The sequence below is a fragment of the Lissotriton helveticus genome, chromosome 1_1, assembly GCF_964261635.1.
Source record: "Lissotriton helveticus chromosome 1_1, aLisHel1.1, whole genome shotgun sequence".
Classification (NCBI taxonomy): domain Eukaryota; kingdom Metazoa; phylum Chordata; class Amphibia; order Caudata; family Salamandridae; genus Lissotriton; species Lissotriton helveticus.
In genome coordinates this window covers 225,807,156-225,879,244 of record NC_136057.1, presented here as the reverse complement: position 1 = coordinate 225,879,244, position 72,089 = coordinate 225,807,156, and positions in this window count along the sequence as shown.

Below are 72,089 nucleotides of genomic sequence, written 5' to 3'. Positions count from 1 at the left end.
TTGGGTTTTTAGGGGATAAGGGTGGGGATTGTTTTAAATTTTTTTACATAAAAATGAAATTTTGGAAAAAATTATTACATTTATTTAGGAATTTAAAAAATCAAATTTCAAATTAAATTATCAATTTTAGGAGCGGGATGTTGGGTTTAGGGGATAAATGTGGGAAGTGTTTTAATAATATAAATTTTGAATTTAATTTTAATTTTTTTGAAAATAAATACAATTTAAATATGAATTAGAAATTGCAAATTTAAACTTAAATTTTATATTTAGTTTATAGGGGACAATGGGGGGATGCTTTTAAAACATTTCAAATTGAAATCAATAAAAAAAATATTGAAACATAAATGTTTCATTTTAATATGTTAAATTTGATTTTAAATGTTATGAGTGGAATGTTAGTGTTATAGGGTATAAGGGTGGTGAGTGTATAGATAAATATTAAATGTTTAAAATGTAAGAAATGTATTAATTATTAAATGTATAAATATATTTTATAATTTTTAATAGATTTTTATTAGTTCAATGGAATGATTATTTGTAAATATTTATTACAATATAACAAATTTCAATAGCTAAATTGTTATATTATTAAAATGTTATGATATATGTTCAAAACAATTATTCTATAGATTTATTATTTGTATTTAAAAATAAATAGGTTCAGTGTTCAGCATCTCCTCCAATTAAATGGATATAGGAGTTTCATTAGTAAATTAAATAGGTCCAGTGTCCAGCACCTTCCCCAATTAAATGTAAATCGGAGTTGGAATAGTAAATTAAATAGGTTCAGTGTCCAGCACCTACCTCAATTAAATGTAGATTGGAGTTGGAATAGTAAATTAAATAGGTCTAGTATCCAGCAGCTACACCTACTTCAATTAGATGTAGATTGGAGTTGGAATAGTAAATTAAATAGGTTCAGTGTCCAGCATCTACCCCAATTAAATGTAAATTGGAGTTTGAATAGTAAATTAAATTGGTCTAGTGTCCAGCACCTACTTCAATTAAATGTAGATTGGAGTTGGAATAGTAAATTAAATAGGTTCAGTGTCCAGCACCTACCCCAATTAAATGTATATTGGAGTTGGAATATTAAATTAAATAGGTTCAGTGTCCAGCACCTACCCCAATTAAATGTACATTGGAGTTGGAATAGTAAATTAAATAGGTTCAGTGTCCAGCACCTACCTCCATTAAATGTAGGTTGGAGTTGGAATAGTAAATTAAATAGGTCTAGTGTCCAGCACCTACCCCAATTAAACGTAAATTGGAGTAGGAATAGTAAATTAATTAGCTTCAATGTCCAGCACCTACCCCAATTAAATGTAGATTGGAGTTGGAATAGTAAATTAAATAGGTTCAGTGTTCATCACCTACCCCAATTAAATGTACATTGGAGTTGGAAGAGTAAATTAATAGGTTCAGTGTCCAGCACCTACCCCAATTAAATCTAAATTGGAGTTGGAATAGTAAATTAAATAGGTTCAGTGTCCAGCATCTACCTCAATTAAATGTATATTAGAGTTGGAATAGTAAATTAAACAAGTTCAGTGTCCAGCATTTACCCCAATTATATGTATATTGGAGTTTGAATAGTAAATTAAATAGGTTCAGTGTCCAGCACCTACCCCAATTAAATGTATATTGTAGTTGGAATATTAAATTAATTCTGTTCAGTGTGCAGCACCTACCTCAATTAAATGTAGATTCTAGTGTGAATAGTAAATTATTGAAAAATATTTTGTATAGTTATTTACATCTCTATATGTAAAGTTTTTTATTTTTTTTTATAGATTGGTAGTAATATTTTATAATATGTAGTAGACAAGAATGACACAGTTTTTGAAAAATAATTTTCTTTATTTGTTTATATAGTACATAAATCAAATAATCAATTGTTTATAAATGAATGTATACAATTTTAACAAATAAATATAAGTACAATTTAAATAAAGTATTTAGTTGTTGTATAGTTGTTCAGTAAAGTACATTTTAGGTATATATAAACAATATAGTAAATGAAAATATAGTGAATATTAGAATATATATATAGTACATACAGTTGGAAAAAAACATTTTACATTTCAAAAATGTTATTAATGTTAATTTTATAACATTTTTAACGTATAAATTTAGTGTTGAAATTATGTTATACGTGTAGATATATTTATCAAAAACAACACTGCTATTATATATTGTTTATATTAAACAATATAAGTTTTTTTCATAACATTTTAGAAATATAATGTGTGTTATAATTTTTTATTCTATTAATATTAATTATGTATTATAATATTAATGCATTTAAAATGTTAGACTTATTTTTAACTAAATACATACAAATTATACATTTTGTTTGAGAAATTGTAACAGAAAAATATTTAATAAATATAAAATAAAATATTAAACTGTAATAATATTTAATTTTATATTTTTAAATATGAATATAATATTATATTTTTTTAATTAACATACAGCAGAGATGCTTGAGCTAGTTAAGAAGAATAGATGGATAGATATTTCAGTATCCACCTTCCAAACGTTAAATATAAGGGGTGCGACTATCCTGTTTAAAAAATCTATAAATTTAAAAATTGTCCAGCAGAAGGTGGATACTGGAGGCAGGTGGGCAATTGTCACCATTGATATAGGAGGTACACGGCTAACCCTAGTAGGTTACTATGGGCCAAATCGTGATGATCCCACAGCATTGGAATCTTTTTTTCACACCTTTTGCACTTTTCTGAGCCTGTTATAATAGCAGGTGATTTCAATATCGTGTTGGACCCCATACTCGATAAGACTCCATCGAGTAGGCAGCAAGTACTGTCAAAATCTAGAAATGTTTTACTCGATTGTATGAGACAATATGGTTATATTGACATCTGGAGGGCGAGATCAGGGCAGGATTTGGGATTCTCGTTCCGAAACTATAAGTATCGTCATCGATCGAGAATAGACTTTATTCTAATAAGTCGCAATCTGGTCGATTCTGTAAAAAACGTCAGCTATGCGCCCTCCCATGTGTCTGATCACTCCTCAGTATCCTTAGATCTTGTTGTGGTGGTAAAGCATTCTGCTAGATCTTGGTCCTTTGACTGCTCCTTGTTATCATCACCTGAGGATCTTTTATTTATCCAAACTGAAGCACGGGAGTTTATGCAGGCAAATATTGGCTCAGCTGAACCTGGCATAGTATGGGATGCCTTTAAGTGCTCTCTTCGAGGAATAATAAGGAACAAAACAGTGTACCGAAGAAGGCAGTACGTTCAAGAAATAGCGTCCATCGAAGTAAGTCTTCTGGCAACACAAACTGAAATAGATGCTAGTAGCAATGATTCTAACTGTGATCTGTCTCAGGTACAAAAGAAATTGCTTGCATTAAAAGATAAATTGGCTTCCGTCCTGAACCAGCGTATTTTGCAGAAATGGGAGGTGAGCAAGCTAGCTCATTTCGAATATGATGAAGGGGCGGGCAAGTTGCTGGCCTGGAAGGCAAAATCCCATCAGGCACGTAATAATATAGATTCTGTAACAACTATCAGTGGTACCTGTACTTCAGATGCAGACATCAGATCAACTTTTAAGGACTTTTTCCAGGAAATATATCATGAAGACATGAATATCACGGCTAAAAGTATAGAGAACTGGCTGGAGGGTATTTCCTTGCCATCATTATCCACTGAGCAAAGCACCTTCTTGGATAAAGAGATAACAGAGGAAGAGGTAGTTTTGGCTATGCGGGGGAGTAAGGGGGGCAAGGCAGCAGGGATGGACGGCTTGCCATCTGAAATATATAAAAATCTGGTGATGGAGGTATCCCCCTTCCTTACTATTTTGTTTAATCGGATATTGCGGGAGGGTGCGTCTCCACCAGAATAATGCTTCCATTACACTCATTTTAAAACCTGGTAAGCCAGCGTCTGATTGTGGCTCATACCGGCCTATATCAATCCTAAATGCAGATTATAAAATCTTTGCATCACTTCTGGCAAATAGGCTTGGTCGGGTTGCCCCTGATGCACTGCACTTTAATCAGAAGGGCTTTCTGAGGGGTCGACAGCTCCACGAACTAACTTATGACCTCATAGGCGCCATAAACATCGCGACTAAGGAGTCCATTCCGCTGGCTGTCCTCACGTTGGACGCCACCAAGGTCTTCGACAGGGTTAATTGGCAATACCTGTCAGGGGCCTTGGCTAAATTCAACGTGGGGGTGGGTTTTTGCAGAGCTATAAAACTGCTGTACCAGAATCCATCTGTCTGTGTATTGGTAAATGGGGGTCTGTCTGAGCCCTTTGCAGTAACGAGAGGAACGCGACAATGTTGTCCCTTGTCGCCCCTGCTGTTCGATCTCTATATAGAGCCCTTTGCTCAGAAACTAAGAAAAGATGCTTCTATCAAACCCTTTATTTATGGAGATTGGGTAAAAAAGGTGTCTCTCTATGCAGACGACGTTATGATAATGACATCAGATATTAATACCGCGGTTCCGGCGGCCATTAGATTAGCCTTGGAATTTGGTAAGGTTTCGGGGTACGGGGTACAAGGTAAATGCCTCCAAGACTGAGATAATGGCATGGAACGATGATGCAAGTGTATATAAAGACCAACTCAGCACGAATTTGTGGTACTTAGGGATAAATATAGTAAGAGACATAAGCTTGATTGTCCCTTCAAATTTTGCCAAAGTTGCAAAAGAATGTCGGAAGCTGATGAGAACCTGGTTGCACCTCCCCCTGTCCATATTAAGTAGGGTAAATCAGGTAAAAATGTCTATTCTGCCGAAGGTTTCTTTTTTATTTAACTCAATTCCACTTTTCTTTGACCCTGTATTGATGTCCAAGCTGCAGGGTGAAATGTCTTCATTCATCTGGAACAATAAAAATCCAAGGATCGCCTGGAAAAAAATCTGGCGCCGCAGGGAGAAAGGGGGGCTGGCGGGCCCGGACTTGCAGATTTACGCATTGGCTTTCCAACTAACACACGCATACATGCGCTAAAAATGCCAACTGATGCAGGTGTCGGGAGTATGTTCTCTACCCTATTGAGGTGTGAGGGAGTTGGTCAAACTGGATACTTTTTAAATTTGGTGACCCCAAATTCTTAAAAAAAAATTAAGCTGTAGGTGCTGCAGGGGCTGGCAAAAACTTAGGCCACGGTGAGGTCTTCAATAAAATTGGGTTATTATTCAAGTAGATCTCCAGGCTGGGTGGGTGACACTCTAGCAGTCCCGCTGAGAGAGGTCGGAATTACATTTTGGGGTGATCTGTTTATGGAAGGGCCCTTGCTCCCATGGGAATATCTAGTGAACAAGGTGGGGCCGAGTTTTTTCAGATTTAAGTATTTGCAAATTTCGAGTTGGGCCCAAGCGTTATACACTCAGACCTTACGGGGGAACAACTTGCCAATAGGGGGAGCGAGCGAGCTTGAGTCTCTTTTGATAGATAAACCAACAGCGAAAGAGGAGACCTTCCTATGGTACAAACTGATTTTAGAAGAAGCAGACGGTAAATCTTGCCTCCCTGAGGTATTGTGGGGAAACTTGATGCCTGATACGGATGTGAAAGAACTTTGGGAGATATCTTGCAATGTGTTGTGGGACCTGGTTAAACCTGCCTGGCTTTGCAGAAACCATCTTTTTACCCTGCATAGGGCGTATTTCTCCCCGCAAAGGTTGTCTAATTTTTCTTCCAGTGGCCCAGTGGCCTGTGCAAGATGTGGCCTAGAAGAGGCTCCCGACACGCATATGTTTTTTGATTGTCCTCAACTTGCACCTTTTTGGGACTCAATCAGCAACAAACTGTCATCTATTTTGGGCTTCGTAGTTGTGATCGACCTTCGCCTCCTCATTTTTGTAGTAGGAGATAAGTCTCGCAGTCCAGCTAAGAACCTTTTGTTTTATTCCATCCTGGCAGCTCACAGGGAAAATTGTAAGCACTGGAAGGATACTTCAGCTCCTTCCTTTCATGATTAGTGTTCCTCAATCCTCCAGATTTCTAAATTAGACCTCGCTAGGGTTGGGAACCATGATAAGAGAGCTTTTTGGCACTTGCTGGACTGGATGCGTTGAGTGTGGGTTTTTGTTTTTTTCCCCCCAGGTCCAATGTTTACGTAGCTATGGTTCACCCTTCTTGCTGTGTCTGCCTTTCTCTCCTGCGGTAGCTGTGGCAGGCAGTAGCGAATATTGGTCCCAGGCACAATGGGTGATATCTGTTACAAACTGTTCAGGAGCTGAGATTGGTGCAAGCCAATTGATACTGTTGGGATTAGGTTGCCATCCATCACTCGCTATCCCTGCCAGTCCAGACTGAGGCAGTATAACGGTATTGTTCCATTTCTCACCCTGGTTTGGTTGTCTTGACAGATCGAAACCATGTACGTGAATGAGGAAAAAAAAAAATTGCATACATTTGGAAAAATAATTTAATAAAGTTTTAACAAATTTTTAAATGTTAAATAATTTTTATTTTTGTGGTTATATTATTATTTGGGTCTTTTATTTTGTAACGGCTCTAAGGGACCCATTAGGATGACGGGCGGACTTAGTCCGCCCGCCATCATATAGGGACCCAGGAGGCGGGGGTCCCGATCAGGGCGTTAGGATGCGCCCGCCACACAGGCGGGCGCATCCTGTATCATTACCATTGCGGCGGGCGGAGCAGAAATCTCCGCCCGCCGCAGTGTTAAAAGTGCACGTTGAGCTTTTCAAAGCGCAACATGACAGGCACGGCACGGTGCCTACCATGTTGCACATTGAAATGCGGGGGGGTACCCTAGGTACCCCCATGTGCAACCCCCCAATCCAGGGACTCCCAGGGGGACCGCAACGGGCCCCCGCAGGGAGTCTCCGCATGCCTTTCCGTGGCGGCATTGCCGCCACGGAAATGCATTGGTGAAAGCCAATTGTAATATGGCGGGCGGTGTCGAACAGACACCGCCACCATGTTACATGCGGGCGGTGTTTTTCACCGCCGCGGTCCCCCCGCCATGCTAATATGGCGGGGGGAATTGGACTGTGGATGTCGGGCGGATTTCCTCCACTAGGCTGGCGGTGGCTACCGCCAGCCTGGCGGAGTAAATCCGCCCGACATCCTAATGGACCGCTTAGTCTTTTTGTGTCATTTGGGAAGATTCTAGGTCGCGGTTGGAAGCTACTTCGCCTGAGAAGGTAAGAGTTCTATTCTTTATATTTTAACTATTTTAAGTAAGTTTTGAAGGTAGTAGTTTGTTATTTAGAGTTTGTGGACTTCTGTATTAGCCTTTAGATTGTATGTAGTGAAAGAACATTTTATTTGGACATTTTTGACCTTCCCCGAAGGTGAAAAAAAGGTAAATGCTGCAAAGGTGTGCTGCAAAATCTGTGACACCATCTTGTCAGGTGGAAACCCCTCCAAAAAGTACAGCTTTGGCAACGCCACCTTAATTAGGCATGTCCAGAGGAGGCACCCCAACAATTATGCGAGGGAGAGTGTCAGGGACCTGGCACGCAATCCCCCAACAGATGGCAGCAGCACCTCAACTGGTGTAGCAACACCTTCAGGAAGACAAGCTGCAAAACTAGTTCCAAACGTGCAGCCGGTCTTTGCAGATCCCAAATTTGTCTGCAAGTACTGCGACGAACTGCTTTGCTTTGGGGAGCAGAGCATAGAACTTATTGTTCGGAAAAAAGAAGAACACCGCTGCTCCACCCACCACTAATTTTTCCTCTTTTTTTACTCCTGTTGAGCAGTTTTGGATTCCCTGGTTTTGTTTTTCTCCCCCCAAAAAAACAAAAAAAGTATAAAATCGTTCTGAAAAAGTATAAAAATATATATATACGAAAAAAGAAGAAAAAAAGGTATTTTTAGAACTACCTCCAATTCTCCAAAAAGAGCTATATTCCTTATATATTGTGTTATTCTTTTTTTCAATGAATGTGCACTGCATAAATGAATGGATAACATGACTGAATGAAGGGTAGAAAGTGACTGAGGGAACAAATGACAGAAGGGGAGTGAGTGAGGGTGAGTTGATGACAGTGAGGGATGGAAGATGAGTGAGGGTGAGTGAAGGGGAGTAACAGAGTGAGGGGATGGAGGGAGTGAGGGTAATATAGAGGGAGTGAGGGAAGAGGAGTGAGAAAGTAATAGGACAGAGGGACTGAGAGAAGGAGTGAGTGAAGTGGAGTACGGTGAGAGAGGAAAGGAAAATGAGTGAGGGAGCGAAGGAAGGGAAGAGGGGGAAGGGAAGTGAAGCAGGGGAACTGAAAGAATGTGAGTGTGGGAGGGGAGTGAGGGGAAGGGGAGTGAACATGGGGAATGAGGATAAGTCAGGGAAGCAGAGTAAGGGAAAGGAGGTGAGGAAAGGTAAGAGAAGAGCAGTGAGGTTGAGGAAAGAGTGGTGATAGAGGGTGGATAAAGGCGTGTGAGCGTAAGAAAAGGGGAGTGAGGGAGTGAGGACATAGAGGTAGTTAAGGAAGGAGTGAGAGAAGGGGACTAAGTGAGGGAGCAAAGAAAGGTAAGTGAGGGAGTATTGCTCAGTTAAAGGGAGTGAGTGTGAGGGAAGGGGGAATGACAAAGTGAGGGGATGGAGGGAGTGAGGGTAAGAGAGAGGGAGTGAGGGAAGGGAAGTTAGGATGTGAGAGGACATAGAGAGTGAGAGAAGGAGTGAGTGAAGTGGAGTAAGGTGAGTGAGGGAAGGGGAATTACTGAGGGGGCAAAGGAAGGAAAGAAGGGGAAAGGGAGTGAAGCAGAGAGACTGAGAGCTGGAAAGTGGTAGAGGGGATAGAGGGTAAGGGGAGTAAAGGAATGGGGAATGAGGGGTAGTGAGGGAAGTGGAGTAAGGGAACGGGGGTGAAGGAGGGTGAGAGAAGGGCAGTGAGCGTGAGTAAAGAGGGGTGATAGTGGGTGGATAAAGGTGAGTGAGCGTGAGACAAGGGGAGTATAATATATATTTCACAATACAAAATACCAAATAACATGTTATATGGTTTATTTTTGCTGTTCTCAGAATATAATGAATTTCACTAAAAACAGTGAGTTCAATACTACTCATCATATGACAGCGGGCAAAAAAAACACAATTAAAAAGATTGTGTTTAAAAAACCCATACAACGTTTCAATAAATAATGTTAAACTTAGAAAAAAACATATCTTAAATGTTTTCTTCCTAATAAAAATTTCTTACGTACATATCAACAATCACAAATTAATAAAACATTAGTATGTCTTTATTATACTCTCAAAAAAAGTAATATAGAAACATAAATTAATAACATTTACCTGAAATACTCATTTGTGATTCATTTACTTTTCCACGAGGCCAAATAGTGTATGAAAAGTCCTTTTTTTGGAAATTACTTAATAGTACTTTTAAACTTCCATTTACCCGACTTTCTGAATGAAAAGCTCCAACATCTATTCGATCATCTAACAATAGTTATATTTCCACCTCTGGCTCAACATGATCAACATATCCTATAATACTGATATCACTCTCTATGTGATACACTTACACTACCTCTATGAGAACTACAAGTTTTTTATTATCTTGATCACTCTCACTCACAAAGTAATTTTGAACAGCAGACTAACTTTTATTAACTGCTCTAATCTTCCTAGGCCAATTATTTTCCTAACATTTGGGTTGTAAGAACACTAGGTAAGAATTTTGTAAGTCAGAAGGCAAGCATTGTTTGAAAGTCAATTGAGTATTGTTACAATAAGTTCAGCCTTTTTGACATTTTAAATAAGCTGTGTAATGTCCTGATGTTTTAGAAGGACCATCATGGAAAATAATTGCTGCAGTTACAAAGGTTCTTCCTGAAATTGATATTTGAGAAGCCACAATTTTTTTTATTAAAGTTGTCAATTTAGTTCCATCAGGTCTACATCGTTGGAACATTAAAATCACATACTGTCCATATCTTTGTATAAATAATGTTGATAACATTGCAGAGTTACATTGGGTATAGACCATGTTTTGATTTGCTTCTCTAACGAGATTATTGAAAGACACTGATTTGGAGTCTGGTAAAGTCAATTATATAAATCTTTCAGTGTCTATTGTAGTACTACTTGAAAAGGAACAATTGTCGCAGTCATGCTGCCATTTATAAGAAAGGCCAAAAAGATTTTCAACATCTATACCTTGCAATACAACAAGCATATATATTAGAAATTCCTGACAATCTTGCTGAATATTCTGTGAAAATTGATTTAGACCAGAACATATGTCTAAAACATTTCGAATATCAGAAACACTTTCTATTTTTGTTTTATCACTGCTACATTTCTCAAACACAGTATTCAACATACAACAAAATCTTTGCTCCCGATTTTCAACAATCTGCTCTTGTAAAGTTTGGAGAAAAGAAACAACATTAACCACTACATTAGCATAGCAGTTGACATTTTCAAACTGAAATCCAACAACATCTTCAACAGAATCCTTTTCCTTTCTGCTTACAATTACTGGTTCATCTATTTTTTTTTCTTTTTGCTACAACCTCGCTACAATTTTTCTCCTTTCTTCTTTTTCAGCCTACCACACGCTTTTCAAATAAAGGATATTGAGGTAAATTTGGAGCATATTCTCTTCTTAACCTATTATATTCTTTTACACAATTTAGATCTGCACTAATCTTTGTCTCATCAAAATCAATCAAGTATAACCCAGATAAAGTTCTGACTCGAGATAAAGCAACATATGCCATACCCTCTTTGAACACAGAACTTCCAATAATCACCAAAGCACTATCTACACTTAAACCTTGAGATTTATGAATAATCACCGCATATGCCAAACAAACAGGAAACTGTTTTCTGCGGACATACAAATCTTTTACAAGCAGAACAACGACTCAATTGTTGTACTTCTTCAATTCCATCAAATTTAATTTTCAAAAATTCAATTTCATCTCTATTTTGGTAATTCACAAAATCAACAACATGACCCATCGCTCCATTTACTAAACCTCTTTCCACATCTAAATTCCGTTGTAAAAATATACTTCAATTTAAACATGCACATAGACTCTTTTCAAAACCAGCAGATTTAGATATTGTCTTCTCTAAAGAATCCAATTTTGATTTCAACTTTTCTGACAAAAAAATAGTAGTTCCTTCATGCTCTATCTTATCAATAAGCTTCCAGTTTTAAAATCTCTTGATTTTCTAACTTTAACATTTTGTTGTTGAAGATTGAACATTCTTGCAGAGTTGGCATCAAGCATATCACAAATTTGTTTTCAGCAATTTTCCTATAAATATTCTCTGGGAGAATATTTTCGTTTGGAAACAAATATGAAAGTAATCGTGCCTGTAAAGCTTCTTTGCCATGTTCGCTTACTTTTCCAATTCTTATATCTTGAAGAATATTTTTATAATCTTCATCCTTTGCCTGTCGCATATTTTGAAGCAGTTCTGCATATTTAAAATATAACCATATATTAACATTTCCAATGCTCCCTAGGCACTTTCTGGTATCTTCATGCGTAAGCATTTTAAACACGGTTTGTCCTTTCACAGGAGTTAGCTGCAGTAGATCTCCAAAAACAATGATGTGTTTGCCTCCAAATAACACATCATACTCTGTTTTAAGAATGTGTTGCATTCTTAAATGCACAAAAGCAAGCATTACATTTGATACCATGCTTACCTCATCAATGATAAGAAGCTTCATTTTCTTCAGGACTCGGGAAACTTCACAACAAGCTTCTCCAGATAGCTTGTGGTTTTGTAATTTATTACCATGCTCTACTGGCAGCATCAATAAACAATGTAAAGTAATCCCTTTAATGTTATGTGCTGCCAACCCAGTTGGAGTGGTAACAAAACAAGAGAGTGATGACTCAGTTATTTTCTGTAGATAATTTGCAATTCCTTTAATTAGAAAACTTTTTCCAGTTCCTGCTTCTCCACTCACGTACAGTCGGACAGGTTTAAATGACGTACATGAGCACTCCTTTTTCTCATGATATAAACCATGCTCAATCCGTTCTATGACTTCGTCATATATTTGTTTCTGCTCAACGTTTAGTTGTTTTTCCAATTCTTCTAAGTTTACTACATACTCCTGAGCTTGTTCCATTGCTCTTTCCACCTCATCCATGGCAGTGGCTGCTTCATTTTGGATAATTGGTCCTCCGAGTGGATCCTGACTCAACGAAGCAGAACTCTGACTGTCTTGAGAACTGTCTATAGCAATCTCTGCTGCAATTGTAGCTTGTTGCTGTATTTCATCGTTCAACATTTGCAGATAATTAGTGAGAGCAGGACATTCTATAGTATTTTTGCTTGCATTAAAAGAATCTTCATAACTGAGAACATCTCCAAGTAGTTCCTCTTCTATACGCCATGGCTTAAAGAGTTGCAAAAGAGCTAAATAGTAAAATTCCCTTTTGTCAATTTTCGATGATTAATCAAATGTCCTTTTCTTTGATTCACCAGACATCCTTCACATCCAATTACAGCATATACTCCTTTATTTATCTTCTGTAATATTCATCTTAAAAGTATAGCTTTGCAGTACTTCATAGAGACAAACATTGTCAAGATGAGTACTTCTATTTGAATAGTATGTATCCAACATGTTTGTCTTCAAAATATCTGCACTGTTTGGTTCTTTCTCTGCCAAATACTCAATTTCTTGTACAGATTTCAAAACTCGGTTTCGTGTTGCAGCAAGACCTAGACTCACCCAAATGATTGTTCTAGATTTGGCATGTAGATTTGCTGATGATAACCGATCTGAACATTCGTATGCTCCAATTTCTCAATGCGACAACATCTTCAGACTGTAACTGTACAATTTCTTACTTAGGCTCTTTTCACGGGAAATTTCTTCCCACATTTCCTTTAGTTCTGTCTTTTCTGATTTTGTTATGTAAGACGTTACATATCGAGCCACAGCAATAGAGTTGTCAGCGACATATTGAATATCCATGTTAGCATTCCACATGGACAAAACAACTGGGTTATAGTCATTTATTTATTTGGACTCTTCATTTCTTTTTAAGTTGTATGTATTTTTTGGTGATTTTCTTGTCACAGTATGTCGTAAAGATGACATCAAATTGTTCACTCTTCCTTTCGATGTTACTGGACGTGGAAATGCAAAACGACATTTTGTACTTAGATTTGTATTTTCGACGACAGTATTTTCCACAACGATGGGTTTGAAATTGTAACACTTGTTGTCTTAAATTGTTTTCTTCTGTACTTTTTGGTACTGCACATGTACAGCACATGTAGCATATTGTTCAATAAAACTCATCACTGTCGTATCTGAATCTGTTCCGAATTTGGGGGCATCTTTGATCCATAGCAGCATATGTATGTGAGGAGCACCACTTGCTTGATACTCCTTTCTCCAAAAGAAATCCAGAACCTCTCCAGGAGGAGGATTTTTTTTGTTTGTGATAAAAGACATCATAGCTTCAAATCTATGCATTTGCCTCTCAAAGAAATTGAAGCAAGTCTTCCCAAGCATACTCAGCACAGCTAAGAGTAAGGAAGCATTTAGGAGTTCCTATGTTTCTTAGCATACATTTCAGTTCCCCATGATGACGGTACCAATACTCGTTGGTACCACGCTGACATGCCATGAGATTAATTAGCTGAGACTCCAAAATAGTGTCTTGCTGTTTTACTTTATCCATAAAGTCCCTTGCCGAAACATTTTGCAGATGTACTCCACTTTTCAGTATATGGTTCTCTGCATAAGAAAGTCCAGACAAGTCACTCTCAAACAGAAGATGAAACAAATATGGAATACATTGGCGAAACCTTGGATCTTCTGCATATAATCTTAAAGTCCGGTATTCAGATGCAGGAATTTGAACAGAACGGTCATCATATCGACCACCTTGACCTGTTGGAAATAACTGAGGAAACCAACGAGCTTCTAAGCTTTCTTCCCATACACTAATGGGACTTCCTTTTGCTTCTTTCATTTGGAACAAGTCAATAGCATTCCCCATTACTTCTTTGGAATGCAGAGGATGAACACTATAATGTTCATAAATTTCTTCACTTATAGACATATCTACTTTTTCAATTTGCCCAGCTGAAAAATCACTGTCCTCTTCTACAGTTGTTTCCTCTTCCCCTACATATTCATTTTTGTAGTACTGATTGTTTTTTTACCACATACAACGTTGCCTTTTTGACTTTCCTAACATCCACTAATTCTTGCCAGATTTTCCTACTCTTTGTAGGAACGCCATTAACTAGAATAACCAGAGGTTCCTCTTTCACTTTTTCAACACCAATTGTATCAATATTTTTCTTTAAATGTAGAGGCAAATAGACAACTCTTCCCTTTAATCCTCTCTGTAAATCTGAAGGAGGCAATTTCCCTGTCTTAGGCTCCATGCGAACAATAGCCTGAAATGGATGCACACATCAAAATAGACTCATAAGTATTTAAATCCATCAATTCAGAAGGAATGTTTACCAACTCAAGATTATTTTGTACAGCTCTAGCAGACATTTTGTTTTGATTTAATTTATTATAACAATATTTACAAACATGCAGATCAGAACCCGAATCAAAACAATTCTCTACTAACAAATAAGTTGAAAACCCTTCCACTCATTATTATTTTCCTTTTCACTTTTTACATATAAATCAACTAACCTAGTCTGATTCTTATAATGAGTTCGTCAACAACACACACAAGAAAAATTTGGCCGTTCACTTGAAATGACCTTAAACTTTGTAATTTCATGGTCAAAATTTTCTGTTCTTAAATTCTGTACATTCTCTTTCACATTACCTTCTATTACTGTATCAGTTTCTGCACTGCCCTCTTTTTCACCAAAGTAACTTAACTCAATTTCTTCACAAATGTTGTTCACATCTAATACAGATCGATGCAAAAGAGCACTGTTCAACTTTTTTAACATTAGTGCTGGACTTTTTGCATTATACAACCTTCGGACTAATTTCCTCACTTTAGTATGATGTGCTGCTAACATCCTAAACTGATGAAAAACACTGTCATACTTTTCTAGAAAGACAAGCCAATGAATGCCCATGCAAACCTGTTTTTCCTCTTACTCTGCAGGAACCTAACTCTTGCAACATTTAAATGTTTTGTTTTAGAGTTTTCTTAGTATATGTACGTAAGAAATTGCGAAACAAATCAATTGAATCCTGTCGCACACTAAAAATACTACTACAATTCCAAGTGTACACTGGAGCCTTAGGATATCTCCCTAAAACTTCATCAGCAAACACCTCTTCTGCATTTCTAGGCACAATTTTTTATTTTTCAATTGGACAACCGTCCTTCACCTTATATCCTCGACCACTGGTGTCAACCTCACGCACCAAATCATTATCCTGAAAATAACTCTCTTCATTAATAAATGGCTCACAACTTGAACTATGCTTCCATTCTCCATTAAAACATCACAAAAATGTGTCTGATTAATTACTCTTTTCCACTTACTTTTTGATTTCAAAACATTGATTACCTTGTCTAGTGTACGAATGATATTACTGAAATAAATACTTTTTTTTCATTTCAAAAGCCTGATCAACTATCCTCTCTAAACTTATCTTTTTCTTATATGAATCAGTTTTCATTTTGCAATTTTTAAATTTTTTAAATAAATTTAAAACAATTCTGTTATAAAACATTCGCCTACGAATGTCAATGAACTGATTTTTATGTCTATTAATATAGACAATATCATCTCCATGAACTTTTTGTAAATTTTTGCTGGGATTTTGCTTTTTCTTTGTAGTTGCAGAAACATTATTTTTTCTTTTGTGCATTATCTTGACTTTTTTTACATTAAGTTAATTTCCGTATGAAATGCTTAGTTGTCTTACTAGGAGCATTCTTCTTTTTCTCCGTATTTTGTTTTTTACATACATCTTGTAATTGCGTTTTCTTGGAAAAGTAAGTTTTCTTATATTTTTTTTTACAAGATTTTGTAGGCATTTTGCTTCTTCTTTTTCTTGATAATTACAATCTGTTGTAAAGAAAAAATAACATATTATAGACCACTACTAACATACTACATAGAAATTACAATAACTAAACGATATAAACACTAGTTTACAACATAAGTAATTTTATAGCACAGCAACTGTGTCTCACCAGAGTAGGAAATCATGCAGTGAGTGCTGTTTCTAACTTTATGGCAGTGCAGAACAGGTTCAACATTAATGTCACTCTCTGACTGCACTATCTCTCTCTTTGCGTGTGTCATCTCATTCTCTGCCTGCGCCATCTCTCTCTTTGCGTGTGTCATCTCTCTCTTTGCGTATGTCATCTCACTCTCTGCCTGCACCATGTCTATCTTTTCCTGTGTCATCTTACTCTCTGCCTGCACCATCTCCCCTCTGCCTGCATCATGTCTCCCTCCACCTATGTTATCTCTCTCTTTGCGTGTGTCATCTCATTCTCTGCCTGCACCATCTCTCTCTTTGCGCGTGTCATCTCACTCTTTGCCTGCGCCATCTCTCTCTTTGTGTGTGTCATCTCACAGAGAGAGAGATGCCACAGGCACAGGGAACATCTCTCTCTTTACTTGTGTCATCTCACTCTCTGCCTGCACCATCTCTCTCTTTGCGTGTGTCATCTCACTCTCTACCTGCGTCATCTCTCTCTTTGCGTGTGTCATCTCTCTCTTTGCGTATGTCATCTCACTCTCTGCCTACACCATCTCTCTCTTTGCATGTGTCATCTCACTATCTGCCTGCGTCATCTCTCTCTTTGTGTATGTCATCTCTCTCTTTGCGTGTGACATCTCACTCTCTGCCTGCACCATGTCTATCTTTGCGTGTGTCATCTTACTCTCTGCCTGCACCATCTCCCCTCTGCCTGCATCATGTCTCCCTCCACCTACGTTATCTCTCTCTTTGCGTGTGTCATCTCATTCTCTGTCTGCACCATCTCTCTCTTTGCGTGTGTCATCTCACTCTTTGCCTGCGCCATCTCTCTCTTTGTGTGTGTCATCTCACAGAGAGAGAGATGCCACAGGCACAGGGAACAGCTCTCTCTTTACGTGTGTCATCTCACTCTCTGCCTGCACCATGTCTCTCTTTGCGTGTGTCATCTCACTCTCTACCTCCGTCATCTCTCTCTTTGTGTGTGTCATCTCACTCTCTGCCTGCACCGTCTCTCTCTTTGCATGTGTCATCTCGCTCTGCCTGCGCTATCTCACCCTCTGTCTGCATCATGTCTCTCACCGCCTGCATCATCTCTCTCTTTGTGCGTGGCATCTCACTCTCTGCCTGCATCATCTCTCTCTTTGAGTGTGTCATTTTACTCTCTGCCTGCACCATCTCTCTCTTTGTGTGTGTCATGTCACAGAGAGAGAGAGATGCCACAGGCACAGGGAACATCTCTCTTTTTGCGTGTGTTATCTCACTCTCTACCTGCATCATCTCTCTCTTTGTGTGTGTGATCTCTCCCTGCCTGCGATATCTCACCCTCGGTCCGCATCATGTCTATCACCGCCTGCATCATCTCTCTGTTTGCGTGTGTCATCTCACTCTCTACCTGCATCATCTCTCTCTTTGCGTGTGTCATCTCACTCTCTGCCTGCACCATCCCTCTCTTTGCATGTGTCATCTCTCTCTGCCTGTGCTTTCTCACCCTCTGCCTGCATCATGTCTGTCACTGCCTGCATCATCTCTCTCTTTGTGTGTGTCATCTCACTCTCTGCCTGCATCATCTCTCTCTTTGCGTGTGTCATGTCACTCTCTGCCTGCACCAACTCTCTCTTTGAGTGTGTCATCTCTCTCTTTGCGTGTGAGATAGTACAGGAAGAGAGTGAGATGACACACGCAAAGAGAGACATGGTGCAGGCACAGAGTGAGATGTCACACGCAAAGAGAGAGATGACACAAGCAAAGAGAGAGATGGTGCAGGCAGAGAGAATATACAAAGGCATCTACATGTCATTTCAGTCTCTACCTGCATCATCTCAACACTGTCATATCACTCTTTGCCTGCGCTATCTCACACGCAAAGAGAGAGATGACACACGCAAAGAGAGAGATGGTGCAGGCAGAGAGTGAGATGACACATGCAAAGAGAGAGATGATGCAGGCAGAGAGAGAGATGACACATATAAATGACCACTATATTACAATGCAGAAACCTGCTCATTTCCAAAATACATTTCCAATATGCACCATTCGTTTTTTGCCAGCATTACATACAAACATGAGACACAATGCATAAAGAAACAGTACCCTATAAGCAAACATATGCAAACTGTGAGGAGACATTATAAAATCATGTGCAAATATAATTCTTTAATTTACACAGACACTCAGTGTGATCCTAGTTAAAAATGTTAAAAACAATCATTGTATCTAAAAACATGTACCACAATAAATCATTTAAAAGATAGAGCACAGCCCATATAAATAAGAACTACCTTACAGTGCAGAAACCTGACTCATTTCCAAAATACATTTCCAATATGCACCATTAATTTTTTTCCTAGCCTTACAAAAAACATGAGACACAATGCAAGAATAAAGAAGCCCAATATGCTTGTTAATCTTCCCCATAGTGTATACAGCACTCTATCTATATTAAATGAATCATTACTCACCTTTAAAAATGCTTTTGAAGATTTAGAACAGTGGCAGTCACAAACCAGATTTTCCTATGCAGAATCTCTGAATAATGCTTCTGTCACTGCAGCCTCAGTATAATGGCACAGATTCCCTCTCATTTCAGACCCAGATTCTTGTACATAACCAATGAAATTTCTTCCCTCACAAATTCAAAACCAAACTAACATTTTAATTGGTTCTACATTTCAACACTTTAAAAATTCACATACTATTCACCCACCCCCTACTGCTCTTTCTGCCTGTTACCATGGTAACACTCCACACATCACCTAACTGAGCACACAGGTGACAAGTTCATGATACTATGTTGCAAATGAACCCAGCAAGGGTGTTTGACTTCTCAATATAGCAGCTTATCCTGTGCAATGTGTCTTTCAATGACTTTTTCTCAACCATTAGAATTACTTCTTTCAAAAAACAGAAGCATGCACCCTAATTTTCAGAAGAAACCACCAATCATTTCTTCTTTTTCAAGTGCACTGAATCTCAATCACTTTTTTTTCATAACTCCTACTTTCAAACTGCCATTTCATTTCCACAACTCATCTGAATACAACCACATCTACCTTCAAGATGCCTAAAGTCTGGATTGTGGGTCATAGCTTTGTTCACTGGAGTGAAAAGTATGCAGCAAACAGAGGTATTCCCAACCTTGATTTACCAAATGTGGATATTATGTGGATTGGCCAGAGAGGATTGAGATGTCACCAATTGATACCATTGGTAAAATCCTTTATGCATCTACCACACCCTGACCTCATAATTGTGCACTGTTGTGGCAATGACCTGGGCACTTTGACTGGGGTAGGTCTGGAAATGCTTTTAAAGGACACCTTTGGGCAATCAATGTCCCTTTTTTTAAAAAAAATGCCTTGGTATATTCTAATATATGCCAAAGGCAAAAATGGAACTGGTTCAACCAATTTTGTCCACAGATTGAGAAAGCAAGGAAACATGTGAATAAATATGTTTCTGCTTACCTCAGAGACTATGGTATGGGTTCTATATACCATAACAACTTGTGTTACAACATGCAAGGCATCTATAGGAGAGATAGTGTACATTTTACAGATGAGGGGAATAGAGTCTTCCTCTTGAATTTTAGATTCTGCATCGGTACCTATTTGTAGGTACAAAAAACACCCATATAACATAACAGCTCTTTTCAGAGCTACCCTACCTCTAAGCACTCTAAATTCTTTTTTACTCTAATATTTTTCACTGTTTTTCCCCGTGGTGCGCTCAGGGTATGCGTACCTGTAAACGCCCATGTACACGCACCGTGAGCTTACTCCGCGAAATTTACAATTTTTTTGTTTTTTGTTTTTTGCCTTTCGTGGTCCTTCTAGGCCCCCCTGAGAAAACCTAGGGGGTCAGGGGGTCTCTACCCTTCCCCCTTTCAACGTTTTCCCCTTTTATTTTTCACCTTTTGTGTCTCGGTTCTACCGAGACACAAAATGGCGGACTCTCCTGACTGTTTCGAATGTTGACAGACACCCAAGAGCCAATCAGCTTTCCGCTCGTGCACTTCCGTGGCGTGCCGGGTGCGCTTACCGGTACACGTACCCAAAGTGGTCGGAGCGCGCATATAGACATAGATGTGTTTTTGAAGTTAATTTTCCTAAAAACCACTGGAGTGATTTTCACCAAATATAGAAAAGGCACTACTAGGTACCAGTCCCTACCATTTTGCCAAGTTTGGTGTAATTCCGTTCAGCGGTTCGGGCTGTAGCCGTGTCTAATCGTCCTATGGAAATTAACATGGAGAAAACACATTTTGGGACCCCCTTTTTTCTCAGCCCCCGCTTCACGAATCCCCCCAACACTTTCAGGAAAGGAGCGGAGCGTAACAGGCCATCTTCTTTGAGAAATTCACAAAGATTCATCCAGCGACGCCAAAGTTATTCCCAATACAATGTTGCAGATTTCCTATGGAAACTAGGTCCTAACTATAACTACCTACTGGCGACCGCCAGTAGGTAATATATATATATATGTATATATATCTATATATATATATATATTCACTGTAAAAACCATAGGTTTCAGCCATGTTATAGTTAGGAATTAGCATTTAAAAAACCTTAGAAATTCACTGAAAAAACCATAGGTTTCACCCATGTTATAGTTAGCTGGACATTTCTCTCATACAAAACCATTGAAACTCCCCCGTTATAGTTAGTTCAGCTAACTATAACTTGCGCGCCCGCAAAGCACTGCTGATGATGTCACATATTACATCACTCATCACATGGTCAGTGACATCACTGATTACATCACTAATGACATCACTGATTTTTTTAAAAAATTTTCATTGTATAACTGACTCATTAAGTGTATCTTAGTGAATACATGTATTAGCGAGTAATGTTTAAATATGTAAATATCTGTATCAGTGTCTCACTTTGTGTATAAGTGGCTGCATGTATTGGTGAGTAGCTACACAAGTGTCTATATGGGTTATTAGTTGGGTTTTTGAGTATCAGAATGAGTGTCTGTATGGTTTGGTGGCGGGTATTACTTAGGGCACTGATGCATGAATGACTGACTCACTGTTTGTATGTGTTTTGAAGACAGCATGTGTGCAGGACTGTACGGGTGAATGAATCTGTGTATGGGTGTGCTAGTGAGAGATTGACTGCCTCAATAGTGTCTTTCCGAGTAAGTGAATATGTTTTAAACTAGTGTATGTGAGTATTGATGTATATAAGTAAGGATATATGACAGTGACAGATTAAAAAAGTTCCTGTATAAATAAGTATGTGTTTCTATAACTGATTGTTAAGAGAGTTAGTATGTGTACGTTTCTGTAAGAGTAAGCGTACTGGTGTGTGTATAGCTGTATATGCAAACAAATGGATGTTTGATAGTTTATTTGCATGTGTGAGTATGTGTGTGAGTAACTGTATGGATGAGTATCGGTGTGTAACAGGATGTATAGGTGTATGAGTACATATGATGAGTGAGTACATGTTTAAGTGACTATATAGAACTGTTAGTGGATGAGTGGATGTGGATGTAGATGTTGGAATTACTGAATAGGTTGTTGTAACTGGTTTTGGTATCTCCATTGTTTTGAAAATGTTAATATCTATTTTTGAATGTGTGTATTATAGGTTATATTAGGGTGATAGGAGGTCTGCCACTCTTTCACATGGATGATTTCATCAGTGATGTCATCAGTGATGTCATTTGTGATGTCATCTCTGCAACCTCTCTAATTTTTCACCTTAGTCATCTTCCACTCAATGAACACAACAACCACAAATACACACACCTACTTGCTACCTTTCTTGCCTAAGCTTATCAATTATTCTTCTTTAATTCAAATTCAAAGTGCAGGCCCTTTATTCAGCCTTCTTGGTAACTACTACCCGTGAATAGCAGTGCGTAATTTGCACACTTCTGTCCTTTCTTGCGTCTTTTCTACCACACACTGCGACAGGTTTGCAAGCCCCTTGCGCCACTTTTGCATCATTGTTCCCATGACCTTGTAAATCTGCCCAACTGTGTGTACTTTATGCACTAGCTTTCTTCCTTAGTTGTTGTATTAGTTTTGCTTGCTCCCACTGCGGAATCCAACACCCTATCTGTGTAATGACCTGGAAATCCAAAGATCCACTTCACTGACAATTCAGTGGGTAGTTTGCGTCTCTCCAACCTTTCTTATTTTTCACGTTTTTTCATCTTCCACTCAATCTACACATCATCCACACATACACACATATAATTGCTGCATTCCATAGCTGTGATTATCAACTATTCTTCTATTTTATATTCATATTCAAAGTGCAAGCCCTTTATCGAGCCTTTTTGTTGTAACTACTGTTCCAGAAATTCTGCTCATACACAGAACTGTGCATAAAGGCTTAGGACCTCAGTGAATTATGGTGTTCCAAAACCCACCTTACTACACAAACCCCCTACCAAACTAGCAATCAGTGACTCATTGGTTCTTCGCCCTAGAGCAAAAACACCAATGACTAGTCAACCCAGAACATGCGACTTAGATTACATGAATTAAAGTGGATAACAAAAACACTCTTTCAATATAGTCTTACACCAGTCCAAAACAAGATGTAAATAAAGACGCGTACAACTTTGAAATGTTGATTTCTAATGCCATAATCTCATGCACAACGATACAAAAGGGGATGATGGACGGAGCGTTTGAGCAAATCAAACTCTCACCCCCAGTCAACTAATCTGGGTTTAATCCATCACCATTCTTTAGCCCACTCAGCCACCCCAGTTCAGACATGGCTATATGCAAATCAGTCTGACCCTGTGCCTCATGGGAACAGTCCAGGCCGAACTGCAAAGCCATGTCTTCCCTGGACTGGAAACAAGCATCCTGGGACCGGTTTCGGATTCATAATCCTCATCAGCCAGGCTATCTTGAATCCAGTGGCCAAGTGAGCAAGGGACTCACGTCTGAGCATACCCTGCCACACTTAGGGCGAACAAAGCGATACAAAAGGAGATGATGGACGGAGCGTTTGAGCAAATCAAACACTCATCCCTAGTCAACTAATCTGGGTTTAATACATCACCATTCTTTAGCCCACTCAGCCACCCCAGTTCAGACATGGCTATATGCAAATCAGTCTGACACTGTGCCTCATGGGAACATTCCAACCCGAACTGCCGAGCCATGTCTTCCCTGGACCGGAAACAAGCATCCTGGGACCGGTTTCGGATTCATAATCCTCATCAGCCAGGCTATCTTGAATCCAGTGGCCAAGTGAGCAAGGGACTCATGTCTGAGCATACCCTGTCACACTTAGGGCGAACAAAGCGATACAAAAGGAGATGATGGACGGAGCGTTTGAGCAAATCAAACACTCACCCCCAGTCAACTAATCTGGGTTTAATCCATCACCATTCTTTAGGCCACTCAGCCACCCCAGTTCAGACATGGCTATATGCAAATCAGTCTGACCCTGTGCCTCATGGGAACAGTCCAGCCCGAACTTCCTAGCCATGTCTTCCCTGGACCGGAAACAAGCATCCTGGGACCGGTTTCGGATTCATAATCCTCATCAGCCAGGCTATCTTGAATCCAGTGGCCAAGTGAGCAAGGGACTCATGTCTGAGCATACCCTGTCACACTTAGGGCGAACAAAGCGATACAAAAGGAGATGATGGACGGAGCGTTTGAGCAAATCAAACACTCACCCCCAGTCAACTAATCTGGGTTTAATTCATCACCATTCTTTAGGCCACTCAGCCACCCCAGTTCAGACATGGCTATATGCAAATCAGTCTAACCCTGTGCCTCATGGGAACAGTCCAGCCCGAACTTCCTAGCCATGTCTTCCCTGGACCGGAAACAAGCATCCTGGTACCAGTTTAGGATTCATAATCCTCATCAGCCAGGCTATCTTGAATCCAGTGGCCAAGTGAGCAAGGGACCCACGTCTGAGCATACCCTGCCGCACTTAGGGCGAACAAAGCAATACAAAAGGAGATGATGGACGGAGCGTTTGAGCAAATCAAACACTCACCCCCATTCAACTAATCTGGGTTTAATCCAGCACCATTCTTTAGCCCACTCAGCCACCCCAGTTCAGACATGGGTATATGCAAATCAGTCTGACCCTGTGCCTCATAGGAACAGTCCAGCCCGAACTGCCAAGCCATGTCTTCCCTGGACCGGAAACAAGCATCCTGGGACCGTTTCGGATTCATAATCCTCATCAGCCAGGCTATCTTGAATCCAGTGGCCAAGTGAGCAAGGGACTCACGTCTGAGCATACCCTGCCACACTTAGGGCGAACAAAGCAATACAAAAGGAGATGATGGACGGAGCGTTTGAGCAAATCAAACACTCACCCCCAGTCAACTAAACTGGGTTTAATCCATCACCATTCTTTAGCCCACTCAGCCACCCCAGTTCAGACATGGCTATATGCAAATCAGTCTGACCCTGTGCCTCATGGGAACAGTCCAGCCCGAACTGCCAAGCCATGTCTTCCCTGGACCGGAAATAAGCATCCTGGGACCGGATTTCCAGTAAATTGAACGTTTTTATGATAGCAGGTGTCGGACTACCTTTCAAAACTCAGTCCAAATTAGGCACATCTTGTATACAAGAGCCATGCAATTGTATGTGTCTACAAATTAAGTAGTGATCTGGTACTATTGTGCAATCCTCGCCATTCACATAGACTTATTTTTCCTTCCTCAGACACATATATGTAAATGGTAACAACCAAGCTTCATGCAGATACGTGCTCCCTAAACATCCATATCTGCCTATAGCATAGTATTTCATGCAAACCTCAAACTTAACCAGGTTAAAAAATAACCTTATCATACAGTGGATAAGCCACACACCTGAATTGGATCTCCAATGAGTGACCACTTCTAACCATTCTCATAGCGGGCCCTGTGCTCTGATTTGACAGTGAGAGACTGATCAACACTATCGTTTGTACTGCTAATCATTCTCAGCATACGCTACGAATACCCTTTGACGTTACACGTCACATTAAAGCTTCCGTGTGACGTCATGTACGGCGCCCCGTACAAAAAAGACACAAATGTTTTTAATTGTTTAAAAACAGATATTCATGTATTTAATGAACATACTAAAAGAAGACTTAATCTAGGATAATTATGTGCCCCTCCGCCTGGTACCCTAGACTCCACCACGCCCAGACCTGGTTCATAAGCATGCGTGATCGTCACCACAAAACCATTAGCACGCTTATCGCTTTTCCACACATGCTTTTTCAACTAGTATGCATTTACCACACATGATAAATGCATAATCTTAATAATGTTTTTTTGTTGACCAACACGTGTTGTAATGCCTGTGCCTTACGTCCTTCAAATTAGTTTCTAGCTATACGTGTGACCTATTCTGATAAGATGGGAGACCAAGGACAAACACTGTGGTACCTGTAGCACGAAATCTCATCGATCACAGAGAAAATATGCACAGGGTAAAATGAAATTAACAGGTATAATAAAAATAACGGAGAAAAACTACTAAAATGGCGGTTGGACGGAGTATCTAATCAAAGTTTGGCGCCTCGACACTACATTTCAAATAAATACACATACAATATGTTTATTAATATATTACAAAAGTATAGCACCGGATGACACACATGACCCGGGAAATTTAATACCTAAAATCAGGAGAGGTTTGCTTGACGAACTTGAAAAAAATGAAAAGAAAGTGCACTTGCAAACAAGGCTGCGCATGCGTAGAGAGTACAACTGATGCAGGGAAAAAAACTGAAAGTTTTACATACTGTCATAGAAATATAGCTCTATAAATTGCCCCCGTAATTTGCCCCCCCATGACCTAATAAACAAAACGGACTTCTAGTTTTTTTACCTTTTCCACCGTGTACAAGTACTGCACGAGTACCCCGCCATTTTTTATTTTGTTTAAAATAAAAATTGTGCCTAAAGATCCATGTACCATCCCCCTGACCAAGAATATAGGGTCAGAATGTTTATACCCTGCCCCCTTTCCTTATTTCTGAACTTTGTTTTACTGTTTTCTTGTGACTCAGCTCTCGCACCAAACAATATGACTGCCAACATTTCCTGTGTTGGAGTATTGACAACAAATCAGCATGCAGCTCTTGCATGTAATTGTACGGATTTCCATACGCGTACGCCGCTATTTTCCTTAAAAAAAAAAAATAGAACCTAAACATCTATGTACGATCCCCTGAGCAAGCCTAGAGGGTCAGAATGTTTGTAGCCTACCCCCTTCCCTTATTTCTTAACTTTGCTTTACTGTTTTCTTGTGACTCGGTTCTAGCGATACACAACATGGCTGCCAACACTTCCTGGTTTCGAGTGTTGCCAGACAGTTCACAGCCAATCAGAATGCAGCTCGTGCTCGTAATTGAACAGATTTCCGTACGCAAGCTGAACTCCGTCTCTAGATGTCGCTATGATTTCACTTGCAATTTTCTCAGAAACTACTGAACGGATTTACACCATTTAACAAAAAGCACATTCTGAGAACACAACTCTACCTCTCTGTCAAATTTCGTGTAATTCCGTTCAGTGTTCGGGCTGTAGCCCTGGCTAAAGGTCCCTATGGAAAATTGCATGGGGAAAACACGTTTTGGGACCCCCCTTTTTTCTTGGCCCCCACTTGATGAATCACCCCCAAACTTTCAGGGAAGGAGCGAAACCAAGCAGGCCATTTTCTTGGAGACATTCACGAAGATTCGTCCATCAGCGCCAAAGTTATTCCAAATAGAATGTTGTGGATTTCCTATGGAAACTAGGTCCTAACTATAACTACCTACTGGTGACCGCCAGTAGGATATATATATATATATATATATATATATATATGGCGCTCCCTGTCCCACTGGAAAGTCGGGGCACTCGCGGGCGGGTGCAGTATGCGGTAATGGGTACCCGCATTCACATAAAGCTCAGCCTCAGAAGTAATCCAACTCCAAAGAACTGCACTCGTGGAACCAAACAGCTTAGCAGTGCTCACGCCAAATTTTAATCACAAATCGTTAACAGACGCGTTTCAGCTTACGCCTTCCTCAGTGTCAACTACACTGTGAGGACGCGCCGTGGATATAGCAGAAAACAATCATCAACATAGTAGATGGACTCGCTCAAAAATAACGGGCGCGCCATCTTGGAACATGTTAAATACAGTTCAACATTAGGTACTGTTTGCCCATGTGGAAACAAAACAACATCTATCTCGCCGTGGATCGGCGTGGTACCCCGTCTATGCACATCCGGGGTTGATGTTTAGTGCTCAAAAATAAGCCCCAAATTAAAGTTTCCAGAGTCCGTCCATTTTGTACCTGAGAATCCAAGAGGAGGGGATAGATTAAGGACATTGAGACGTTTGGAGTCAAGGTACATAATCGACCTTATGACAAAGGCCCCCAGGGGATTGAACCATGGGGAGGAATTGGCGGTCCATTTGGGAAAGTAAATAAGATGAAACATATAGACATACTGGAAACTTTGTATATACAGCAGCGTTGGGTCTGGGTTTGGTTTGGCATTTTCTTGGGGACACTGTATATATATTGGGCACCGGAGATTCTTTGAACATAAGATTTACCAATGCATGGTAGGATGGACTCTGGAAACTTTAATTTGGGGCTTATTTTTGGCAACAGTTCTCAATAAAATGGATAGCGCATTTCCAGGCTTTCGTGCGCGACCGACTGCGCGCACCCGCCTATATATTTCGTGAAAACTTTGCAATCTGAACTTATTGAATTTCTTCATAGACCCATCGAAGAACTTATAATACATCAAAGAGACTAAACCTAGGCTTCTTTTTTAATATTATGAACATTTTCATTAAATGGAGCCGAATGTCTTTTTAAACTTTCGTGTGTGACCGAATGTACACACCTTGGTATTTAAAAAAAATATATAAAAGGTTTTATACTTTAACAATTGTATGCTTGAATCGAGCTCAGAAGATATATTAAATCCGGATGTGTTTGGATTTACTCCTTTTCACGTTTTGAAACTTCGCTGAATTAGACCGCTACTTCCAAATGACGTACGTGACCAGATACTGTCACCGCGTACACGTCCTGAGACACGCATGTGAAGTCATGTGACTTGAAAACAACACTTCCAATTGGTTCTTAGTAGTTTCTATTCTGCAATTTACACGGAGCACTCCACCCACTTCCCTCACTATGTTTTCTACTCTCAAAAGAGAACAACGTTCAACATCTTTCGAAAGACTTTCTTTTCACGCGATAATGTGAAATACTGAGATTGTTACAGGATTTTCTATCAGATATGTGTTCCCATTTCTGTTGAAGCACTAACACCGTGGAAAATTCCACCGATAGCAGTGATATTTTTAACGCCGAGCACCGGCGATTTTTATCACTTAGAAGCCTTCCTATTATGAAGGTTTATCTCCTAAGTCTCTGATTCTCAAACTGTGCAACGCGGCTCCCCTGTGTGCCGTAATAAGGTGCTAGGGGCGCCGCGCACACTCTAGTGTGACTAACCATCCATAAATTCCACGGACATCTCTACCCTGTTATCTGCAATTGTGAACATCAAAAGGAGCTGCGCTACGCCCCTGTAAGAGGCCTCACTCCCACTGCTGCAACGGCTTGGCAGTCCTCCAGATGCACAGGAACAGCCCCTCCGATCCATTGAAGTTCTGTGTCGTGAGAGGCCTCACTCCCACTGCTGCAACGGCTTGGCAGTCCTCCAGATGCACAGGAACAGCCCCTCCGATCCATTGAAGTTCTATGTCGGTCTCAATACCACTTACGAAATGAAAATAAGCACTGAAGAATATTCAAGCATGTAGTACTCCTCCTGCTACAGCATACAGAATGCATTCTATTACCTATAAAAAACTGAAACACCCACGCTACAATCATATAGAATACTTCCTCTAAAGAAGCCTGTGAATAACTTTAAAACATCAGGTTAACCTTTTTTTACTCTCTCATCATTGTTAAAGATAAGTATTTACAATACTATATTAAACAATGCCATGGTTGTTGCTTTTTAATTTTAAAAATCTTGCAATCTTTCACAAACCCAATACTCATGGCTTCTTTTTCGTGACAAAAATATTGCAATATTACATACCTACATAGAATAACAGAAAAAACATAAAACTACAAAGGCCAAACACTCTACTAAACGCGGATTTGTAACCTATGGGGCAGATTTATGTTAACTACTTCATACCCAGATATGCACCAGTTAATGTGCACCACAGTATGCTAGTGCTCCCTTACCCATGGTGTGCCACATTTGAAATGTGGCGCACCATGGTACAAAAACACCATACATGCGTAACACATCTGTGCTGAAAAAGTAATACATTGCTAGAGTTGCATCGCAACTGTGATGCAGCTCCAGCAAGGCTCACCAATGCACTATATTCACAATGCTCCGTCAATACCTACGCCTGCTTCAAGCACATGCACAGTTTTGAAACAGCATGGGCCTGAAAGTCACTGAGTGAAATATCATACATTACAGTCAGCCACTTTCAAGACGCATTCCTTCAGAGGAACACTTACCGTTTATTAGAGGTAGATCGTCCGATTCCACCTGAGGACACCCCTAATAAAAAAAACATATATATAAAATGCGGACTAGCCGCTGTATCGTGCTAGCAAACTTTAACTTAAAAATCGTTAGAAAAAACAAAAGGAATCGAGCAAAATCAGTAGGCCACTGATAGGATCTCTTTTTGACCTCGCTAAAATAGAAACATTAGGAACAACCCCTCATGAGAAATATGAAACTAGTGAGAGAAACCGAGCTCGACGCCATGATGGCTGCAAGATAGCTCGGCTCCGCCGCCCACCCCGCCCAAAATAACGATAAACCCTATGCAAATATTATAAATAAATACAACACACCAGCAAAGTAACAGGGTAAAACGTTTTATTAAATAACTATTTACATGGCAGCCTGCTGCAACATGAAAACAACACTTCCAATTGGTTCTTACTAGTTTCTATCCTGGAATTTACACGCAGCACTCCACCCACTTCCCTCACTATATTTAGTACTCTCAAGAGAGAATAACGTCCTACATTTTTCGGAAGACTTTGGTGAAATGGCTACCGTATCTCATTCATCTTCCGAATCTGAACAAAATGATCGACTACCTTTAAGAAGAAAAAAAGAATCTTTCATTTGGCAATTTTTCACTTATCCTAAGGATCAAAAGAAAGTAAATGCACCAAAAGTAACCTGCACGATATGTGACTCGTTTCTCTCAAGAGGAAATCCAACAAAAAAATATTCCTTTTCCATACATACCATGGTGCGGCATGTCAAACAAGTGCACCCTGTGCAATTTGCAGAGGCATCGACAAAAGCCCTGGCCACGCTATTACCATTAGAGGTGGCCAGCACATTTTCTGATCGACGACCTGTATCTCCATCGAGTGCAGAGATGGACTTGAGATATTTAACTATATATGGTCTATAACCTATGGTTTTTTCAGTGAATTTTCAAGGTTTTGTAAAATGCTAATTCCTAACTATATATGGTCTATAACCTATGGTTTTTTCAGTGAATTTGCTCCGCCGCCCACCCCGCCCAAAATAACGACAAACCCTATGCAAATATTATAAATATATACAACACACCAACAAAGTAACAGGGTAAAACGTTTCATTAAATAACTATTTACATGGCAGCCTGCTGCAACATCGATCCAAATGCATGACACTGTTCCTGTCAAGGTAGCATAGCTGGCGGCCTAGGGGTGGAGGACCGTTGTGCAAATACCCCGAGGAGGACTCTGGATATGCTTGGTCCCTGAGATTCTTCGATGTCACTGCCTTCCACAAATGGCATAAGTCCTGGATGTTGGGTGCCATACTTGAGGGTTTGACCTAAAGACACGTCCTGCGGTGCCCTGGTCCAACCATCACATATACCTCCGCCAGGAGATGGCGTGGGGTGCACTGGAAGGGAGAGGCGGCGCGAACGAGCCTCCCCCACCTCCCCAGGTGGAGGTTTCTCAGCTACACCCCTAAAGACACATCCTGCGGTGCCCTGGTCCAACCATCACATATACCTGCGCCAGGAGACGGCGTGGGGTGCACTGGAAGGGAGAGGCGGCGCGAACGAGCCTCCCCCACCTCCCCAGGTGGAGGTTTCTCAGCTAGACCCCAGCGCTTCACTGATCTCCTTGTCCTCAGTCAAGCATCAATAGTAAGATTTTCATAGGTGAGTGTAGGTTCATAGTTTGCCATCCACAGACTAAAAGCCTGGAGTGGGAATGAAAAAACCATAACTAGGTAAGAAGGAACGCAGAGGCTGTAGGAAGGACTCTGGATATGCTTGGTCCCTGAGATGCTTCGATGTCACTGCCTTCCACAAATGGCATAAGTCCTGGATGTTGGGTGCCATAGTTGAGGGTTTGACCTAAAGACACGTCCTGCGGTGCCCTGGTCCAACCATCACATATACCTGCGCCAGGAGACGGCGTGGGGTGCACTGGAAGGGAGAGGCGGCGCGAACGAGCCTCCCCCACCTCCCCAGGTGGAGGTTTCTCAGCTACACCCCTAAAGACACGTCCTGCGGTGCCCTGGTCCAACCATCACATATACCTGCGCCAGGAGATGGCGTGGGGTGCACTGGAAGGGAGAGGCGGCGCGAATGAGCCTCCCCCACCTCCCCAGGGGGAGGTTTCTCAGCTGCACCCCAGCACTTCACTCGACATAGGCGGCCGGCTCCCGGGGTCCGGCGGAACTTTTAGCCTTTTGGTGACTCTTCCATTCTGGACCTTGTCCCACAATCCGTTTGACCTGAAGACACATCCTGCGGTGCCCTGGTCCAACCATCACATATACCTGCGCCAGGAGACGGCGTGGGGTGCACTGGAAGGGAGAGGCGGCGCGAACGAGCCCCCCCCACCTCCCCAGGTGGAGGTTTCTCAGCTGCACCCCAGCGCTTCACTCGACAAGCTGAGTTGCGCCCGCTCCTGCGGCACATTGCCTCGCTCGGCCAGCTGAATTATGCCTGCTCTTGCTATTACAGCGTCTCACCCGCCATCCGGCTGAATTGCACCCACTCTTGCGGTACAACGACAGGCGGCTGCCACGGAGCTCAGGAAATGGCGGTCGGCTCCACAGACTTGGGCCTGGCCTGCAAGGATGGCTCTGGACAACCCTGGAACTCGGACGCTTGACTGCTACGGCATGGGCCCCATTCCCAAAAGCGTCCCATCAGCCTTGAAGATTCTACAAGAGTCACCGGGGCCCCCGACTCCCGCAGAGTTCCGGTGGGGAGCTTCTGCCATGATTGCTCGCAGAATAGCCACGACGTAGCCACGGGGTGCTCTCATGCTGGCGCCAGCTTCAGTCTGAAACTTCCAGAAACACTGTAGACTACCAATTCAATCAGTTCCGGTGGAGCCCCAACGACGTATCGCGTTGTTGCATAATGCGTCATATGACACGCCACGTTAGCGCACCCGGAAGTGCTCCGGTGCGCGAGGCGCAAAGCGCAGCTTCCCGGAAGCAATCCGGGGCGCGGCGCGGAGCGCGTAACGTAAGCATTTATTTATTTATTTATTATTTAAATTTATTACGCGCGAACAGCTACCCACAAAGGGTTTCCCGGCGCTAAACAGGCAGGTGCAATACATCTCCTTCTAAACTACAAGGGAGTTACTGATTGAAAAGCCAGGTTTTAGTAGCTCTACGAAATTTTACAAAATTCATTTCAGTTCTTATGTGTAAGGGCAAAGAGTTCCACAAAGTAGGGCCAAGCAGGGCAAATATCTGCCTCCCATTCTGGTTAATCTAATTTTAGGCACTACAAAATAGGCCAAGTGGGCAGATCTCAACTTCCGAGAAGGGACATGATTATGAACGAGGGACTTCAGATAAAGAGGGGCCTGGTCCATTTTGATTTTAAACATGTAAGTAAGTGTCTTAAACTTAAACAGGTCATGTGACTTGTTAATAAAACTTTTCATTGGTTTAGAACTATTTTTTGTCCCAAATGATGAAAACCCCTCCTTGTTTCCTCTTGGCTCCTGCCCCCTCCCCAAGTCTTGCTCGGCCAGCTGAGTTTCGCCCACTCTTGCGGCCTACGACATGGATACGCCGGGGCATTATGGATCAGTATGAGCAAATATACACTTGGGGATTCACAAGCAACAACAAGCCTTTGTATTTGGGGCTCTAAATCAACAACAGTGACAGAGAACAGAACAGAACTAAGCACTCAGGGGCTACGTTTAAACGTAACATCATCTCCCCAGAGGTACATCACCTTACACACACATGCACTCTGATCTCCTTGGCCTCAGTCAAGCATCAATAGTATGATTTTCATAGGTGAGTCTAGGTTCATGGATTTCCATCCACAGACTAAAAGCCTGGAGTGGGAGTGAAAAAACCATAACTAAGTAAGAAGGAAGGCAGAAACAAAATCTTCCTTCTGCATCACTACTTACTTATAAATGCAGAAAAAACTCAATTAACACAAGGGCTCTTTTCAGAGCCACCTTATATCAAAGCACTCAAACTTCTGATTTATCTCCATTTTCACACTCTTGAAAACAGGTGTGCGCGCCTGAGTGCGCGCACCCCGCAACTTTTTAAAAAAAAAAATATATATATTTTCGCCTTTAAGGACCTTACTGCACACCCTGAGAAAACCTACGCAGCAAAACAATCTCTACCTTCTCCCCTTTCCATGTTCCAACGCTTTGAAATGAACAATATATTTACTCGCAGTGACAAAATGGCGGTCAACAGTTCCTGATTTCCTTCGAATCAAACGTTAACAGACGTAACGCAGCAAAAAAAAATTCCGCTCGCGCGCAGCTGCTTGAGTGCGCGCACCCGTGCGCGCGTATAGATATATAATTGACTTTAACTTTAATTTTCTCAGCAACTACTGAACGGATTTACACCATTCCAAAAAAAGCGTAATCTGCGAGCCGGACTCTACAGTTTTGCCAAATTTCTTATAAATCCATTCAGCCGTTCGACCTGTAGCCGTGTCTAAACGTCCTATGGAAAATAACATGGAGAAAACACGTTTTGGGACCCCCCTTTTATCTCAGCCCCCACTTCACCAATCCCCCCCAAACTTTCAGGGAAGGAGCGCAGCGGACCGAGCCATCTTCTTTGAGAAATTCTCAAAGATTCATCCACCAGGGCCAAAGTAAATCCAAATAGAATGTTGAGGATTTCCTATGGAAACTAGGTCCTAACTATAACTACCTACTGGTGACCGCCAGTAGGTAATATATATATAAAAATATATATATATATACCAATGTTTTTACAACTATATGTTTACATCAATATTGTTTTCAATATTTTTGTACTTACTTGTTTAAGTATAGGGAGGCAAAATGTTTGTATTCTATATTTTTTCGTCTATCTTTTTTTACTTCTATCTTTTTTTACATCAACCTGTGTAGCTGTGGTTCAGAGCTGTCCTGTTTTTTCTTTATATTTCATGTTACAAAAATTAAGATGTGGGACTAGTACCAACCTCATTTTTGGGCTCATTAGCGTGTGTGGTTGAAAAGCAGAGCTATTTTACCTCCTTATATAGTGGAAATAGATGTTTGTCACTGAAACTTTCATGGCATTTGCTGACTTTTACTGGAAATGTAGCAGCATTGGTTGGCATATCAAAAGCAAACAACTAAACTTAACTCAATAAATTACATAAAGTGACATCACACCCCCAATTAAAACATAACCTGTAATACCACGAAAACAGATTCTAGTTCAAATACTGCAGTACAACAAGAAAAAGCACCATATGTACGCTGCATTTTTTGCTGTCAGAAACCAGCCTGATTTGCAGAATTGGGATTTTCCAATTGCAATAAGAATTTTCCGATTGTACAGATTACAAATTGAGATTTGGTGGCATGTTACTGAACGTCTATTTGTCTTTAACAATTTAATATTTGGAGGGGGAATTTTTAGAGCTTCTTTTCGAAAAAATCGAATTTCATTGGTATGTATGAATGTTTTGCGATCAAATTGTGGTTTCATAAAATTAATTATTTACCAACACCTAAAGGATTATTGTAACCATCCGCAAATGAGAAGTGGTCCGCATGAGATTCCTTCCCCTTTGTTAATGATGAAACAAATATTTTTCAAGAGCAGGCAGTGGTCCACTGGACTACTACCTTCTCTTAAAAATATTCTTAAACTCCATCTCCTCTAACAGTGCTGCTGGGGTTTGGTAAACCCTTCCCAGTTGGAGTATTACACGTTTCTGTCATTTCGCTCCTGCTGACAAAGCAAACAGTCTCTATGCACTGGGGGGCCAAATCCCAACAGTGAAGGTATGGATATGTGATATGGTGAGTTGTGATACTATGAAAGACACTAATGCAGAGTTTCAACCCCTCACTTTTGGGCCCAAATTTTTTTGACAACCACTTCCTAGTTATCTATTGCTCAACCCCCCTGAGGAGGAGATACCTGTCACATCCCAAGGAATGCCCCTGTATGCACTACCCCCCACTATTGCGCCAAGAATGTATACACAATTTTGCCAGTGCTATGACCAGAAATAACCTCCTTTGACATTTGCTCCTTTACGTCCTGTGTCCTCTACCACCTAGGCTTCCCATCTTTTGTTTATACAACCAGTAAACACATTCCATGCCCCATAGATAGTTGCTTATCCGTATAGCCCTCTGCCTAGGGGATCCCACTTTCTGTAAATCAAAAGTGTTAGAGTCTCCTTTCTCTAAATGTTTTAGGAGTATGCAACTAGCTGAAAATACATCACACAATGTACTTTCCCTGCTTGCTGTTGCATATTAAATTTAGCAGTTTGATTTTTTTTTTCTCTTTTGTTGACATTGGGCCCGATTCACAGAACTAACTTAAGACAAAATCCTAAACTTACTACTTTCGGTATTCACAGAAGTTAGGATTTTGTCTTAAGACAGACTTAAGACAGACTTAAGACAGACTCAAGTTAGGATTTTGTCTTCAGTCTGTCTTAAGACAAACTTAAGACAAAATCCTAACTTATGTGAATACCAAAAGTAGTAAGTTTAGGATTTTGCCTTAAGTTAGTTCTGTGAATCGGGCCCATTGTTTGGGGAATTAGTTGATAATAAAGAAATATAAAAAAATAAAATCTTGGACTTTCATTTTATTTTTTGAAATGCTTTCTGTTTTCCTTTAACTACTTCCGTGCTCATGATGGCTCCCAGCTGTCATGAGTCATGGTAGGCGTGTGCTCATGACATCTGGGAGCCGATGGAACATTGCCGGTCCACCCACTTGCGATTATTTCCCCGCCTGTGCGGGTGAATAAATTAGTGGGCGGAGTTCGGACGGCTTCTGGCCATAATGAGCACACGCCTACTGTGACTCATGATGGCTGGGAGCCGTCATAAGCACCGCAGCGCAAAACCCCCATTCCCTCCCCCCCGTGCCGCAGCAAAATTCGCACCACGGCAAAGGAGTTAAGGAAAATGGGCTGCATAAAAAAACAAAAATATTGCTTTATTTAAAGCATTCACAGTCATGGTGGTCTGCTGACGCCAGCAGGCTACCATCCCTGCGATGGCTGCAATTCCTAATGGGTTGCAAACAGTGAACTACCTCAGTACGATTCATGACGTTGGTTGATTTGCGACCTAGTAGGAATAACTAAGTGAAGCTCAGTAAGTTTCACACATTAGGGATAGCAATTTCCTAATTGCGATAAACGGAAACCTCAATTAGGTAATTGCTATTCCTAAAATCTGTACATATGGCCCAAATTAAGGGCATCATTATGATGGCGGGCAGACAAAGCCCGCCCCACCTCTGTAACGGTATGCGAGACCATGCGCCAGGGGTGCGACGGTCCCGCACCTGCAACTAGTATACCAACGCCAACGTGACAGTGGCATCCCCTATTCCCAGCATTGTGGCGGGAAGTGTTCACAGCACTGCCCGTCACAATGCTGGGAATGCAGGTTATGCTTTTGCATGCACAAGGTGACAGGCACCGCGAGGTGCCTGCCACGTTGTTCATGCAAATGTAGAGGGGTACCATAGGTACCCCCAAGTGCAGTCACCCACCCCAACCCCCTGGGGGCCTGCAACAGGCCCCCAAAGAAAAGACTGCATGTCTTTCCATGGCGGAGTCTCTGCCATGGAAAGGCCAATTGCCGCCTGCATCATAATATGGATGGCGGTGTCTTGCAGACACCACCACCATGTTATGCTCCTTTTCCGCCTGGTCGTGTCGGTGTCTTGCAGACACCACCACCATGTTATGCTCCTTTTCCACCCGGTCGACGAATCGACTGGCGGAAAATCGGCAGACGGTCTTTACATCTGCCATGAACCCCCATCCATAGTAATATGGCGAGGGTCTTTCTGGTATGGATGGCGGGCAGATTGCCCCCGTCGGCCCAGCGGTGCCACCGACGGCAGGGCAGGGGAGCCGCCCACCATTCTGATGGGCCCCTTAAATTGCAATAATGCAGCATGAAAGGCAGCAGTACAAAAACAACAGAACACACATAAGCACAGCACAATTCCACACCTCTCAAATATGAACAAATCGATTGCCACTTTCACAATCTTGTGTTTAGTGGTAAAAGATGTTTAGAGCAAGCTTTAACAGCACCAGTGAAAATATTTTTTGCGATCAGAGCCTATACTTCCTATTTTCAAATATCATTCGCAGTTCAAATGTTTAAGATTATTTTTGCTCTAGTGTGTAAACATGCAAGTTATTTTGGCGAACAAGAAAATAAAGCTGCAATCTAGCTGTATCATGTAGCAGGTCAATCATGTGGATGAACTGGTGCTTGATAGAGGGAATTTTGGCCCAGATTTACAAACATTTGTCACAATGTATTACATCATGTTTAGTTGCTTCCCTGCATTCTGTGAAAGGGAGAGACCAGAACTGCATCATAATTTCAAAGAAATGGTGCAATTCTGTTCTATCCTTGCTCTGGCACACCTCAGGCTGCTAGTGGCAACCTGGTTACCTTTGTGCCATAGTGCAAGGGTGCCTGTTTTATGGTCAGTTTAGTTTTTGTGCAGGAAGGTGTAAAATATAATTGTAGATGTGTTCCTCTTTGTACATGTGCTGCAGAATGAAGCATGAATGCAAAGAAGAAATAACAAGAAAATAAAGATATTTCTCCTTGTGACAGTAACCTCAGGCGGGTGTACCATTTTGGCACAAACTCATGTCTAAAAGTAAGGACTCGCTTCAGAATTATCTGTGGATGCATGCTAAAGCCAATATACAACCCCTGAACACCCCCCTGAAGTAACATGACACTAGGCAGCAAAATGCTATGTGTTGAGTTACTTTTTAATAAAGCAAGGCAAATCACCAATTGGGGTCATATGTACAAGGGAAGTGGCAGAGAGAGGCGTTAGCCTTCCTGGCTTAACGCCTCTCTGAGCCACTTCAGAAACGCAGGGCTGCACCATATTTACAAGAATATGGTGCAGCCCTGCATTTCCCCCTGTGCTGGTGCTACACTTAGCAGCCTAGCGCCAACTCAGCCATCATTGCATCATAGTGCAAGGGTGTCTGCGTGAGTGCAAGATTGTTTATGTGCAAGAAGTTCACCATTCCTGCACATAAACAATCTTTAACTGCTGTTTTGTAACTTCTATGTGTGCTGCTTAAATCATTGTTTATGTGCAAGATGGGAGACCTTCCTGTACATAAACAAGTCTTTTGCTGTTTTCATGTGTGCTGCACAAGGCAGGGTAAGACCAGGTTTTCCCTGGTCTTAATTCTAGTGCTGCCTCCTATTGACGCCTCCCTTGTAAATGGGAAGCAACGACAGAATCAATGGGTGTTGCAGTCAAATCCCCACAGCAACATGCACTGTCCTCCCCTTTAATGCTAAGCATAGTGTGAAAGTGGGCCTTATTACAATACAGTGTTAAGCCATGTTAAGTGGCTTAACGCTGCCTTGTAATTAAGGTGAAGCCCCTATCGCCAAAGGAACATCACAAAAAGTGATGTTCCCGTGGCAATAGGGTCTTGTACATATGCCCATTGGTTTATGAAATCTGCGTTTAAATTGTGAGGCAAGCCAGTGTCAAACCATTGGTAAATCTTGGCAATAATGTTTAATGTGGCAAATTGATTTGTTTTGTCAATGTCCAATGTTCTGGTACCTCCCTTATGTGAGTAGTATATACCTGTCAGATTTAGCAGAACACATTTAAGATGTCTACATTCGTGAGAGCATAAGACGCTAAATACCTGGCTTTTCCTGTAGTCCCACTAGACCCAAGGTTTGGCTTGGCTCAACACCAGGATACCTTTCTGTGTAATAGGGTGTTTCCACAAGTCTGTAAATCATAGCATAAAAGGGAAGATTAAGACTATGCAAAAGGTGAAATTTGCCAGATTGAATTTGTATTAAAAAAACCTACACAGCTAGGCTTCACGGCCAGGCATGGAGCCATGATTTCGCTTTGTCACTTTAGTGGTGACAAAGTAGGTTCTGCAGTCCAATACTGTAGTGTAGTTCCTATTATCCCAATAGGCTCTGCGCATTGGAATAATATCCTCAATAGTATAGATCTAGGGCAGAGGTTAACTAGGTCTTCTACTGACGATATTAGACTTAAAGTTTTTGGTTTTGCCAGCTAGCTCAGAGTTCACTAGAAACTTTCTCGAATAGACAAGGAGGAGTTTAACTTCCCTGGATAGACAAGAAGGGATTTAGTTTCTGACAACCATAGAACATGACAACTTTGCTCTCCCCCAATCAAGAGTGTATCTCTAGAGTCGTGTGAAAACAAAAGACAACTTATTTTACTCAGTCAGTACGTGCATTCTTAGTTTCACCAGTTTGTAGAGAAAAGGAAGAGACGGGCGTGTTCAATAAAAGATGTTATTTATTGATCAGTCTCTTTTCTCGTACAAGAGAAATGAATCGATATTATTGCGATACTTATGGTTAAGTAAAGTGCATACAATAAAAGCAGAAGTATAAAATAATACTGCAGAAGCATTGATATGGTTTCTAAGGCATATGATAGTTAAAATTGATAAAATAGATGCATACATATATACATTTGACTAACCGTACTCAACTGGTGCTTCTAACCACGCCTACCCCAGTGTACCTGACCTAAGCCTACTACATGGGCGGGAGTAGATAAGTAGCAGTTTAAGTTAAGTTTGTTTTGCCAAGTGACTGACTCAAGAATTCTCTGCAAGGGGTTGTTCAGTTCTGTACCTGAGATCTAGAATGGTTGAGGGCTGGTATCTCTCGTCTCTGGTCTTGATATTCCAGCTGCCTGCGAGGGCTGCTTGGAAGCGCCGGGGCTGGATTTCTCGGCAGGAGAAAAGCTGCGTCTCGTTCTCAGCGCGTCAGGAAGGCGGGGCAGCGCTTGTGGGCTTCGCTCTCTGCTGGGCTCCTCAGCGCGTCTCGCTGCTCCGATCTCGTCACCACCGCGTGTGTTTGCTTAAGGCAATGTCGGTAATATTTATACCTGTAAGGTGTCGAGATTGACGTAAGGATGGACATGGATACGTCAATAAGGATGTCATACGAACGGGCTTGTTCGCACATTCTTTTGCTGAAGTTCTCGGTGAAATCAAAACAATGGCCGCAGGGATTTTCCCAGGTTGTCATAGGTTTGATTTGTTTTGAGAACTCCGTATGCCTTATCAGGGGCTGGAGGAATAGTGCTTGTCTAATTAGATGGCATGCGTTATTACCTAATCAGATAACACGTTTATGTGCCGTGGTGTGGCTTAATCAGATAACGGTTTTGCACCGTGGGTCGGCTGCTAGTTAAGTATTAACCAGAACAGGGCCGGGAATAGGGGAATCGATACAGAACCTATAGGAATACATCACACCCACTCCACGCTGACTATGTCCATATTTACAAGATCTAGGCATAGCAAATACACTAGTAGAGCATGTGTATACCGTACCACCCCAAAATACATCCATATGCATTTTGAAACATGAAATATACGAAACGATATATATATACATTATATGCACTCAAGCAGTATATTAATGCTAAATATCACGCATATTCATACATCATAACTAATAAAATATGAAAATTACACATGAAATGGCTCTTAAGACAGAAGAAAAAAAATGCGAGACCATTTCATCACAAAATAAAATATTTATGAAAAGGCTAGAGGGCGGCTAATGATTCTAAAGTTCCTAAAATAGAAATATAGTTCTCTAAGAATAGTCTCTACTTTAAGCAGAAGATGAGTGTCCCGAAAAATTGTAAATAATTTTTGGGGCCGCTGAAAAATAATGTTCCGCTGTCCGTAAACTGGAGAAAATTGTTCATGATACTTTATTATCAAAGTTGAAGGCCAAATTCATGGTGTTGGGAACGCCGTGTGCTAGCCTGCTCAAAAGCCATTATTTCTGCTCTGGTGAGAACATCATATCATTTAGACTCTCGAAAAAGCTGTCAACAGCGTCCTGTGAAAGTTCCATTAACTCGGAAAAAGATGTTACCATGCATTCGTGAGCATGATTGCCTTCATTGATGTTTGGATCAGCATAGCTGACAGAAGGTCGTACCTGATCGATGCTGCTTTCATCTTGAACCTCACTACCCCTTAATCGTAGTGGTGAAGTCTCCACGAATGCCGTCATCAGGATTGGTAGCCGCTGGGGACAGCACAATGCATGAGCCGTGACCGGACCCAACAAAGTTTCTGCATCCATTGGCGCATCCGATTGTAGCATCAGACAGGTGTCCAACACGCATTCTTCTCCGCATAGCAAGCACCTTAATACAGGTAAAACACAGCTTTGCCACATTGGTCTAAATGAAAGAAACCAAGTCATGTTCAGGTCTCTAAGCCGGGACAGTCCAAGGATTTTAGATATCTGGTCCCGGTATCCAATGGCTAGGATTGTTTCTTCCCTTGTCGCAGGTGTTTTGTCTGTGACACGGTTTGCCATAGCGAAATAACAGGATCAAAAATAGGATTCCTGCCACTAGTCCCAAAAGGAGAGGAAGTCCACCAAAGACGGAATGGACAAAGTCTGGAAAAATACCCAGAATGGCTTTAAATGGTGTTAGAGCCCCTGAAAACACTGTCTTAAATACATTTGAGACCCCACTGGTATCAGAAATATTTAAGATTTCGTTCAGGATTTCTGCGAAATGTATGGGGGAATTAGTTGATAACAATGAATGAATCTCTGCCGTTGTCCTTGCAACTTGGAGATCATATGTTTCTTTTGATGACGTGAGCCTGGTCGGCGTCTGAAGGAGCACTGTTTTCATTCTGCTTAAAGTATCGACTCTAATGGAAGAAATTTTCAAATTCGGCCATAACCTTGCCTCCCTGTCTGGCATTGCGCTGGGGAACAATACTCGTTCACAGCACATGACCTTCGCAGTCGTACTTATGAGATAAGCTACTCCGGGCACCAAGCTACAACATCTGCGGTCCACGATTATAATGTAACTCCCGTTCGATAGTCTCCTAAAGAATGGTTCTATTTGTGTCGCAGGTGTGCCTAGCTGGTGACATGAAAGGTTATTTGAGGACCCTTCACAGGCTCCGTGTAAACTAATACCATTACACAGAAGTGTACCGCTTAGTGACATGGCACAATTATTGCCACTAAGAAACACTTTCCGGCCTTTATTACTGACACAAGCATGTGAATAGGGCAAGTTCCATGTTGACTTAATGTACCCTTTACCCAATTTTTCGTACATGCCAGCCTGTATATATTTTTGGCAGTATTGAAACCTGAAAGTAGATATTAGAATACTAATTATTCCATGTATTATCCACTCACTGACAGGTCGTTCTGACATTGTCAATGGTAATCTCTCGAGTTTCTCAATGCTCAGGATTGTATAATCAGCACCCTTCTGTGCCATACTGATTTGTTTATCAGTAAGGTTAAAGATATTGAACAGTGACGTTGTGTTGATTAAACGCCAAGGCACATAGCCTGAACGCAGATTTTGTAACGTCCAGCCAAGTTGTACAATAGAACGCAATTGGGACTGACCGTGTTGTAACAACAGTAAGTCTTGCGATATTATGTCGATTGCTGAAGACACAATGCTGTCCAAAGAGTATATTCTGGAGGACAGAGTCATTAACCCATTGTCCACTATAGAAAGTGATTTTTCCAAATGAATACGGTCAATTTCCCGTATTCTCTCTGATGTTTCAATTTGAGTTATTTTCCAGGCTTCGTTATAAGCTGCATATACAGAGGCTGCTATGAAGCGTTTTTGACGCTGTTTGCGTGGTCCCATAATGAAATCACGCAAGTCAGCACCATCAGTAAGTAAAGTTAGGTGTTGCTTAATTTCTGCCAGTGTGGATGTTTGTAGCCATTGAAGGCAGAGCTTGCCCACACTGTACGTGGTAATTATCCCTGGGTGTTGTCTTTGGGAATATCTAGGGTCTGGCCTGGTCAATTTGAACCCCTGGATTTTGTTCAGGAATCTGTCTTGACAGTTATTAGTATCTGTGGGCCAGATCAACCACTTTTTCCAATCTGGATGTGTTCTGTTTTGGCTTAATATATGGTTTACGTCTATCTCCTCATCTGTCGAGCTATTACTGTTTATCGTTGGCTTTGGAATAGACGGTTTGTTTAAATCTTTGATTTTGGCTAGGCCAAGACAGGTAGTTTGTTGGATAGTGTCATTCAAAAATATCATTTGTTCTGGGATCATGCAGGCTCTAAACAATGATTCTATACCTTGTACTTGCCATTCCTTTGTACCCCAAACACTTTTTACTTCAACATTTTTGTCCCAGTATTCAAAACCAAACGTACTCATTTGTTCAAAAAACAAGTCTGAATATATCAATTTAGTGTTTGTAAGCATGGTTTTTGTACTTGTCTTGTTTGATAATTTGAAATAAAACGTTTCTGCATTACTTGTGTTGAACCCTGAAAAATATGAATATTTGTCATAAAAGGTTCTTGAGCTACCTTTTGGAGGGGTTGCACAGTGTTCCCATTGATTATAATTTAGAACATTTCTAGGTTGTGCAGATTTATGCAGATAATGATTACTATAGTGATTATAGCAGAACATTTTATCATAATTAGATGAACCCTGCAAATAATCATGTTTTGTAAATTTAGCAGACATCACTAGGTCAGACATCATATTATTAATGCTTTCCACGTCCCAATCATCAGCAACTGAGCTTGGTATTACAAAGTCACTCAATGAGATCTTGATTTGGTGTGGATATTTCAGGATTTCAACCGGACCATAGATTTGATAATCAGTATTGTCCCATGCTACCCCACCGGGTATAGGATTGGCTGTGAAGTTGACTGAAGAAAGTTCTCTTTTCTCGACGTGTGAAGACGTGTGTGGTTTGAGGACCAAGTTGATTTTCTGGCTTGCTGTGTCCATTTTAGCATATTTTCCCTCAATGAAGTGTCCCAAACATAGTATCATGATGAGCCAAAGTATGAGGATAAGTGCACCTAAGGCCACCCAGAATTCAATCCATGGAGAAATCAGATAGGTTTCTTTCAGTTGTTGAAAAAGTTCCTTAGCTTTGTCTTTAAAGGTTTTTGTTGATGTTTGTTCCTTTGATTCACTCAGGTTTTCAGATGAATCGCTGAAGTTGATGAAGTAACCGGATGCCGTTCTGTCTATTGTTCCAATAGTTTCAGGATTGATATTTGCTTTATCCGTGTGTTTTGTTGCAGCAGCATAGTCATTTATTACTTCATTGTAGATTGGTGTGTCTCTGCTAAATGTTTTTATTTGGGTTTGTAGAGGTTTAAGTTCCATAGCATTGTTGGATAGACCTTGTTGTTGTTCTTTTGGCATTTCAAACGTGAGTAGCCTCTTAGATTGAACCTCTGTGTTTGTAGCAAACCTTGGTGTTCTACTACTTATCGGGAGTCCACTTGGCCTACTGTTTGTTATCGGCCACATGATTGTGGTTTAACCAGGTCGATAGATACAACTCGGTTTTCCTTTTTACCAGCAAGGGGCGGTAGTACTACTGATCTTGTCCCGTTGATAGACAAGACAGGAACTGCTTTTCTGTAAGAAGGCCCAAATTCCTTCTTTACCGCGATCTTTTCTCTGACAAGATCCCCGACTTTTGGAATCCAGACAGGACTTGCTGGGACAGGTGGTTTTTCTTCAGTGGTCGTTGGCTGTTGTTTCAACGTTATGTTGCTCAGGTCTTTCCTTGTTTCGTTTAAGTCCTGTAAAATAGCCAATCGATCTTTGATATCAAAGCTTTTTTCTTTAACCACTGAAGTCTGACTGTCAAGATCTAAGACCATCATTCTAGTTCCAAACAATAGTTCGTACGGACTGAATCCCCTCAGAGAATATCTTGGCAGGTTATTTAGACTACGTTGGACACTTATTAGATGTTTGACCCACCCAGCTCCCGAACCTAATACCTTTGCTGTTATAGATTGCTTTATGCCTTTGGTTTTTTCTTTACACCATCCCGTTCCCTCAGGTAGGAAGTGAGAAGAGTCCCGCTATGCTATGCTCATTTGGCAATGTTTTTCATACGCTTTAGGGCAAGAAGAAAAAACATTCAGCCAAACGTAGTATGCTTCTAGCGTATATGCCATTATAGACTCGCAAATCTTTTTCTAACAGTCCAGACGTCAGCCGAGTGCTGGGGTCTACATCACAAGTGGAAACTAGTCTTTATATGTTAATTGGACGCTTTAGTTTTTATTGTTGATCAATTCTGGAGTGAAACGCCATGCTAATATACCGTTTCTCTCGCCACTGCGATCTCTATTGCAGTCTGGGCAGTTCTTTACAAAGATGTGATGATGCAGGCTCATACCTGGCCACCAGTACACTGATTGTAATTCTTCCAGAGAATCTTTTTGTTTAAGGTGTCTGAGACCCTTACCCATATGTGCGTCTGCTATTAACAAACCTCTCCTGTCCATGTTTGGAATCACTCGGTCCCCCACTCCAGGGATTCGAGCAAAAGGAACGGAGTTTGCATCGATTATGTATGTATAATTGAGTGGATAGTTGATCGGTAGTGCTGAGCAGTCGCCTTTTGATGACGTTTTCACCGCCAGCATAGTTTCACCGTCAATGTGTTTTACTGTACGCTTTTTCTTGACTACGGAAGCCGATTCAGTTGCTGCCGTTGTGGCTTTCTCAGCCAATGAATTCCCTCCAACGTGAACGCCATCACGCTGATGACTCACTGAATGTATCACGTGAGTTTTTGGTAGTTCTTTCTGTAAAAGAGCTACTTGTTCCCAAAGCACTTTTTGCTTTATTGTTGCACCTGTGTCATCTTTGTAACCGTTTTGAATCCATTTCTGTAAATCGTTATTGTATGATTTGACGCAGTAATACGAATCTCACACAATAAGTGTCGGGAATTCGCGATCGGCATTATCTAGCGCCATTTTTAACGCTATTATTTCAGTTTGTTGTTCTGAATTATTTTCCACTGAGTATGTTTTTGTAAGTAGAGGTCTTAATTTACCTCCGCGCCACACTTCTTTTACAATTTCGCATGTGGCCTTGTAAGCCAGCTCTCCCCAAACTGAGGGTTGAGCATGCCCGTCTGTATGTATTACACAGGCGTACTGTCGTAAAGGCAGAATGTCGATTGGCAGAGGGTATTTTATTTCATATTCTAGATATTTTAATTCCTTTAATTCTGGATCAAAGTAGTATTTTACTTTGTCCGTCGCAATTGAATTCACCCATTGTATCCATTCTGGATTCAACGCTGTTTTTGGTAAATTACATGGGGTTGTTAATGCCTCAAAGGCTGACTCCGCTGTTCTGACTGTGATATGTCTACCGTCGGCGTTGTCTTTTTCTCTCGCTATAGCCGTTTGAACTGCATGAACAATGTTGTCTTTAATACTGAACTTCTTTTAAGCTTCTGTGTACAAGTGTGATTTGTATGCAATTAGTACCTTTTCTCCCTCATTAGAGGTCAGGTATGTGAATCCGCATCTTCCTGGGATGACTCGAATCACAAGATTGCGTGAGTTATCACGTGTTTCTAATTTTGTTTTAATTAGAATGTCTGTTTGTAAAGATCTCAAAATTTCTGTGTGTTTTTGAGTCCAATTGATTCTTTTAAAATCTGGTTTTATTAGATAATAAAGGGGTTTGATCCTTTCTGCGTAATTTGCAATGTATGTTCTTCCGAAATTTAGGAAGCCTAGAATTGATTGTAAGTTTTTTAGTGTTCTAGGAGCTTGGAGTACTGCACATTTCTCTAGGAAATTGTCAGCCAGGCTTTTGCCTTCACTTGATAATTCATATCCTAAAAACAGGACTGTTAGATGGGCAATTCTTGATTTTTTAAAGTTGAATTTGTAACCCTCTGCTGCGAACCCAAGTATTATGGTGTTCACTCTCTTCAAGTGAGTATCCAAGTCATCATCTGTTAGGTAAATGTCGTCGACATATGATAATGCCTCGTCATCGTATGTTTGTAGTAATTCTGTTACTCTCTTTGAGAATAATCCTGGGCTATTCGTGTGCCCTGGGGTAAACGGCAGAAACTTTTTTGTGAGCCATTTACCGAGAATGCAGTCAAATATCTGCTTTCTGATGCTATATTTTGACAAAAGAATCCATTAGAGATGTCTAATGTTGTTTTGTATTTTTTGCGCACTATGTTATTCATTAGTGCAGCACTATGTGAGTTTTGCACTGCAAAAGTTTTGCAACATGAGTTAAGGTGTCTGTAATCCAAAACTAGACGATATGAGTTGTCTGGTTTGGAGACAGGAAACAAAGGATTGTTCATTTGTGAGGTGCAAGTTTCAATCACCCCCTGGTATTCAAGTTGATCTAGGATCTCTTTTACCTGTTTTTTAGCTTCTTGCTTAATTGGGTACTGCCTCTGTGCAGTAGGTTGTGATTTTAACTGGATTTTGTGAGGAGGAGAGTCCTCATCCCATCCTACATGATTTTTATATAAAGCAGGAGCTTGAGCTACTGCCCACTTTCTAGCAAGTGTATATTTTTTATGAATTGGAATGTGATTTGAGAAGGCAGGCATAATTATTTCTTCGCCATGAGGGCACTCTCTGACGAACTCGGGTGGCCAGTCTTTTTCAGCTAGAAGGATGTCATAGCCCTAGGAGAGATTATCCCAAAATAGTCCCCTTATTTTTCTAGTCTTATCCCCCTATATACGCAATGTAATTTCATATATTTTGTGAGGTTTGCTAACTCTGGTGTCGGCAGTTTCCACTTGAATATATTCATTCGTGTCCACTGTCTACAGATCATTCATAAGGGCTTTGCGAGCTATGCTCACTTCTGCTGCGCTGTCTAGCATTGTCTGAGCCCATTCTCCGTTTTTCAGCTGTGTCCTCAGTATTCTCGGCATCTTTGATTACTTTAATACTGGCTACCTTCTTTTTTGGAAATTGTAACTTTTTATTCGGATGAGCAGGTTCCTTGTTTTTGGACTTGACGTGCTCTTCCCTGTGTTCTGATCGTCCTCTTCTTTCCGATTTCTGCGAGGAAGTCTGAAAAGATTGAGAGGGACGTGTATCATTATCTTGATATCTATCAGGTTTCTTTATATTATCCCTATTTCTAAGGTTGTATTTTTTCCCAGAGGGCTCACTTTGGGGAGACCTGCGTCCTTGGTTCGGAGATCTTTCTCTCCGCCGAGGAGACCTTCCTCTGGACTGGAATCTTTTTTCTTTAGGATTGGATTGTTTGTTTCCATCCCAGCTCTTTTTTTGAGTGTGTAAATTATTTTTAATAAATATCTTTTCAGGACTTTCAATCAGTTGAGGTTTTACCGGTATTCCACCCAGACTATCTCTTCCTAGTTCTTCATAGGATTTCTCTATGATTCTGGCAAGTTCAGTTGGTTGGTCTGCTATATCTGTCTCTTTTAACCTTTGGCGGATCGCCACGTTTGCTGCTTCTCCCTTTATGTTGGCTAATAATATTGCAGAGACCTGCTTGAAATCTTTCAGTAGTTTCATACCCAGAGTTAAAGCAGGTTCTGGACCATATTCATCTTGAATTTGTTTTAGCACATCTGGTATTACTGACATGGATGGTACACCATGTGTTTTTGTGTATATGGAAGCAAAGACTGTACCCCAGGTGTCACAGTCCTCCACGTGTGGTGCGATTCCCATTGGAAGATAGATAGTCAGAATCCTGTGTTTTTCTACCGGGGTGGTGTCTGGAAACACCGCCTCTATTTGAGTGATTTTTTGTGCTAGCCAGAAAGGTATTTGTTCCCGTTTTGCGGGTACTTTACCCAGACAGGACTGTATGTTCTGTGGTGTAATTTTATTTGTGTTACCCTGATGAGGGGTCAGCTGTGGAATTTTATTTGCTGGTTGGATTGTTGAAGTCCGCATTACATATTGGACTAATTGTCTATGTATTTTGATTAGTTGTTTTAGCTGTGCTAAAAGATCTGGTGCAGACATTTCTTCAATGTCTGGATGTGGTGTATATCCGGCTAGGACCGGCCACGTTGCTCCTGGTCTACCTAGTGGACCGAGCCTGGTGATGTGATTATTATGTTTTAGGGCACCATTAAACAAGAGCAGGTGCTCTTGGAATTTGAGTGGTACTTCCACCTCCTCGAAAGGAGTGTAGGTATCCGGTGGTTCCTCTATTTTATAATAGTGGAACTCTTTTGTTACAGCGTTTGCTGCTGGAAAGTTTATCCATGAATAGAATACCTCTGTCTGCCGATATTCGTGTGCCTCAATTACGAATATGACTGTACCACCTCTCGATGTCAGTCCATTTTCTATAGGTTTTAAAGTTATAGATTTTCTTATGTTGACCGGGATGAGTTTTGCCTCCGGGTCATTTTGCAGCAGAGTATTGTCTGCTACTAGGAGTTCAGCTGCTATTCTAACTGTCTCCCTTTCTTCATCACTGTCTATCATTTTACCGACAGGAAGGTTATTCTGTTTGTTTGCAGATCAGGTTTCTATGGAAACAAAGATTAGATGCACAATATTTTGGAACAGTGTATCCTTCAACGTTGAATAAACCAAGAACCATACATAGGAGTCTCCTCCTGCGAGGTTTGGCGGATATGACCTTTTACCCACTCCAGACGTCTTTGGAGTATTATGGGAAAAAGGGGTTCTGTGTGAAAAAGCACGACTGAGTTACTTTAATGTCTTGCGTTAGTTTTATCGCCTATCCAAACGTTGGGCGCCATGTAGTGTAGTTCCTATTATCCCAATAGGCTCTGCGCATTGGAATAATATCTTCAATAGTATAGATCTAGGGCAGAGGTTAACTAGGTCTTCTACTGACGATATTAGACTTAAAGTTTTTGGTTTTGCCAGCTAGCTCAGAGTTCACTAGAAACTTTCTCGAATAAACAAGGAGGAGTTTAACTTCCCTGGATAGACAAGAAGGGATTTAGTTTCTGACAACCATAGAACATGACAACTTTGCTCTCCCCCAATCAAGAGTGTATCTCTAGAGTCGTGTGAAAACAAAAGACAACTTATTTTACTCAGTCAGTACGTGCATTCTTAGTTTCACCAGTTTGTAGAGAAAAGGAAGAGACGGGCGTGTTCAATAAAAGATGTTATTTATTGATCAGTCTCTTTTCTCGTACAAGAGAAATGAATCGATATTATTGCGATACTTATGGTTAAGTAAAGTGCATACAATAAAAGCAGAAGTATAAAATAATACTGCAGAAGCATTGATATGGTTTCTAAGCCATATGATAGTTAAAATTGATAAAATAGATACATACATATATACATTTGACTAACCGTACTCAACTGGTGCTTCTAACCACGCCTACCCCAGTGTACCTGACCTAAGCCTACTACGTGGGCGGGAGTAGATAAGTAGCAGTTTAAGTTAAGTTTGTTTTGCCAAGTGACTGACTCAAGAATTCTCTGCAAGGGGTTGTTCAGTTCTGTACCTGAGATCTAGAATGGTTGAGGGCTGGTATCTCTCGTCTCTGGTCTTGATATTCCAGCTGCCTGCGAGGGCTGCTTGGAAGCGCCGGAGCTGGATTTCCTGGCAGGAGAAAAGCAGCATCTCGTTTTCAGCGCGTCAGGAAGGCGGGGCAGCGCGTGTGGGCTTCGCTCTCTGCTGGGCTCCTCAGCGCGTCTCGCTGCTCCGATCTCGTCACCACCGCGTGTGTTTGCTTAAGGCAATGTCGGTAATATTTATACCTGTAAGGTGTCGAGATTGACGTAAGGATGGACATGGATACGTCAATAAGGATGTCATACGAACGGGCTTGTTCGCACATTCTTTTGCTGAAGTTCTCGTGAAATCAAAACAATGGCCGCAGGGATTTTCCCAGGTTGTCATAGGTTTGATTTGTTTTGAGAACTCCGTATGCCTTATCAGGGGCTGGAGGAATAGTGCTTGTCTAATTAGATGGCATGCGTTATTACCTAATCAGATAACACGTTTCTGTGCCGTGGTGTGGCTTAATCAGATAACGGTTTTGCACCGTGGGTCGGCTGCTAGTTAAGTATTAACCAGAAAAGGGCCGGGAATAGGGGAATCGATACAGAACCTATAGGAATACATCACAATACTGACATTAAACTTACAAGCCCTGAGTGCACTGGTACCATGTATCAGGGAATTTTAGTTAAGTTAAATAAGCCAATCAGGGATTAGCCAATGGTGCTTGTCTTTAGGGGGCAGTTCACATATTTTAGGCACCTATGGCCTCATTTATGAGAAATGACGCATCGCTGCGTGAAAGCAGCGATTTGTCACTTCTTAGTGCGCACTCCTTGCGTCATGATTGATGCGTCATATTTATAATATGATGCATCATGGCGCAAGGAGTTACAGAAACGTCAGTATTTCTGACGTACCTGTAGGCGCAAAAGTGACGCATTGCTGGAGTGTGTCACAAAAGTGACGCAACTCCAGCAATGTGTACTTTCACATGGGCAATTCCCATGTTGTTAGTGCCTGCGTCAGTCTTACGCCTGCCACGAAGCAGGCATAAGATTTTGACGCATTAGCGGCCAAGAAATGGCACAGTGAAATCTTATAGATTTCACTGCATCACTTCCATGACCCTTTCTTGCGTCAGAACGGCCCCCCTCCATACATTATACCTGGCGCAGGTATAATGTGGCGCAGGGGTTTACAAAGTGACGCATCTCCCTAGATGCGTCACTTTGTAAATATGGCGCAACAAGGCACATTTTTTACGCCACTGGTACGTCACAAAAATTGACACACCGGTGGTGTAAAAATGACACACTCCCTCATAAATGAGACTCTTAGACGTCAGCACTCCAGTGTTCAGACTCAGTAAAACAGTGCTAAATCGAACCGAAATTAAGGGGCCAAAAATGGGGTTGATCCTGCATAAGGGCATTTCTTCACATCAGAAAATATAGCTGCATTTGTTGTCATATGTAAATCAAACATCTAAACATGACATAACTTACACAAAGCAATATACCACCACAAAACATAGCATGGTGCATGGTGCATCACAAAACGCAGTCTAAACAGAACGCAATACAAATACTGTGGCACAAAAAAAACACATTTCAATAAAGCAGCATGAAAGGCAACAGCAAAACAATAACAAACCACTCCTACAGCATACCAAAATGCCACAAATCAATTGTGAACACATTTTCTTCCCACACATTACCACCGTCAGATTTTGTTTTCATAATAGAGTGGAAAAAGGTGAGTTAACCCCTTCGCTGCTAGAGCTCCCCCCTCCACCCCTCCTGTGCTAAGGCTTTTTTGGGCTATATGGTGTAGTTCGCACTTAGGCCCCTGTAACATTTTGACCACATAAGGTATCCATGCCAAATTTGCATCCTTTTCTTCTGATATCATGGGTATTCTAAAGGTACCCAGGGTTTGTGGACTCCCCTGGAGGGGACCCAGAAATTAGCCAAAATATAGCTAAATTTTGGGGTTTTGGTGAAAAATGGGAAAAAGGTGCTGCAAATGAAAGCTGCTGTTTTTTCCCTGCAAATGGTATAAAGAAGGGCGGTTATGGTGCTTAAATCACCATTTTCCTAGCTTTTAGGGAATGACAGCCTTTTGTCGCAAAACCAAAATGTTGTACACAGTTTTGCCATTTTTCTGGGCCTATTTTTGCTATTTTTTGTTCAACCTCCTTCCAGTTACTGGTAGAAATGGAAACAATAATGGATCCTGGACAACTATACGTTTTAGAAAAGTAGACAATATTTTGAATTCAGCAAGGGGTCATTTGTGTAGATCCTTCAAGGTTTCTTTTTAGAAACTAACAGTTAAATATAGGAAAAATTGAAAATTAGTTGAAAAAAACTGCCATTTGTGTCAACATTTTTACCTGTAACTTCTTCTAATTATGACAACTCTTTGAAAGGATTATACCATTACATCTGCTGGACCTTACTGGTTGTGGTGATATATAGGACTTGTAAGTTCACCAAGAACCCGATGAACCCATTGACAAAAACTGAGCAGCGACTTGCAAGGGTTTTTCATTATGTACCGGATATATAGCAATTATTCTGGGAAAATGTATACATGGAAAAATCGGTATGAAAGACACCTATTTATTTCTGAAATGGGAACAAAATATAGAGTTTAGAAACAGTAGATATTGGCACATTTACGAAATTGGGATTACTCAGACTAGCATGAGAATTATAGGTCATTTTTCAAAATGACTTCTTTTTTACACATAGTCTCTCATTTGGAAGGCAGAAATGCATTGAAAGTCAACAGGTAATAACAGTTGCACTACAAATCTACATTACCCAAAGTCTCCCAATAAAAATGGTACCTCACTTGTGTGGGTAGGCCTAGTGCCCGCAACAGGAAACATCGCAAAACACAATGTGGACACACCCCAATTTCACATTGAAAAATGACTCTTTTTTTGCAAAGTGCTAAGCTGTAGTGTTTGAACTTTAGCTCTGCCGGCACCTAGGGAAACCTAGCAAACCAATACATTTTGTAAAACTAGACACCCAGGGAAATTCATGATGGGGTGACTTGACTGGCTCTTACCAGGTTATGTTATCCAGAATCCCTTGCAAACTTAAAAATGTGTAAAAAAAACACATTTTCCTCACATTTCTGTGGTGGAAAGTTCTGGAATCTAGGTGGATCCGCAAATTTCCACCCACCCCACATTCCCCAATGTCTTTTTAGAAAAATGGTACCTCACTCGTGTGGGTGGGTCAAGGACCCGCGACAGACATGGGACCAAAACATACTGAGGCGAAATCAAAATAACCTATCACAAACCAACCTGGTTTTGCAAGGGGAGGTCCCATGAGTTTTTGGCCCAGGGCTCGGCAGTAATCCTACCAAACCCACACATTTATATTAACTAGACACCCAGGAGAGACCATAGAGGTATGCATGGGTCCCCAAATATTTTCCTACCCTGAATATCCTGAAAAACGCAAATTTCGCTGAAAAAAACACTTTTTTCTCAAATTTCTGAGTGGGAAAGTTATGGAATCTCCCTGGATCTAAAAACTCCCTCCCACCCTGCATTCCCCCAGGTCTCCTGATAAAAATGGTAACTCACTCATGTGAGTGGGTCAAAGACCCACGGCAGGCAAGGGCCCAAAACCTATTGAGGCGACATCAAAATTACCTATCACAAACCAACCTGGTTTTGCAAGGGAGGTCCCTTGAGTTTTAGGCCCAGGGCTCTGCAGCCATTTAGGGAAACCTACAAAACCCACACATTTCTGGAAACTAGACACCCAGGGGAGTCCAGTGAGGTATGGCTTGCGTGAATCCTCCCAACATTCTTCTGCCCAGAACCCCCTGTAATTCGCACATTTTGCAGAAAAATCACTTTTTTTCTCAAATTTCTGTGTGGGAAATTTCTCGAATCTGCGTGGATCAACAAATTTCCTCCCACCCAGTGTTCCCCCACATCTCCCAATAAAAATGATACCTCACTCGCTTGGGTGGGTCAAAGACCCGTGACAGGCAAGGTCCCAAAACCTATTGAGGCGACATCAAAATTACCTATCTCAAGTCAACCTGGTTTTGCAAGGGAGGTCCAATGACTTTTTGGCCCGGAGCTCGTCGGCCATCTAGGGAAACCTACGAAACCCGCACATTTAAGGAAACGAGACACCCGGGGGAATCCAGCTAGATATGGCTTGCAAAGGTCCCCCAACATTCTCTGAACCAGAATTCCCTGCAAACCTCAAATTTCACTGAAAAAAATCACTTTTATCCCACATTTTTGTGGTGAAAAGTTCTGGAATCTACATGGATCTACACATTTCCTCCCACCCAGTGCTTCCCTGGGTCTCCCAATACAAATGGTAACTCACTTGTGTTGGTACGCATAGTGGCTGCAACAGGAAATGGCCAAAATTGTACTGTGGAGACTTAAAAATTACCTATAACAAAACTACCTGCAGCCCAGAAACCTCTTGCTGCTCTATCAGCACATCAATGTCCTCCTCTAAAACAGGCACTTCATCCCCACTAAGAGTAGCTTCATCTGCACTAAGAGTAGCTTCAACATCCGATAATGCCATGTGGAGAGAAAACTCACTGCCTGCATCTTCCCCTGCCTTCTCTGTCTCAGATGCAGAGTCAGTCTCTGAACCTTGGCCAGAGGAAGACTCAAAACGCATACCAACAACCTGCTGAGCAATTATCCTGCGGCTAGCCATTATCCTTACTAAGAAAGGAGACTGCACAAACAAGTCAACAACAACCAACACTGTGCAAAACAAGTAAGTAGAAAAAATGTGTGCCTTTATCACAAAGAGCTATATTTTCAAAAACTAGACGATTCCCTTGCAAGAGACAGCTAGACGCGCCAGAACCTATTCTACAGAGACTGCAAAAACCAATCATATCCCACTAGAAAGAAAAAAACTAAACCAAGTACTCACAAGTCAACAAAATACACATCGAGCACACATGCAAAAAGTTATTGACACTCAAAAAACTGAAGCCAAACATACTGCTATTTATTATTACACCATTTGCAAAAAACACATTCATGCAGAAAAATGAAAAACATTTACATTGTACAAAAAAGCCTAAAGAGCAAAAGCCTTGAACTAAAACAAAAATGGAGAACTAAAGCATTTCAATTGCAATTCACAAGAAATAAAACAAATAAAATTATAACACGCTATGTCACTACCCAAATGGTCAATCTGCCAAATGGCCCTTCAAATAGGGCTGAGAAAAGGCGGGTGATCTTTCCCAAGGGATTGGGTGAGGTTGTCTGCCAGGCCGATCTGCCCCCATGTGGGGCAGAAAACAGCAGAAAGAAATGTGCCCTTCTTGCTAAAGAAATAAATCTCTGGTGCATACTAGGGTTATCTCCCTCCCCCCTACCGCCGAGGGAATAAAGGCCAAAAAAGGGGCAGATATGTCCCCAGGAGGGGCCGAAAGAATATGGCTCTAGTGGGCTTTTATGCTCCTCCTGGTCTCAGAAAAGCCAAAAAATGCAGGCGATCTGTCCCAGGGGTGGGGGTGGGCAGAAAAGTCTTTAAAATGAATCAGGCCCATAAGGGCCCTTGCCCAAGGAGTCACTCCCATTTAAAATGTAAAACACTCCTTGGGGTCTAGTGGGACAGAAAGGCCAAGGAAACAGAAAGATCTGTCCCGAGGGAGGCAGAAAAGTCTTTTAATAAAATATCCCCCTAAGGAAGTGACCCTTGCCCAAGGGTTCACTTCCTTTCATAGCAAAAGACATCCCTGGTGTCTAGTGGGGGCATTCCTAATGCATGATTGCGACGCTGTGCGCAATCGTAAGCAGGAATGCCCTCATTGAGCAATCGGGGGAGAGGAAACACTGTTTCCTCTCCCTCGATGGCTCAAGGCATGTAGATCTGGCCTGCCCGGCCCACTGGAGCAGAAACACTTACCTTCCCTCCTTGGACACCTGGAATCAAATGGTTTCCAGGCGTCCCAGCGCTTCTTGATAACGTTGGTGTCTGCTGTGCGCGCTGACATCATCGCATCGCCGAGGGAGGGTGTCGGGGGTGGCAGCGGTAATTCTTCTGCTGCCATCCCCCTTTGTGGCACAATGTTGGGCTGCCCATGGAGGAGCACCAGCGCTTCCCCCATAGGTGGGTGCCATGATGGAGCGGTTCGGTCATGAGCACAGGCCCACCGTGGCTCATGAAGGAACCGCTCCATCATGAACACTGAATGGGTAAAGGCAAGCCTTAATAGCACCAACAAATACTTTGTGATCATACTCCATGTGGCAGGTTAATTAATTTACACAATGTAGCACGACAAGGGAAATTGCTTCTTTGGGTTCAGTGAAAGAGAGAGACCGGAACATATTTTCATGGAAATGGTGCAGTTCTGCTCTTTCCTTGACTCAGTGCACTTTGGGTTGCCTAGCGTCAACAGAGCCACCTTTGTGGCATCGTTGATTGGTGACAGTGTTATTGTCAGGATAGTTTTATTGGAGAAAGGGGTACTTTTTCTGAACAAAAAGTATGATTGGAGTCTTTATCTCGCTTGTATGTGGTCACATTGTTTCTTCTGCATGAATGAATAAGTACATTTTAATATTTACTCTGCAGTTCTTTGTATTATTATCAACTGGTCATTAAAATCTGTGAATATCTAGAGATCAAATTTAGTTTATTCCAGGTTCAGTTTCACAACTATTAATGAAACCCTCTTTGGAATTTCTTCTTTGAAGATCATTAATTTGTTTTTCCACTGTTACCTTGCAAAGAGGTAAATGCTTCAGGGATTCCTCCCTGAGGGACCATCGAATATTATAACTGCCAGCACAATTATCATCAGCTGAGGCTGGAACCACATGAGGTCTACAGTTTTCCACCAGTATCACAGACACCAAGGTCTGTTTTAAGGCGCTTGCATGGCCAATGTGCTGGTATAGCCATTAGGTAAGCAAGAAATACAGTCAGAGGTAGGAGAAACACATTGTTTGGTGACTCTATAGGTAAGAATTTCCACAGTAGTGAAATTGTTTATCTAAGAGCACAATCACTATTGATTAATGCAGTTCCGTCCTCTGTATTAGCTGCATTTTGACTGCCCAGAATGGAAAGTATATGTATCAATGTACTATGAGGTTTGTACTGATAATGTAAACATGTAATAAACATGTGCCATTCTCAGAGTGTGGTGATCAAATACAGATGTCACAAAGTAATGAAATCAGGACAATTATTTGGCATTTTGGATCAGTATCCACTAATCAAAATACATTTAAAAATACACTTTTGTATTTAGTTCCTATTTTGTTTAACGCCTTAATCGCAGCGTTTTTTCTGCCGCGGAGCGGGCGTTCTAAATGGTGGGTGGGGCTGCGTCGGCCGTTGGTGATGCGCAGCACTGGGGAGGGAGTGCTCGCGACGGGCAACGGCCGACGACAGCACGCAAAGGTTTAAGAAAGCAGGTTTGAGTTCTATCAAGAACCTTGTTAGGTCGAACCTGAGACAGCGTGCAAGCCCTGCTTTGGTGATATGTTGTAGGTAGAGTATGGAGGAGAAACCCTGCCCATGTTTCTCATTGGCTTGTGGCTTTGTCCTTCATAAATGCTGGCATCTGATTCCTTAAAAGGCTTGTTTGTCCCTCCTTAGTACGGCCATGTTGTCATTTGTATCCTCCCATGGCTACTGGCCCCTTGACTTCAATTCTTACATGGCATGGTAAGCACTAGGGGCCAGATGTAGGAGCCCAAATACCGGTCGGTAACGGCCGAGTTTGGCCGTTACCGACCCGTATTTAGGATTTGGCATGTAGGGGGCATCTCATTTACAGAATCGGTAAATTTACCAATTCGGTAAATATACAGAATCTGTAAAATACCGAATCGGTAAATTTACCTATTCTGTAAATGAGATGTAGGTGGCACTTCAAAGAGTGCCACAGGCCCTTAAGAGTCGGTATTTTACCACCCAATCATATTGGGTGGTAAAATACCGAATTCAGGTGTGCATGCACATCTGTGCATGCACACCTGTGCAATGTGACACACAGACATGCCCTTAGGGCATGTATGTGTGCCACATGTTACACGTGCCTGTACTTGGGGTGCTAGAGGGTGTCAAAGTGACACCCCCTGCACCCTTGCAGGATTCGGTATTTACCGAATCGGTAAATACCGAATCGGTATTGTCCATTGATTCCTATGGGCTTCAAGGCCCATAGGAATCAATGGGCAATACCGAATCGGTATTTACCGATTCGGTAAATACCGATTTTTACAGAATCGGTCATTCAAAAAGGAAATTTACCTACATCTCCCTCCTTCTAATTTACCGATTCATAAATACCGAATGGGTAAAATTCGGTATTCATGAGTCAGTAAATTAGAATTACCTACATCTAGCCCTAGATTCTTAATTATGTTTGTCCTACTTGAGGCAGGACAACGTCCTTTGCTTACATTCAGCGCACTGTGTGCGCTTTCACTTTCAGACCTACCGCGACACTCGCGACCGACCTCTTGTTTAAGTATTGCTTTCCGCCATCTATGTGCAACGCCATCCCATCTGCTTTGTAATTGTTAATTTCCGTCTTCTCTTCACACCGCCAGCCCATCTGCATCATGCAGCAACAAATAGCTATATGCGTGGGCGCCGTCCTTTGTTTCAGCACTGCGTCTGATTTTCTGTTAAACCCCGTCTGCTTGTATCCTCTCAGGGAAAAGGCAGGGTTTCTTGCCCTGGTCTGCCGGGGAGCCAGGGAACTATGGTGATGTGTGCACTAACACACGTCCACTGTTTTGTATACATTTTAGGGCAGGTGCGTGCGCCGAAGGACAGACAACACCCCACACACATGTGAAACCGGGAATGGGACATGACCAGCCCAGTGCCTGCTCCGAGATCTTAAGGAACCCGTCCATCCCCCAATCTGTCCATTCTAAGCTGGTATTCCAGTTGCCAAGCAGAGACAGGCCCCTCCCAAAACAAAAAACATGACCATGATATGGTGGCTTTTTAAAACACAGCAATGTTCAAAACGTAAACAATCTTCGTTGTTTAATTCAAAATCAGTATGGAAACTGAATGCCCTTTACAGGATTTGTTTACATTTACTTACCATAAGCAAACATTTAGTTACATCGGTTATTTCATGCTAATTTGAAAGAACCCTTTACATGGACAAACGTGTTCCAATATTTCCCAACTTTTAGTGTCCGCTCTGCTTTTTTGTAGCAGCAGGTTGTGTATGCTTTCATTTGCTAATCATTGTGAGGCACCACATTTACACATTCTATTTTTATTGGCATGTCTGCGTGAAGATTTTTGCCCTAACCAAAGCTATAAGTGGGATGAAAAAATGTGGGGGTCTCTTAAAGGGTCGTGGCTGGTTAAATTAAGGGTTTAGCTTAAAAGCACAAAACTTAAAACTCTGTGCTTAGCCTGGTGTGCCGCACGACTGGTATTTTACTGGTTTTGTCATTGCATTTACATATATAATGCAACAAATAACATTATACCGACAGCAAACAAGAACTATAGGCTTTGTCAATAGTTATTATTTGTACACAAAGAAAAAAAACATCTATGGCTTTGTTGTATATATTATTGAAAATACTTCAGTTCTGACATGTGAGTTACATTAAAGGCAGTGAAAGGTGGTACTGCTGCTCAGTTAAGATTTTTTTTCACCTTCACAGCAAGGGCAACGATGGAGAGCCCAATAGGGACCCGTCTCAGAGGCTGCTTTTTAGAGCTGCCAGCCCACTTGTTGTAAATAAAGCCAGCCCACTTAAAGCACTGGCAGTAACCTTGCACTTGCGTGCTGATGAAAAACGTAATGTGTTTGCTCAGTGTTAAAAATTTTTTGCTGCAAGACATGGCGAACGTATTTAGTCAGGCCCCAAATTACTGACCCTGCAATGTTTAAGACTGCTTTACGTTGGCTACTCCATTGTTTACTGATTTATTAGATTCATATTGTTTTTCATATTTCTGAATTATGGTTTATTTTTTAATTCGTTTTTCTCCCTTTCACTGGCCTGTCTTCTCGTCTACCTGATTTCTCTACCTATTTTGCTTCCTCACAGACATCACACCGTGCTGTACCAGCTACCCTTCCAATAGAGCATACACCATCACTATTGACCAAACAATGCAGCTTTATTCTCAAACCACAAAACAACTCTATTGCATAGTTTAAAATGTCAGTCCTGTTTTTTTTTCATTCAGTTTCCTTGTGTTGTGGATATACATTTCCCTCTGTGACCATCCTCATGTTATCAGCACATCTCCTTTTTTCTTCATCCATGTATTTTTAGCATACTCCCAGTGACATTTAAGATGTCATTGTTGGTCAGCTTTACAGTGTTTGACTCTTAAAATCCCCCGTTTTGTCACAAAATAGGTTTCACACATACATTGTGCTGTGGTACCTGCAATGCAGTACCACCTAAGTGTTCCACATGCTCAACCTGCCCAAGGACACCTCTGGATTAGTGGGAATCCAAATTTGCTCATTAACGAAGTCCTCAAGCAAGCCACTTGCTTCATTGTTGGTCTGGAAGCTTTTATGGGCCCGATTACTATTTCGTTCGGAAGGCATTTGAATCAGATTTGGCTTTCCCGGATCCGATTTGTAGCCCTTGTTTACACCCCAATCGTACACAGTACAATGCGAAGATTAATATGCATTACCCAAAACGTTTCCGGGTCCCAAACCTGTACATACGACTCGTTCAAAGCCAAACCGTTCCACGTTATGGAGCCGAATTCCGACCGAGTGAGTATGAGGCACGATTCAGAGAGCTGCTTCACCTCGGTCCAGTGAGACGAAACGGCTGACAGAATTGTACTTTTCTGGACAGTATCAGGCCTCCCTTCACCCAGGGCCCTTAGAATCTGTCACAAGGGTGTGCCCATGGGTTCCCCCTGATCCAGGCATTCACAGTGTGGTGGGCACTCTAGAGTGTATGCTTTTTCCCACCAACCTCTTTTTGCTATTCCTTTAATGTACTGTAAACACCATTTGGTTATAATGTCTTTTAATCAGTTTTAATATTTTTTTAACACGTAATGAGATATTTTGTAGCAATGGTTTTAAGTAACTCTGCTAAATAAAATAAACTTGAAACTATTTTTGTATGTGGCTGCAAATGGTTATTTCCAAATGCGTGCTTTTGTGTATACGTGTTTCTTTCTATCTGTGCTTGCACATTTGTTTGTGTCTATCTGTGCATCTATGTTTATTTTGAAAGTTTATTTTATTGCACACAAAAGGCTTTAGTAAAAACAGTATCTGTGACCATAACTACTGGATGGGAAAACATTAACAGGATTATTACCAGTTTAGCACTTGAATTCAACAATCAGCAACTGTACGGTGCCAAATTAAACTTTAGAGAGATTGTGGATTATGTGTCATGTTTGTGAAATACATGGTCTAGTTTAAAATCTTTTGGCTTCAAGAGCATGTAATTCCATAGTTACTGTTTTTTCACTGCAAGCATATTACTCTTGTCTTCTACCCTCCCTCCTACCCCATAACCTATTTCCCATTTTCTGGTTCTCCAGGGCCGCACGGTCATATGAATAGAAATAGCACAATGCAAAATATTTTTTTTTAATTTCTAACACCAAGAGCTCTAACTTTCACAAATGCGAGACCTATTGCATTGTAAATGAGAGTTTATGTTGTATATGAAATGTCACAAATGACACATGCAGTGTGGTATGAAATGTATATTTAATGTATATTATTATTCTATATGTGGCAGCAATTCAATAGGTTGATCCACATATGAGCAGTAGAACCATATATCAGGGGGTTTAGGCAATTGCCACTGTATTCACAATTAGAAAGTGCAAAATTATTAAGCTAGGGCTAAAGCCCCAATTTTGGGTTACTCTGCATCAAACAGACATACCGTGGGTGGTAAACGGGTGTTTCATTGAAACCCCCCATGGTTTGTGATGCAATACCCTATCTTCTGATAATATTAGAGGGTGTTACTCAAAAATAAGAATGTGTTAAACAGGATAAATGTGTTTTTTCTCTAACGTTGCTTATGTGGTGAACTATAGAGCACAAGCCCCAAGTGGGAAATGTTTTAAAGCTTGTCTACAGGTACCCTTCAAATACAAAACATATGTGTGTGTGGCTCTCTGCAGCCTGATTGTGCTTCAACTCAAGACACAGAAGGATATTACCATTTAAAACTGTATAATTTTTCTGTACCTTGCCTTTCATGTAATGCACAATAGTAATGTTGGGTGCTGCACTTGTTGTGTGACAGTTTGGTAAATATGGACCATGGCATGCACTTGAGGCTCTGGGTCATATCCTATCCTAATCCCATTCTGCTTTAAGCATCTATACCTTTCTAAAATACATTGGTATTCCAAAAATAGCAGCATCAGAAATCAATAAAGTTCTTACTAATCTTTCTTTGGGTTGAAAGCACCGAGGTACATTGTTCTGCAATTAGTGCACAGTGTAATCAACCATCGTAGCGCAAAAGAAATACAATTTGTACAAGACTTGGAAATAAAAAAGCTGACAACAACAGTGGCTACACTTTGCATTTTTTTGTAATGGAAGTGTGTTTCTGTTCTAAACGATTTGTGCTTTAAGGTGAACAAAATGAGTTCTCTGCCTGGCAATACATTATTTTGCACATAATACAAATAACACAAAATATAAAAAATTAATGCAAACTTTATTAAAGCTGGTAGCAACAAGATCAGCACTACAATAGTAACAAGTGAAGCTTATTTGGAATCTTGCAATGATTGGAAACAAAACAGATTTACATAGCACCAGGCACTGATGGAAGACTAAGCTGAATCCAGTGTAGGCTTAAATGCCCGCACTGATGCTTCATTTTGGCTGCACATAGGACACATGAAGCACTTCTGTAGTCAAAGATCATGTACGCTTTCACCTATTGCTTCATTTGCTGGTGATGTCAAAGCCTTGAAATTATTGGATTATTTTCAGCTTGGCTTTTCTTACCATAATGACTTCTCTTGTGGGGAGCTGGTGTCAATTCTTTGGAGTCTTTGAGTTGCCTTCTCTCCTCCCTCTGCACAATTGTGCTTAGGAATTGAATAATGTGGATCCGTCTATATAGTGCACAAACTATAAAAGAAGTGTCAATGCCCAAAACTCTGCTTAACAGTTGGTGTCTGGTGGCACACCCAATATCAAGGCAGCATTGACTAGAATCCACCTAATTTCTCTTTAATCCACTACCATGGCCTTTATCTAACTCTTGAAAGTTCATGCTTTGTCACTTTATGGTAAGTTTTCCACTCAGTCTTGCTGCTTTGTTGTTTTACCTTTGCTTGCTCTCTGTAAATGTCTGATGTTTAAATATAAGTGGTAGTCCCTAAAAATAAATGTTGATCACCCCAACCGGCAACCACCAGCTCTCAAAAAACACGGTAGTTGCGCATGAAATTATGATCAGCAATTATTTTTTTCAAAATGAGAATCATTGTGACATGTTTGAAGGGACAAGAACTGGGTTCGAGAGACGGGAGATATTGATCAGATAAGCAGTTCTACTATGATTAACAAGAAAAAGTATTTGAGGCACGCTGTGGGGGCCTTAAGAGACCTGGAGACATTTGTTGTGATGACTAGATTAAGTATCTAAGAAGTTTCCAACAAAATGAAGGAGGAGAAAGAGGATTCTGGCTGGGTCAGAAAGATAGGGTTAAGGATGCACTGTGAGGCATTATTAATAGATTTACTATGTGTGGCCACATCTTCCTTGTATAACTTGAGGATATTTTAGTAGGGTCTCTAGAACGGGTTGAGAGGGACTTACTAAAACATCTTAGGTAGACAATTCTTGGTAGCTATTGGGGGGTAGCAGCTCCTGGCAATCTCCTTTCCTTTTACCTCTGGGCGTGTCTTTGCTTTGACTGAACTCAGGTGCCAAGAGGGCGGCAAAAGAAACATAAAGTAAAAAGTCTATAAGAAGCATTCTAACATTTTTTTTTTACAACTTTAACCTCCCTGGTCATAAGTAGCAAATAATGTATTAATGAGACACTAAAGATGAGCCTTGTGTAAGAGTTTATTTTTCTCTCTTCTCCAGTATCAATCATTATTATTGTTAAATTTGTCTCAGGTGTAATTAACAAATGTTTCAGATGCCTCAGGATTAAAATAAATAGACGTGGTAAGGGGGAAAACCATTGTTGAACCCTCGTTCTTAAAATATGTACGGGAATTAACTGTGCAATCTACCCATTTAATTTTGGATGGTCTTTTCCACTCTGCATAGACTGATTTCTAGCTATTGCTTTCTTAATGTAAAATACTGTTTCTTGTAGTCTTTGACTAGCCAATGCATAATGTGCACTTTGTAGACATTGTGAGCCACCCTCATACTGATCATACTGGAGTTCTGTTGTTAAATCACTGCTTTCATTCAGTTAATCAAACATTTGTCAAATGTTTAGGGTATGCATCAAATAACCCTCTTTGAGGCAATTCTTCACAATTTGTTCCCTTAAATGTTTAGTTAAACTTTTACCCTGCAAAAAGAGAGTAGAGTGCCTGTGCTTGCCTATTAAAAATTGTTAATTTGGCTTACCCCTGAATGTAATTTTACATTACCTACAAGTCCATAGTATATGGCGAAGACTATGCACACAGGGCCTGAACATTTAATATCACCTATAGACTGCACCACCTATTGTGGGTCATGCATTTTGATTCTTATACATCCAACCCACCACCTTCCCGGAGAGCTGGAAACATACCGAGCTGAGCACCCTCCTCAAGAAACCCACCGCGGACCCCACGGACCTGAAGAACTTCCGCCCCATCTCGCTCCTCCCTTTTCCAGCCAAAGTCATCGTGAAGGCCGTCAACAGACAACTCTCTGCCTTCCTCGAGACCAACGGATCCCTCGACCCCTCAGTGTCCGAGCAAACCACAGCACCGAGACCGCCCTCATCGCAGCCACCGACGACAACAGGTCCCTGCTCGACAACGGAGAAATGGCTGCTCTCATCCTCCTGGACCTCTCAGCAGCATTCAACACTGTCTGCCACCGCACCCTGATACAGCGCCTCAGCAACACAGGAATCCAAAGAGCGGCCCTGGAGTGGATCATCTCATTCCTCGCCGGAAGAACCCAGAAGTCCGCCTCCCCCCATTCCGTTCCGCGGGCACCGAAGTCATCTGCGGCGTCCCGCAAGGACCCTCACTCAGCCGTACCTTCTTCAACGTCTACATGAGCCCTCTCGCTGCCATCACCCACCGACACAACCTCAACATCATCTCCTACGCCGACGACACCCAGCTGAACATCTCCCTCACCAACGACCCGACACCGCCAAAGCCAACCTTTAGGAAGGAGTGTGGGACGTCGCAGAATGGATGAAGATCAGCCGTCTGAAACTGAACTCAGACAAGACAGAAGTCCTCATCCTCGGACCATCTCCCTCTGCGTGGGACGACTCCTGGTGGCCCCCGGCCCTGGGCAGCGCACCCAAACCAACGAACCTGGGCTTCATCCTGGACTCCTCACTCACGATGACCAAGCAAGTAAACGCAGTCTCATAATCCTGCTTCAACACCCTGCGCATGCTCCGAAAGATCTTCCGATGGATCCCCACAGAAACCAGGAAGACGGTCACCCAGGCCCTCGTCACCAGCCGTCTGGACTACGAGAACACCCTCTACGCAGGAACCACAGCCAAACTCCAGAAAATACTCCAGCGCATTCAAAACGCCTCAGCACGACTCATCCTGGACATCCCTCGCCGCAACCACATCACTGCCCACCTGAACGACCTGCACTGGCTCCCCGTCAACAAGAGGATCATGTTTAAACTCCTCACCCACGCACACAAGGCTCACCACGAAATGGGCCCGAAGTACCTCAAGAGCCACCTCTCTTTCTACACACCCACCCGCCAGCTCCGATCCGCCAACCTCGCCCTCGTCTCCATCCCACGAATTCGGAAGTTCACCGTCGGAGGAAGATCCTTCTCCTACCTGGCAGCCAAGACATGGAACTCCCTCCCCGATCACCTACGGCTGACCCTGGATCACCTCTCCTTCAGGAAACAACTCAAGACCTGGCTATTCGAGCAATAGCGATCCCCCCCACCTCAGGGCCTTGAGACCCTCACGGGTGAGTAGTGCGCTATACAAATTTTTGTGATTCATGATTGATTGATAGCTGCTTCAGGCCCGCTATGTATAGGCTGCCTGCTGTAGCCTACAAATATGCTGTCAAACGTGTCAAAATAACCCTTTCTGACAGGGGGAGCCCTATATTTAAATATTATTACGTCCCTCCTAGGTATAATTTGTTGCCCGCAATATTGGATGCCTAATATTTAAAAATGGAACATGTGCCAAATTAGTTAGAATGTTCCTTTAGTGACTCAACTCCAAAAAGTCAAAGTTCAGATTATACATTTTAACCTGTTGAATATGATACGAAACAGCTAGATCAGCCATTCAAAGCCTATTTTTCACATTTATTCAAAATCAAAGTCATTGGTGAAGTCCAATTTTTTATAACATATGTTACAACTTTGTTTTAGAAAGAAAACATTTCCTGCCTGAGCCTAGTAAGGCTAATTAGCATTAGCCAATGCTGCAATTTAGGTGGGCCAAGGAACTTCATTATCTTGAAAGTGACCGGGGTGTGGCCTGCTCTTTCAAGAGCAGATGCCAGGCAAGCCTTTGTTCCCCATGTTCCCACTGGCCAGGCTGTCTCCAAACTTAGTAGGAGGGAAACTTCTCCCAAACCAAAACCAGTTTGAAGTACACACAGGGGAGGGGACTACTCATTTCCTTAGCTATATCTCTGCCTGGACACAATTGTTCTGCACAAGCATGGAAGAAATTCCCCATCTTGCTTCTTAGGACTCAGCTAGGTCTGAACTGAGGTGGTGAAGTAAGCTAAGGAATGATGATGGATTCAACACAGATCTGTGGCTGGGGGTGAGTGTCTGAAACGTTTCAGCGCTCCGTCCATCATCTCCTTGTGTTTGCTTTGTTCGCCCTTGGTTGGCGGGGTATGCCCAGACGTGGGTCCCTTGCTCACTTTACCACAGGATTCAAGCTAGCCTGGCTGATGAAGGGTGTTACCCAGAAACCAGTCCATGGATGCTTGTTTCCGGTTGAGGGAAGACCTGGCTCGGCTGTTAAGGCTGGACTGTTGACTTGAGGCACAGGGTAAAGACTGATTTACATATAGCTGGGTCTGAACTAAGGTGGTGAAGTAAGCTAAAGAATGATGATGGATTCAATCCAGATCTGTGACCGGGGCTCAGTGTCTTAAGAGTTTCAGCGCTCCGTCCATCGTCTCCTTGTGTTTGCTTTGTTAGCCCTGGGTTGACAGTGTATGCACAGGAGTGGGTCCCTTGATCAAGCTAGCCTGGCTGATGAAGGGTGTTCCCCAGACACCGGTCCCAAGATTCTTGTTTCTAGATGAGGGAATAGCTGGCTTTGGTTTTCAGGCTGGACTGTTCCTATGAGGCATATGGTCAAGACTGATTTGCATATAGCTGGGTCTGAACTAAGGTGGTGAAGTAAGCTAAAGAATAATGATGGATTAAAGCCAGATCTGTGACTGAGGGGGAGTGTCTGAAAAGTTTTAGTGCTCTGGCCATCATCTCTTTGTGTTTGCTTTGTTCGCCCTGGGTTGACAGGGTACGCCCAGACGTGGGTACCCTGCTCACTTTGCTACTGGATTCAAGCTAGCTGGCTGATGAAGGGTGTTACCCAGAAACCAGTCCCAGGATGCTTGTTTTCGGTTCAGGGAAGACCTGGCTTGCCTGTTCGGGCTGGACTGTTCCCATGAGGCACAGGGTAAAGACTGATTTGCATATAGCTCGGTCTAAACTGAGTTGTTGTAGTAAGCTAAATAATGATGATGGATTCAACCCAGATCAGTGACTGGGGGTGAGTGTCTGAAAAGTTTCAGCACTACGTCCGTCATCTCCATGTGTTTGCTTTGTTCGCCCTCGGTTTGCAAGACATGCCCAGACGTGGGTCCCTTGCTCACTTTGCCACTGGATTCAAGCTAGCCTGGCTGGGGAAGGGTGCTACCCAGAAACCGGTCGCAGGATGCTTGTTTCCCATTGAGGGAAGACCTGGCTTGTCTGTTCAGGCTCGACTGTTCCCATGAGGCTCAGAGTCAAGACTGATTTGCATATAGCTGGGTCTGAACTGAGGTTGTGAAGTAAGCTAAAGAATGATGATTGATTGGACCCAGATCTGTGACTGGGGGTGAGTGTCTGAAATGTTTTAGCGCTCTGTCCATCATCTCCTTGTGTTTGCTTTATTAGTTAATCTGCCCCTTCTGTGTCCATCAACACTTTCCCCAAGATGGATTACTTTGGAGAGTCAATAGTTAATCTGACCCCTTTAATGTCAACCACATACCCCAAGATGGTTTAGTTTTATTTGGTAATAGTAGATCTGACCCCTTAAGCATCTAACATATCCCCAAAAATGATTTAGAGTAGAGTTGGAATAGTAAATTGGACTCCTTTAAATTCTAACACCTTGCAAAGATTGGTTCAGGTTGGAGTGGGATTAATGAATCTGACCCATATATTGTCCAGCCCTATCATCAAGATGATTTAGTTTGAAGTGGGAATAGTAAATTAGGGCACTTTAGTGTGCAATACTTTCACAAAGATGGTTTAGTTGGAGTGGGTAAAGTACAACTGACCTCTTTGTTGTCCAACGTCTTCATAAGATTCTTTATTGTGTAGTTGGAATGCTCAATCAGACTCCTCAAATGTCCAACACTTTCCCCAGTATGGTTTAATTTGGAGTGGGAGTACTAAATGTGACCCTTTAGTGTCCAGCACCTTCTCCAAGACATAAGTGAAGTGTTGAAGCACTTTCTCCAAGACATAAGTGAAGTGTTTTAGTATTCTAATAATTGTTGTTGAATCTGGTGTGAATTTTTTTCTTGTATGATTAAAAATTCAAGTTTACTTTTATTATCCATTTTATTAACACATTTATCAATAGTTGATGCATACTCAATTTCACGTTTTACATTACACCTATACTTTTGTGATAAATAACATGCTATAATTTTTTTGTTTTTTACACATGTATATAAACTTTACACAAATTCTATGTATGAAATATTGCATAATGTTTATTTATACTTTTTTATTTCACATACATTTTTCTTTTGTTACATGTTACATATTATTTTCTTTACATGCTTTTTTCACAAGTACATTGCATGTAACCTTTTTATAACATTATTTACATATAGTACATCAAAGTCCATCACCGGATGATACCAGCAGGTTAATCAATGTTTATTCCAAAATTGAATTAATTTGTGCCAGTTGTCATTGTCAGAACACGTTTTGACCTGCTTGTTCTTGATCATATGAACATGCTTAAATCAGCGAAGACCATAAGAAAACAAATCAGAAAATGGACTTAAGGAGTGGTTATAGAATTGCCAACAGACTGCAAAAACTTCAATAGTAGGCTCAGCCTATCAGAACGATAGCTGTTTAAACAAAATCTATCAGTCATCTACGTACTTTTATTAGATCATGCCTTAATCATATTTTTTGTACCCTAGCAAACATTGAAAAAAGACATTTAAAGTATTTCCATCAGCCTATGTATATAATTGTGTGTTAAATAAATGTACTTTTTCTAGCCCACACAACTTCCTGAATAGGTTTTGGACTGCCCTGCTTCATCATCCTGATAGAGTCAAGCGGTGCAATTTTTTTTCTTCATCTTTAGTACGTGTACAGTGCAATCATTATCCCCAGGGGGAATCCTGCTGCAGGAACCAAACACACACAAAAGCTCTACAAACTCAGTGCCACTAAAGGGGGATAAGCTAGGTCTTAATGTGTTTGCTTAACGCAAGGAGATCCTCCATGAGGCAAATTTCCAGAGGTAGGGAATTCAAATGGAGTGCTGCTAGATGACTAAAAGAGAGGCCAACAATCCTGGCATTCCTGATTTGTTTACTGTGAATTAAGGCTTGGCAAGAGTTTGTAGAAAGCTAATTTGCAACACAATATTGCTGTCCTTGCTTATCGAGTGACTTGTGGACATAGCATAGAAATGTAAACATGGCTCTTTTTCACACTGGTAGACAGTGCAGCAAATTGACGCAGGCATTTTTGGACTTTTTTTGTCAGTCTGGCTGCCTCGTTCAGTATAAGTTGTGATGATTAAACACATAATTAGCAATCCCGAGGTAAAGTGCATTGTGATAATGCAATCTTCTCATAATGAGCATGTTGGTGCTTGTCCGATGACAGGCTATTGGAATCCATTGAAATAACTTTCTCAGCATTTGCAAGAGTCTAAGCATCTCCCACAAACCAAATTCACCTGATCTTGCAAAAAAAGAAAGTCTGATTCTTGCCAGCTCTTTACATTCTTTAAATGATGTGATGATGGGGTGGGTTTTCACACTCAGGGGTCGATTCCGATCCCGTAAAAAGCGTTCCGATGCGTCGTACGGAGCATTTTTTTCCGTACGAATCATACCCGTAACCGTCCCCGTACGAACGACGTAGTACGATCCACACCCAATGCAGCTATCCATACGAATCGTACCAGGGACCGTACAAATAGAATTCCCGTATGAATCGCCCTCTGTACACGACGTTTATACGGTTCACGGCTGCTTTTTACGACCCGGCAAGTACGATCCGTGTTGGGTACGCTCCGTGCGACCCTTTTTCTACGGGAGCTGGAAACTGCCGTAAAATCAGAGTTCGCCCCGAAACAGGTACGGAACGACCACCCCCCGGGTACGGCACATACACCCCATGATCGCAGGGGTACGCGCCGTACCCCTGCGATCATGGGGGGTACGTGCCGTACACCCAGCGTACGTGGGGTACGTGCCGTACCCCATGTACGCTGGATGTACGGCATGTACCCCCCATGATCGCAGGGGTACGGCGCGTACACCCCATGATCGCAGGGGTACGGCGCGCACCCCTGCGATCATGGGGTGTACGCGCCATACGGTGTGTATGTGATTGTGCGCTTTTCCGTACGAATCGCCCTTACCTGACGTGGACCGTACGACTCGCGTCCGGGGAGCCCGGTCGGGATCATAATCGTC